At 36.1% G+C, this 72089-nt stretch overlaps 3 protein-coding genes across 4 annotated transcripts in view; 2 read left to right on the top strand and 1 right to left on the bottom strand.

Annotated features, from left to right (window-relative positions):
• LOC121410432 (synapsin-like) overlaps positions 1-17080 on the top strand; it is a 21941-nt gene extending 4861 nt beyond the window's left edge. For both annotated transcript variants that reach the window (XM_041602521.1, XM_041602522.1), the window contains exons 3-7: positions 1708-1850; positions 9995-10069; positions 14620-14722; positions 14958-15070; positions 16373-17080. In XM_041602521.1, coding sequence (XP_041458455.1) covers positions 1708-1850; positions 9995-10069; positions 14620-14722; positions 14958-15070; positions 16373-16664 — 726 coding nt within the window. In that variant the 3' untranslated portion in view covers positions 16665-17080. The remainder of the gene's footprint in view (positions 1-1707; positions 1851-9994; positions 10070-14619; positions 14723-14957; positions 15071-16372) is intronic.
• A 10538-nt stretch (positions 17081-27618) lies between these two features.
• On the top strand, positions 27619-30024 carry LOC121411982 (ATP-dependent helicase SGS1-like). Its single transcript, XM_041604893.1, has 2 exons — positions 27619-27944; positions 29691-30024. The coding sequence occupies exons 1-2, from the start codon at positions 27619-27621 to the stop codon at positions 30022-30024; spliced, it is 660 nt and encodes a 219-aa protein (XP_041460827.1).
• A 6151-nt stretch (positions 30025-36175) lies between these two features.
• Positions 36176-50320, bottom strand: LOC121410431 (F-box only protein 7-like). Its single transcript, XM_041602520.1, has 11 exons — positions 50155-50320; positions 46122-46508; positions 44510-44639; positions 42958-43174; positions 42399-42467; positions 41400-41486; positions 41000-41052; positions 39240-39398; positions 38007-38155; positions 37233-37297; positions 36176-36818 (listed from the first exon to the last, which is right to left on the bottom strand). Exons 1-11 carry the CDS (start codon positions 50265-50267, stop codon positions 36595-36597), a joined length of 1653 nt encoding a protein of 550 aa, XP_041458454.1. The 5' UTR covers positions 50268-50320; the 3' UTR covers positions 36176-36594.
• Positions 50321-72089: the final 21769 nt, after the last annotated feature.

Raw genomic sequence — 72089 nt, 5'->3', positions numbered from 1 at the left:
TCTAATTATTCATTAAAACACATATTTTGGTCTGCATCAATAGCCTATGCAGTATCAGAGCGTATCCCTAAAAAGGACCGAAATCTGACGAATACCCCATAGGCTCCTGTACAAATTTGCTATTGAATATGAGAGCATAATCAACAGTTTAATGCTCGTGCACGTATGCGTGAAATATACAATGCGTACAACAATGAAAGCAATGAGATGCACAGCGTAGAGCACAATTACGCTTGATGACGTCATAATGAGCAACATGCAAGTCGCATATGTCGACGACCAAAATTGATCCTATGAAGTAATGATGGCATAATGTGATAAGTGATCTATGACTTCTTCAATCAAAATGCTCCCTCTTTTTTGGGGGGAGGTGGAATAGATTATAATAATTATATTGGATGGCTTTATTTCATGAAATACCAGAAATATTCCACTCGTTAGGGCCAATATTCCACTCATCTGCGATTTATGGAATATTTTCTTGAACTCTTGGAACATTTCAGGTATTCCATTCTGAGCCATCCAATATAATATAAATATCAACTAATTTATCTTATAATGAAATGGGGAGAAGAGGGGATGGGGCTAAATTGAAAGAAGTTAAAGCAAGAAGTGGGGATGAGAAAGTGAGGTGGATTTCTTCCAGAGTGCTTTTGAGATCAGTTGAGGGTTTCCTTTGGATGACTCTGAGGGATTAATATTGTCACCTCCAATCCCCATGATGGATTAAATAGGGGGTTGACAGTAAGACACTTAAACAAATTTATCTCTTGGATCTGGGTTTTTTGTGACTAGTAATTACAATAGCATTGAATCAGTGTTATTCATACTATTAATGTTTTTAAAGACACATCAGAGAAAATGACCCTTTTATTCGTTTTACAGTTGCACTCCTTTCCTTGTAAATTCTTAAACTATGTTCTAATTTCCAAATGACACCCAGCTCCTCTGTAAAACATCAAATGTTAGATCATACCTTTTGCTTCACCTCACTGACTAAGAATAACTTCATGATACTGAGTTGTGAAACTTGAATGTCAAACTGTTACCATGGCAACTCTCCCGCAGTACCAAATCCATGATAAATTCTGATCAGAACCAATTTCCTGGGTGGGTTTGAAGTAGTTATTGAATGTGACATAACAGCAGCAGCATCTTCAATATTGTAGATGATAAGTTTAAACAATATAACTTTAGGTGATCATTAGTCCATGATTATGGCCCATTTTATTCCAGGGTAAAGGCATCATTAAGTTCTTTGGCAGGTCGAAGTAGTTGAACCAGGGGAACATTTCATAAAGCTGTCTGTCACTGATTTGGACTGACAACTGTTATAAGCTACTATAATCATCATATCTTATTGGTTGAGAACAAATTGTTGACTGGAAAGTGACTGAAATTGTGACAAGACAATCCTTGAAGTGCTCCAGGGCCATCCTCTTCCCTTCCTCCTTCAGATTTAAACTGGGTTTCTTTTTATTACATTGGATGGAAAGAGGGCTGTGTGATTTTTTTAGAGAGAGTTTAATGATCACCTTACCCTTCTATCCTCATCATAATCATGACATATTCTTATTACCATTTTGTGGATTTTTTTCAATGGTCGGCAAGTAGGCATAGTAATGTTGTTTTTGTTATTACCACTACAGCAGTGCTTCAAAATTAGATGTTGATGATGATGTATTTTTATTTCTTTATGTATCTCAGGTTAAGGTAGATAATCATCAAGACTTCCAAGACATTGGCAGCGTCATCGCCATCACCAACTGTTATGCTACAACAGAATCATTCCTCGATGCTCAGTATGACATCAGAGTGCAGAAAATTGGCAATACTTACAAAGCTTTCAAGTAAGTCTGGTTTGCAATTAAATTGATTATTGCCTAGCTATTGTTTTTTATGCATTCAGATGATACTCAACAACCCAATGATTGCCCCCCCCCCCATGCATGCACACAAAAAAAATAGATTATAGGGGAGCCGATTGATAACTGTTCATCCCTCCTTTTTGTGCTCTTTTGAATTTCCAATGGGTTGAAACAACCTACAGAAATATTCATCCTGCACTTGTTCATGTTAGTTGTTTCATATATTTTATTAATTGTTAAATATGTCAATCCTTTGACACTACAGAAATACTTGCATGAGGATGTATTTGTGATTGAGCATATAATATATTTATAACACCTTGCAACAAAGTTCTCAAATAGCATGTGACATACCAGTAGATGAAAACAAATTTTAAGCAATTAGACTTTCCTGTGCATCATTTAAAAAGCCTTCTAATGGACATGATTTTAGGAAAAGCAAGGGAAGGTTAGCCAGAATAAACAAGGTCATCCTTGGGTGAAGAATGTCCGATCTTGTAATTTGGGGATAAGCCATTTTCCGGTTCTTTATTCAGATTATTTTCAAGGTTTCTGCTTATTCAAATTAAAGATTGTTCGTCTTGTCAACAACACTTTCCTCTATACAAATGGATATTTCATTTACATATGAGACATCAGAATTATATTGATCGCAATCTGATATTGATATTGAAACATACATACATCAGGTTTACAGCATTGAACTAGTCCATCATTTGTAAATCTTCACCCATACATGAACATACAACATATCACAACAATTATGCAATTATCTCTCCAGAAAATCTCCACCCACTTGCTAAAGCTAGACCTTTCCCCCACCCCACGCAGGAAAGAAAGTGTAGATTGCGTGCTGGGAGCGATTCAATAATAAGCAAACAGGAAAGAGAGTTAAGAGATTGGCCAAATGAAGGATGACACTGTTTGTATCTACTCACTAAATTTCATTTGCTCCTTACCTATGTGTCATCTATTGATCTTTACATGTAATGGAAAAGGTGATGTTAAGTCCCCTTGGGAGATATCTCAATTGAAAAGAGAATTGTACAAGTCAACTCTCATCGCATTTGTGGTAATTAAATCTAATTATACTGTGTCGTATTAACTAAGTTTCCAAGATAAGTATTTTTTCCTACACATAGCACTTAAGACTTCCATGACCTCCGTTTCATCTTTTTTTCTTCCAAGTAAGATGCAAATATCAGTAAAAATCAGGATCATAAAACAAGGTATAGGTAAAGAGGACTGTGTTATCAGCAACGTTCTTAAAGTGGAACGCTAGAAAGTTGTAAAAACTGGACAGCATAAAATAACAATGTAAAAGATATTACAAACATATGTTGAGATTTTGAATGTTTTAAAAACTTTGGAATCATATTGATATCAAATAAAAGAATTTAAAAAATAAGAAACAAAAAATAACTTGTCATATTTATCAAGGTATTTCTATAAAGATACTTGAAATGGTATGATTGTATGCATTGTAGTTTTAAAAGACCAATGTAATAAAAACCTTGGGGAGAATGTTTGTATAATTAAATTCTGACTCAACGATATCTGCAAATAGGTTCTTGTGACAGATTTATTGAACATCTCAACTCAAAAATATATAGCTTAGTTGCCTAAAATAGTTTTAGATATTATTTTCATGATGAATTTTCACCAAGTATTTATTCTTGAGAAACATTGTTAAGAACTGTCCTAGTCATTGATTATTTCTACAAGATCCCCACACCTACATGACTTAAATTCAACTACAATCTGAATTAGTGAAAAAAATTAATGTATATTACAAGGTTCGTGTCGTTATATATAATTGTCTATTTGTGTAGGCCAACAGGGTCTGATTTAATAGACTAAATGCTTCTTTGCATTTTCTCCCCATAAGAACAGGAATGAGGGGGACTTGAAGGGAAAAGTTTGGCAACCCAAGGCAGTCATTGATGCGGTTTAGTAGTAAATTGCAGGAACTTATTCAAGTTTGTGGTCATGGTCGAGAAACAAAAATAAAAACAGTTTGTTTTCTGAGGAGAAGTCAGATGGTTACACCACTTGACTGTAGTAGGTTGTTCAGGATAAACATTTAATAATGAGCAACTAATTATTTTTTGCTTATTCTTGAGTGTGAGTGCATGTTTTCTTTAGAAGCATTATCTGTAATAATGGTAATAATCAATTTCTAAAAAATATAACAATTTTTTATGATTGTTAAAAAAAATTATCCAGAAATAAACATCGTTTTTGTTGAGGGGGTTATAAAAGTACCGGTAGTATCTATCTTTTGTAAGAATTTCATAATGACCACCATTTGCTGTCTTAAAGGAGTAGTTCACCCTGATGAAAGTTTATTGTAAAAATAGCCAAAAAATGTAAAAGAATATTGGTGAAGGTTCAAAGAAAATCCATCAAGGATTTTTGTCTCGCCCACCAGAGGTGAAGGCGAGACTTAAGGATCCAAATGTCGTCCGTCGTCCGTCCGTCACAAACCTGTAATGACACATAACTCCACAACTGTAAGTCGCTTTTCAACCAAACTTGGATGGTAGATGGACTTGGGGGATCTGCATGTTATGCTGCAGTCGGAGGTCACATGGTAAGGTGAAAGGTCATTTTCAGGTCAACGTTAAAGTTTACATGCAAGACTCTCTTATGACACCTAACTCCGCAACCGTGTGTCGCTTTTCAATAAAACTTGGATGGTAGATGGACTTGGGGGACCTGCATGTTGTGCTGCAGTCTGAGGTCACATGGTAAGGTCAAAGGTCATTTTCAGGTCAACGTTTAAGTTTACATGCAGGACACCTAACTCTGCAACCGTAAGTCGCTTTTCAACCATACTTGGACGGAAGATGGACTTGGGGGACCTGCATCTTATGCTGCAGTCGGAGGTCACATGGTAAGGTCAAAGGTCATTTTCAGGTCAACGTTAAATTTTACATGCAGGACACCTAACTCCGCAACCGTAAGTCGCTTTTCAACCAAACTTGGATGGTAGATGTACTTGGGGGATCTGCATGTTATGCTGCAGTCGGAGGTCACATGGTAAGGTCAAAGGTCATTTTCAGGTCAACGTTAAAGTTTACATGCAAGACTCTCTTATGACACCGAACTCCACAACCATAAGTCGCATTTCAACCAAACTTGGATGGTAGATGGATTTAGGGGACCCGCATGTTATGCTACAGTGGGAGGTCACATGATAAGGTCAAAGGTCATTTTCAGGTCAACGTTAAAGTTTACATGCAAGACTCTTTTATGACACCTAACTCCGCAACCATAAGTCACTTTTCAACCAAACTTGGATGGTAGATGGACTTCGGGGACGTGCATGTTATGCTGCAGTCGGAGGTTACATGGTTGGGTCAAAGGTAATTTTCAGTCAACGATAAAGTTTACATGCAAGACTATTTTATGACACCTAACTCCGCAACCGCAAGTTACTTTTCAACAAAACTTGGATGGTAGATGTACTTTGGCGACCTGCATGTTATGCTGCAGTCGGAGATCACATGGAAAGGTCAAAGGTCATTTTCAGGTCAACATTAAAGTTTATGTGCAAGGCTCTTATGAAAAGTGTTATTCCATCCCTGTCATTTCACAATGAAGTTTCAATGTAATTTTCTTTCGTGCCCTCGCAAATCACGATATTTCTGGTAATTTTTCATAAGTGGGCGAGACACAAAATTGCTTTTGCCATGTTAATTATTATTATTTTTTTTTATTTGTGACATCATATGTGAGCAGCTTCCCCATGTATTGTATACTAAGAAATGAATGAAATGTTCTTTTCTCCAAAACTTGAAAAAGGTTTTATTGTACCTTCAGTATGTGAACAGATAAATTATTTCACAATCGCTCCTGAACGAAAAAAAAATAGAAATTCATGCATTTTATATTACATACTGATTATAACATAGGGGGCAGCTGCTCATATATGACATCACAGATTAGAAATTTAAAATTCTGATAATATTCCTAATTTTTGATGGATTTTTCTTCAAACTTACACAAATATGTGTAATTACCTTTTCTGGCATTTTTTACAACAAACTCATAGTTTGCTTGTTTGTTTAATTTTTCACCATACATAACAAAAATAATTGACAGAATATATTGTTACATTGATAATGATACATTGTAGGAACTAAGCATAAACAAAATATATTTGAAGTTCAGAGTTCTTTAAATAGCATCATAGGTAAATAATTTGTTTTAACTAAAACATAGCTTGAAATAAGCATTTGTGAAATATTAAAAACGAAGATTAAATTAAAAAAAAAATAAATAATGCCCCTATACCATGGTAAGACATAGACATCATTTGCATGTTGAATAATAAAAATCATTGTTGACCAAAATTATGAAAAGTACTTGAAAAGACATTTAAAGTATTTTGACAGAAATAATTCCTTCATATTCCTCTTAGATTATAAAATATTAGACAAATTTTCACATACGTGGTATAAAGGTAGCAAATTCCAAATGTTAGGTCCGACATGTCATATAAATTTATGGGCTAAGGCACTCCTCAGAGTGAACAATGAAAATCAAATTAATGTCTAGTCGGATAGCTATGATAGTCAGGGTGAGCTTTCCCTTTAATGTATGATATTGTAATTTTGCTTAGTATGTTATATTTTACATTTAGTTTATGTAAGATCTTGGTCATTTCAGCTGTAATGCTCTGATCAAAGGTTTTAATTATTCTTTAATCTTCGATAAGTCTCAAATCTTAGTCATTTTTTTTATACTGACTAGTAATGTTTATTAATAATTATACCATCAACAAACCTATACAAGATAATATCAATACATGTAATATAAATCATATAAATTTTCCATTACATTTGGACAATGTGGTAGTATGTTACTTTATATACTATTACTGATTTCACATACAGACTGCATGTTTTATATCATCCAGATTATCATGCCTTTTTTCCAAGAAAACCCAAACATCCCATGATAGAACAAATGGTATGATATGTGACATGTTCGGTTGAGGTTTTGTGAGTCAAGCTCTTCTCTGAGAAAAGCAACTGTGATTAATTATGAACTAACACTACCCCCACCCCATCCCCACTATTCTGTATTTCGTCAGGGGTATGTCCCAGGCATGTTCCCCAAAGGCACAAAGATGAGCTAATGACACAGTGTCATTTTGCTCCAGTCTACACTCAAGAATTTGCTCAATTTAATAAATTCATGACCTGTAAAGAATGGCTGCAATGTAATTGATACTTAAGAAAATAAAAGTAAGATCAATCTTGGAAAAGACACTATATATTCAATATCTTTTGCACAGCAAAATTTTCAATAAAAGCAAGTGTTCACTTTCATTGCAGAAAAGAAATTTATAATGCTATCATAAAAGACTAGCAACCAAAGCTCTGACAGGTCTTCTTTTTCCCCAGGGGCAAGAATATTTGTAGCTGGCTATGCTGGAAACTCTTAATTTCATCCAAAGTTTTTATGACAATAGAGACTAAACATAAAAAAGAATATTCCATGAATTGTGTAAAGGGGTCTGTTTGAAACTGCCCTGGAAGTAAGGTTTGTCATCTGTTATTGTCTAAAAAAGTATTAACAATTGTTTTGAGTTTGTGTTCTGTCAGGTTTGAATTAGGTCTCATTGTCACATGATATGGTGGTGATGACTAGTCTCATTTATCATACCCTATTAAACAAAATATGCGCAATAAGATATCTTGTACTTGCAGATTTGAATAAGATCATGTAAACATTTTCTTAGGCAATTTTTGTTTCCTGATTATGCAAAAAAAACTTCAACAACAAAAACCTTTGGCAAAAAATGCATCTGTACCAGACCACAATATAATTTGAATTTGAAAATGTCAAAATTTCACCCCACATGTTACATGTTCAGTCTCATAAATATAATGAATATTCTGACTATAATGTCTACCATTACCAGCTGTGTGTGAAATATATTACAAGGTTCAACTTCCAATATGAAACCAGATTCTTTTTTTTAACAAAATGGTGTGAAATGTTATCGATAGTGTTTAGTTTTCAAATTGATAAGAGTCTGTCCCTCTAATAAAAACCTCCTTCCATCAGATTAGATGAACAAGTAGATAGTGCCTAAACATAAAGACTAGATCCTGTTTTCTGGTTAGTATCAGGGTTGTATGGGGGTCATTGTAGGTTCATTCTCCAGGTCCGCTGCTACCTTAACAGATCTTAAGAATATAAAGATTTAAAAGGGTTAAAACCAGGGTAGGTAGAAATCATGTTAAATATGGTAGAGTTTAAGATTAATGACTAGATTCACCATATATGTCATATCTTATAACTTATTGTTTTGGCAGAGCCCCCCCCCCCCTCCCCTCTCTCTCTCTCTCTCTCTCTCTCTACATATATCTCTTCTCATTCACACTCTCTTTTTCTCCTTCATTAATTTCCAATCAAACCTTTCACACATGCTTATTAGTTAATACCAAGATATAAATGTCTTTTCTAATCTCGACTCATCTAAATGATCTTTAAAACATTTCTTGATCCTATGAATTGATAAGTTGAGAGACCCATGTTGCCTGCAGCTTTAAAGCACAAACCTGCTTGATATACCAACTTGGAATGTTGTAATAATGTTAATGTACTTCAACATGTTAATATCTTCATCAGATTAGAGAACCTCTTTGAAGACACACAAAACCTACTGATCTTTCTTTTTTGTTATAGTCTGAAAAAAGTCAAAATTTTGTTTTTTACAAGAATATAGTTCAAGTCAATGAGGAATAGTTCCTCGGGAGTTTCCCTGTTACTTAAGGGACACATAGGACATTGTGGGTAGTAATGGGTGCTGACTGATACCAATCTACAGGTGTATAGAGCTACATAGGTTTACCCCTTCTAATTCAATTAGGAAAGTTCTCTCATCACCTTTTCCAGTCTTTCTCTCTCTATCTTGAAAAAAAGTTATAATCTCTCTGCACTTTACTGGGTTTTATGAAGTTTTTTTTTTCTTGTTAGAGTTGAATGATTACTGCAATGTAAACAAACTTATTATTAAGGGATATTTATTTTTAAGTATTTTTCAGGGCATTTCATTATTTTTTGCACATGATTATGTATTTGGAACTTATCTTGAATTTTGTAACACACTATAAATTATTTGAATCTACTTCACTAAGTTGCTGATTAGTTGTTGCTTTTATATGAGAAACCTTGATCTCCATATAGACGTAGATCAAGCCAAGGTATTCAAACATGCTCTTATAAGGACAAGTCCATCCCAACAAAAAATTGATTTGAATATAAATAGAAAATCGAACAAACATAAAAAAAATCTGTAAAAATTGAAAAATTGGATAATTCAAACGATAACAAAACAAAAGAAACTGTGAGTGAGGGACATTAATGACTCTCATTTACATGTCACTGAGTTGTGCATATAATTGTTTTGTAAAATGTCACAACTTTTTTATTTTTCATCCAATTGTGATGAAATTTTCAGCATTATGCTTATTGGATGTTCCTCTATTGATTCAGATCAACATTCTTCTGGGGTGATCTTTACCTTATGGCATATTACATGACACCAGACATGTTTCAGTTAATGTAAGTTTTTAGTTTTAGGAGACAAGTTCCATGCCTACCCCTGGATTTAGTTGTATGTTGGTTGTCTTTTACAAGATGACTGGCTTGTGAGATGTTCTGGAATTCCCAGGGCATTTGAAATGATAAAATTGGCACTGATCTGGGGAGAAAAATATCTCTATTCTACCTCAATCATGGCACACTTGAAATGTAGCTATATTGCTATGGTAACAATGAAAACATCAATTCAGAGAAGTGCTCTCAACTTTTTCTCCCTCTCTTATCTTTTTCAATCCATTTTTTTATTTAGTCCTAAATTTCTTGATTTTTCCTATGTCACAACAAGAATGGGTTAAGCCCTAAATTTCTATCTAGTGTTTTTTTTCTTCTTTTCGTGTATCTAGTTATCATATATGTCCTTATCTTCTATTAAATACTTCAAATGATTCACTTTATTTCACCAGGTTCTGCGACAATATACAATCATATTGCATACAAAGAAAAGCAGAGACTGAATAGTGTTTTGAAATTGAATGTTTTTATTTTCATTGTATTGTTTTCAGGAGGACTTCAATTTCTGGGAACTGGAAGGCAAACACAGGCTCTGCTGTAGTAGAGGAGATTCCAATGAATGATAGGTAAGATTCTAGTTCCATCAAAACATATTTTGAGGTTATGAATTTTAATTTTCATCAATTCAATGTTTAATGTACTGCTTGGTACAGGATCAAACATTTTTTTAAAAGTATGTAACAAAGAAATAGATTTTTAATGAACAACTTATCAGTTTATGCACAGCTTCTTTCCCTTCTATATGAGATGTCCCAATCATAATTGGGGACATCTCATGTAAAAGGGGCTAGATTGACTTGAATTTGCAAGGATTAAATGTTGCTTTGTCAGAGGATTTGTATCGCACAATTTGGGGTTGGTTGCTAAAAAAACTAAGTAGTGGTCTATTGATGGGATATCTATTCCCATATTCTTAATTGTAGATCTCTATTTTTTTATTGATGTGACTTGATATCTAGGGGTTAAAGAAGATTCTCTAAGTCCCAGGGGTAATGTTATGAGGCATAAACTAGGACAGGTGCTTTGTATGATAGAGGTCAAGTATGACTCACAGACAGACACTGGACAAGGGGCAGAGTAATGGAGGAGGGGTGGGTGAAATTGACCTTCACAGAGAGGCCCTACTTTGTATCTAATTTCTATTGAGATTTATTTTTACTCATAATAAGTGCAGTCTGGCTAGCTAAGTCAACATATGTCAATAATTATTCACCACTTTTCTTATTTCCATTAACTGTTCTTTTGGATGTAAGTAACAAAACAATAGTTGATTATGACTTATTGCCAAACAAAACAATGTAAATTGGATTTTTAGCTTCATCATATAGGATCTTAAAGGTCAAGTCCACCTCAGAAAAATGTTGATTTGAATCAATAGAGAAAAATCAGACAAGCACAATGCTGAAGATTTCATCAAAATCGGATGTAAAATAAGAAAGTTATGACATTTCAAAGTTTCGCTTATTTTCAACAAAATAGTTATATGAACAAGCCAGTTAAATCCAAATGAGAGAGTCGATGATGTCACTCACTCACTATTTCTTTTGTTTTTTATTGTTTGAATTATACAATATTTCAATTTTTACGAATTTGACGATTAGGACCTCCTTGCCTGAAGCACAAAATGTTAAAATAATAGAATTCCACATGTTCAGGGAGGAATGAAACTTCATTTCTTATGACAATGATGAGAAAATCAAAATATTTCATATTTCATATAATAAAATACAAAAGAAATAGTGAGTGAGTGATGTCATCAACTCTCTCATTTGGATGTAACTGGCTCGTTCATATAACTATTTTGTTGAAATTAAGCGAAACTTTAAAATAACGTAACTTTCTTATTTTACATCCGATTTTGATGAAATTTTCAGTGTTATGCTTGTTGAATTTTTCTCTTTTTATTCAAATCAAGTTTTTGTTGGGGTGGACTTGTCCTTTAACTGCAACTACCCTTTTACAGTACCATCATGATTAATAACAAAAGCTTGAGAATTTATCAGAATTCTCAAATAGGAACACTGTACATTCAGAATAGCATTGAATAAAGAAGTTAAAGTGATTCTCCTTGGTCCTTGATACACGTTGAGTTTCAGGCCACCTCCGATGGTGGCTTTGAAGCTGCTGTCATGCCTGCAATGTGGGTGGCGCTACTTCAAGATCCACCTGATGCACATAAGCCTCCTTCACGTTCCCTATTCATGTGATAGGAGTCGCTAGACTTTTCATTTCAACATTTTACATTTTTCATTACCTATATCTATTGTTCGCCATTTCTGGTTCAGTAGTCAAGCCGGCTTGAGTCTACTTTGGATGATACATCTACCAATATGCAGGACTGACAGCAACTTCAAACCACATCCTAAAGTGGACTTAGCCATAGCTGACAGCTTTCAAAAATAAGTCGTAGCTGCTTCTGACGCTGGCTTCAATCCACTGTCAGCATATGTGTATTCACCATCCTTAGATAGTTATCATGGAGGGCTTCATAAACACCTTGGACCTTACTAGCTCCATGGTAATACCATGGTTTTGTAGCTGAATTCCATGGTAACACAGAAGGCCTGACTGATATTGTTGGTATCTTATTTTGATGCTTTATTGCCAAGGCAGTAGCTAGGAGTCATGATGGGATGGATGCAAAGTAAAATTAGTTTTTGTTATTGAAGAAAATTCATGTGAGCTCTAATTTGAAAGTGGATTAACCAATTTAGCTTACTTTCACAAGAATATCTGTTTGCATTTAAAAATGAGACTGTCTTCCTTCATAGAGTGATCACAGTCATTCTTGAAGATTGTTGATGTCTGACACGAACAAATTCATTGTGTTCAATTGTGATCTTATGTCACATGATCTGTTAGTGATGATGTTATCACCAGCCAAAGCTAGTTTACTGTCCCAAATATAGCCCATGTCAGTAGACATCCTAATTTACACTTGGGTTAGTCATATAGACAAGCCAGTTTCTCTGCACTGATTCTTTTGTTTTTAGTTTTGTGCATCAATGGAATGAAATGCAAGACAAGTCTTAATTTATGCCCACGGGGCTTTAAGTATTTTAACAAATTGAGAGTTTAAAAATGCACTCTCTGGTGAAACTATTAGTGCAACCAGACAAGGAGGTGAAAGTAATGTCAAAAAGAAATACAGAAAAATCTTTAAGTTGAAAGAGAAAAGAACAGAAAAAGGTGGAAAGGGGGAGAGGTGAGACAGAATAAAGTGAAGAAGAAGCCTGCAAAAGAAAAAAAAAGTCAAGAGAAAAAGGGAAAAAACAACTTCTACAATGGGAATAAAAGAAAAAAGGGAGGATAAAAATAACAAATGACCAAAAAAGGTTAGAAAAAAAGAGATAACAATGAATGAAAAATAGAAGAAATGGAGAGAGAAAGAAGGGGAAAACTAAAGAAATATGTGTACATACTAATTGTATATAATTCTAGATGAATTCTAGATGTTTTGGAAATTTGGTTTGCTCTTGGTCCAGCAGACTAAAAAGGCCAAGTAAAGTGCAATAATTTCATTGTAAAATAGACCAGTTCGTAGTTACTTCATGGACAATTTTGGTCAAATGACCCTTCATTTCTTTCATTATGATAGGCAGATTTCAAAGCAAGATATTACGTAAGCATGCCTTACATAGCAGGATGAATAAATTGAATAGACCAGGTGACCAGAATCGCACACCAATGAACACTTTTATGAAAGTATGTTGCATTCCTACATTGCATGCACATCATAGCATGTTGCACAAAGTACTTGGCAAACTGTGCGTTCATGGACGCATTGTTGTTGTTTTTGGATGTAAATGAAACACACAATTCAAAAGAATAAATGAATAATCAAGACATCTAAGTTGGTGCTTATCTCATTAGATTTTAAACCACCATATCATTTTAGTACAAATGACCTTCCTCTGATCATGTGCAAAATCTTTAGATCATGCCCAGATAGGAACTACGAACTGGCTTATTCATGGAAACATATCAACTCACAAAACACCTTCATACTCTCAAATATATGATGTTATTTGAATGTTTCTCCATTAATTTTGTTAAAGCGATGTAAACTTTTTTACTTTTAAGCTATAAATTAATTCATAGATTTTATACAGCTTGTGAATGATTATCACTGCAGAAAAAGCACTTCAAAGAATCAAATTCTTAGTATAGTTTTGAGCATTTGCTGCCTTATTGAAATAGAGCTAATGAGCTCAAACATCTATCTCCCCTTCATTCTTTCATTCTCTCCTTCCTTCATTCCCAGGTACTTGTCAACACCTCATTGGCTTAGTGCCAAGGGGAATCATCCAGGTTCCTTACTGATTTCCTGTACAGTAGAGAATCATCTAGTTAAACTTACAATACATGAAAGAGGGCAGAAATTGGCAGGTGCCTGGGCATTTTTTTGTTGGCAATTCACCAATAGCCACCACTACAACTACTCTTCATTTGTTCAGTATTATATCAGCAATTATAAACTAGTGACATATCTTTGCTTCTTTCTCTTTTTTGCTTGCCTCGTCTTCTTTTGTTAAACTCCTTTGCAGATATGAAGAACATAACACCATTCTCACTCTCTCTCCAATTACCCATTTCTCCCTTTGTCTGTTTTGTCTTTTCAGAACTAACCAACCATGCAATTAACAATCTATACATTATCTAGTCTTTATGATGGGATATGATTGGCCAGTCATCTAAACTATATTTGAAATTTAGCAATTAATTGATAGACTTTTTACTTTGAAGAGAATCCAAGCCTAGCTGTCCACATCCTGCCACAGAGGGCAGTATTACAAATCAGACATGAATGCTGTGCGTGTTTGTCTGGAGTTCTCTGATATAAGGATGTTTGGAAGCATTATTATGGTATTACTTCAGTTTGCATGAAAATTCTGATGCTTGAATGTGATTCCTGTGCCAGGCAATTCTGAAATGTCATCTGATAATTTGGGGGTTCACATGAGTTGAGCAATCAAAGCATTGCTCACCAAGTCAATTTGATTGAGGCAAATGTATGTAAAGATCACTCAAGATTAACAACTTTTCCACAAATGTTTACATTGAGTGATTGCAACTCATTATTTTATTTACTTATATTATTTTTTGGTGTACTCAGATTCAAGTTATGGATAGATGAAGCTGCAAACCTGTTTGGAGGAATGGATATTGTCACAGTGGAAGCTATACATACTAAAGATGGCAAGGATTTCATCATTGAGGTGAGTACATGATGATGTGATGGTCATGATGGCAGTGATGGGCTGGAGAAGAATGCTATTGAAAAAACAAATGAAGAAGAGTAAGATGCATGAGGAGGGAAATGAGACAAGGAGGATGAGGAGACTGAGAAGAAGGGGAGGAGGAGAAAGAGAAGGAGGGAAGAAGAAACAGATGACAATGAAGAAAGTCTTTAAAAGAATTATACATTAATGTTCTCTTGTTCTACATCTGCAGGTGAATGATTCTTCCATGTCTCTAATGGGTGAAAAACAAGAAGAGGATAGAAAAGCAATAGCAGATCTAGTCATTCAAAAAATGCATGCTGTTATCATCAAAAACACCATCAGGTCAGTTTTTTACTTTCATATCGTATCTTCACATTACAAGATACATATACATGAGTCCCTGATCATATGAATATACGTCTTGCGTAAAGTCCCTGCCAGCCAGGATATTTTTCTTATTAGATAATACTGGATGGCCTGTGAGTGGGATATATTGGACGAGTCGCCAGACTAGCTTGATATTGTTCGGTTCCATAATTAAATGTACATCCAACACTATGGTCCATATTCAGAAGTCGGATTTAATTTAAACTCAGGTTTAGAGTTGTGGTTTAAGTATAAATAGCCAATAGTGTCATACATCTATTACAGTATGATTTTGTATCAGCTCATTTTTCTTTCAAATCATTCTTAAATGTTTCGGAAGGATGAATAAGTTGGCTTTCTTCACCATGATGAGTTAGAAAAGAGCACAATAATCATAAGAGATATACAATGTAAGTAAACAATTATGACATGTTTGCTTTCCATAATTTTAGCAGACCATCGTCTAAGGTAAACTTGACTTCAGAATACGCACCTACATGTATGTGTATGAGTGTAATTAGGTAAACCATAGGGACATGCAAATTATGATTTTTTTTTTTTCTCATGATAAAAACAATACCCAAAAATATACATTAAGCTAGAAAGGCATAATAATTAAATCAATAATGCAGTGAACAGGTATATGAATTTGAAATTATAAATTTATTGATCATGTTATGACACTAAAGGTAGTTTTGTTTTGTAGGATAAAAGAGCACAGTTGATTTCATGCCTTTCTCTACGGCAAAAGCAGCATAGCTGGGGATTGAACCACGGACATCCATGTGTCTAGTCAGGCACCATACACCACTTGGCCGCAGCCATTTGTAAAATCATGTAAAGTTTAACTTTTCTCTGAAGTTTTCAAACTGAAATGAATGGTAGAATTGTCTAGACATGATTTCACAGGACATCAGAGCTACCAAGTCTCACGCATTATGCGTGAGACTCAAGCATTTTGGACTCTTGTTCATCCCCTCAAATCTCTGTCTCACGCAATTATCACAGCCCATCTCCATATACTTTGTACATAATGTCTGTGATCTCACTCAGATTCACAGAAAATCTCACGCACAGCTGGTCTTTGAACTTGGCATCTCTGGGACATATTTTGTACAATATTAAAACAAAATACTATATTAACTACATAAATCATCTTGAAATTCTGCATGCTTAAATCACTCATGAAATACAAAATAATTTTCTATTCATCTCTCTGTCTTTGTCTGTCCATCTCTTATTCTCGCTTTCTCTTTATCCCCTTCCCTTCTGCCACAGTACAAAAGCAAGTTCTTCATCACTGCTAAGCACCAGTCCAGCCCCAAGTACTTCTCGCTCCGCACCTCACTCCCCCTCAGCTACCTCCCCACAGACCACACCCTTCAGGGCTTCTAACAACCATACCCCAAACAGCGTCAAGTCCTTGGGTGCCCCCAGTACGACATCAACCTCCAATGCCACAGCGGGAGGTTCTCAGGCATCTTTATCAGCCAAGATGACACCAACAGAAGACGAAGATACCTTCAAGAACCTTAAGAAAACTTTTGCAAGCATCTTTGGCGATTTGTGATAACTTATTTTATTTCACTGCAGAGCATATTGTTAGGCTGAGTTTGAATGTCTTTTTGATTGTCCAAATGGTTTTCTGTCAATTTCTTTTTATATGTTGCAAATCAATAGGGGAATACTCATCTAGCAGAGTAAATTTTCTTTTGACTTCAGCATGTGATGTTTAAATAAAGCTTATGTAACTAGCTAGTGTAAGCCTGAATAACATACACCAAGAAATGAAACAGTTCAGTCAGTCTACTTAAGTTTACCATCAAGTCAAATACCGGACAATGTCTAATTTGTTGGATGTCAAGATTTCTTTCGTCCCAAGTGATTCAAATTTGGCAGATTCACCAGTAGTTGAATCTTATATGGATACTTATCAATTCATAGAAAATATGCAGACTACTAATTAATGGCTCTAAGTCTGAATGTGAATAATAATAATAATAATCCCCTTTTATATAGCGCTTAATCCATCGGAACGACGTTTCTAAGCGCTTTACAGATATATTATTACCCCGGTCATCGGATTCAATCAGTCATTCCTGCACACAATGTGTGCACATCCTCCACTCCCAGGAGAGTATTCCAGTCAGTCGCCTGTGAGGCGCACACAATACTGGACAAGCTACAATGACTTTCACATCCTACCGGGTACCCATTAAGCACCTGGGTCGAGAGTGGCAAAGTGTGGATTAACGCCTTGCCAAAGGACGCCAGACCGCGGTGGGATTCGAACACACGACCCTCTGTTTACAAGGCGAGAGTCAGAACCACTACACCACGGCTCCTCCAATGAAGTTGACTTAACACAAATCTCTATTTGAATAGATTAATTGTAGATTTACTTGATAGATGACCGTTGGTGTGAACCTGTTGTCACTTCTAAGGACTAGAATTCAATGGCTGCCTTGTATAACCATTGCACTGAATCTACCATATTCAAACATTCAGTACAGCAGAAAAATATTTATTCTAATATTTGGATGAACCATGTAGAGATTTGTTCATGGAGAAAAAATTGTTGAAAATTAAAAAAAAAATAGTAAATTCATTCTTTTGCCCTCTAGCTTAACAAACAAAAAGATGTCACACCTCAAAGACGCTTGTAATTTTTTTCAGTACAATCCCTGGATATCCTGGATGCCCTGAATATCATTATTATTTTGGTAACTTTTCAATTCAAATAGAATAATCTTTTTATTAGTTTTGTCTGAAATATAACATATATTGTATATAAGAAATCTGTAACCATCATATGATATTAGTCAAATTAATGTATTGTGCAATAATGGTCCATTTTATTTGTTTTGTGTATGAAAATATGTTTATCATTTTTAAAATGTGTAGAACAACCTCTAGGTATGATTTTTTTCTTGTCAGATAAACTTGCCAAATGATACAAGTTGTGAAAGCATGTTGAATGTTTGGTCATATGTGAATTATCACACTCCATTTACTTATCAAATTGGATGATAATTATCTCTTTTTCTTGTCTTGATGGAAGGAAGCACTTTTTACATAATGAATTATTTCCTTTGTCAGGAATCAGTGGTCCAATAAAAAAATTCATGATTTGATTGTTCTCTAATAGTGATATACTCTGCATACTTATCTAAATGGTAGTGTAATTCTAAACCAGTGTCTATTTTATGACATTTTAAAATGTTACAAATACTTTTTTTATGAAAATAAGAGACATGGTAAAGTACTGTACATTTAGAACAGTTTTAACACACCCAGGATGAAAGCTGATGATGTTTGAAGACTAGATCCAAATGTCATATAAATCCTATGGTAGATGCAATATAAAAATGTAATAAATGACACATGATATGGTATCCCCTTATAAAAGTTACTAGAGGGCTGAACAAATCAATATTGTACATGGCATTGAAATTGAATGGATTGATAAAGAGTGCATAGAAATATGGGTTCTGCCATTTTCTTTTCATTTCTTCATTTCAGTAATTGTCATTGTATGTAATGCCTTCTGCATAAATAAAAAGAATGAAAAGTTTACCCTTTCAATAGAAATTATAGTGGATGAAATGAATTCCATTTATGAATGAAATATTTAAATGCTAATATACTTGTTGAATAATATAAGTTTGTTCCATGTGGTGTTCAATAGTGTATAAATAAGGGCATTCTCAGAAATAAGACATTCATGTAAGATATCTATGTCTTTGTAAACTTTGTACTGAGTAAACCTTTCTACAATAATACATTCCTGAGTCAAATCTTCCATCTTTCATTTTATCACAAGTCAATATTGTATATAGGCTTCTCTGGCACCTTTCTTCCTAATGAAATGAAATTGTAAAAAACATGTACTCGTATATCTTGGAAATGTATGTATTCAAAGTTACAGTGCATATTAGTGTAATCAAGTTACACTATCTTCTTTGTATACATACTTAATAGGGCTAAACAGATTGGACATTGAGTATGTAGCTTTATAAATATTGATGTTCAATATCACCAAAAGAGAATGTATCTATGTGCAAGGTTCTTTAATGCTGCCACCTTGTCATTAAAAATGGAAGTATTGATGACATGGTGAATTTCCTATTCACATTCAAATGCAATAATCCCATTGAATAACATGAATTTAATGTGAAATATGTGCTATGTAACATACGGTATTGCTCTCCTATACAGTGCTCCCATAAAGAAGGAAACCCATTTTCAGAGATAGATTTTGCAATTGTTATGTATGTTTTTACTTTGAATTTGATACTTATGGTAAGAGTGGAATCTAATCTCTAATTTTAGACCAGCAGCTTAGCCAATCATTCACACATTGCAGATTACAAACGAAAAATGTCAAGACCTATCAGAAATGCTTTGCGAAGAAACCCACATGTGAATCCATCCACTGTCATTTTAGAGATCAGTGAGAGAACTTAAATGCAAAAGAAATGCTAATGAGCCAATCGTCGAATAAGCACAGTTGTCGTATCACAAACCAATCTTGTTCAATTTTTCTGCGCAACATGATTTTTACATTAAAATTTCAAACTCATCCTGCTCATTAATGTGTGAAGTGTTAAGTTCATATTAAGAATCAAAATGTAGAGGAATATTTGAGTAGTGTGATGATGTAAATGAAACATCATAATAAATTTGCATTTGAAGAAAAAAAGATGAGAATCCCGGTTTCTTTTTTTCTGGGACGCACTGTATAGTTGATATGATAAAATCAATTTTTGGTAAAACAAGAAATATACATTACTACTTAAAAGCTCAATGAGAGTATCGCTTTGTAAATCTAGACCCATGTAAGGGTAGAAGGAAAGAAAGAAGCATAAATTTCTTCTTTTTAGAGCTAGTGCAATTACTTACATCTATGACCTGCTGTATATGATAAGGTTGCCATAAATGAAATCAATGTTCAACATCAAGTTTCCATGTTCCAACTCTCAATGGATGGTTATTAAAGTTACATAATAATAACTTTTATAATGCACTGGGGTCAGGAATACAAGTTCAATGGTGGCTTAACCCAGCTATAATGAACGGGGGATAATATACTTTTTGCTGCTACTATTGTTTTATTTTTTTTTCTATATACTGTTTCTCTCTTACTCTCTTCCTCTCCCTTTCAATTGGTAATGACATGTGATTGTATATTCTTATTGTAAATTTATTATCTATTATAATGTATTGATAAATGTATAAGTGATCAATAAAATGTTTAGAATTGGTATTGTATCAAGAGGCCTGTTTTCTATATATGTCTTTGTGTTCATATAATACAGCTAATCCATTGCTAAAAACAGATTTCAGAAAATAATAATTAAATCATTGCGGTTTCCAGCTGGAGTTGTTTATTTTATTCATCTCCAAAATATCACAAATATTTCCATATCATAGATAAGTACAATAAATTCAAATAGTATAACAAACATATTGTTATCTTAAATAAAACTTTCAACATTGAAAAGATACATTATTATAAACCAACACAATTAGATAACTTTAGATCTTCAATAGAAGATGACAAAGAAGCTAGCTATCTGTTACCACTGAAAAACAAAGATTATATATGCAAACTGAAATCTCTAAACTGTTTATTTCTTGACACTTCACTTAACTTTCTGCTCAATTACAAACCTGATCTGCAATATCATGCCATTGCAGTCTGAATAGTAATCATCAAGAAAGTTAGACAAAAGAAGTACAGTATTACCATGTCATCTTTTGTTGAGTGAGGGCAGTATTGATCTACAAGGGTTGAATAAGAAAAAATGCCCATTAAGTGTCATAGTGCATCTTTTGATTGATTTAAAGAGTACATCTATTCCAGAAAAAAATGATTGCACCTTGAATATTTTCCCCATAGAATATTGAAGAATTAAAACTAAAATTGATCAGAAACTTGGTTGTGGGCAATTCCAAGGTAATGGAGTGACATTCAGAAACAAATTTTAGCATACAAACAAATTTATCACCTATATTTGAATTGTTATTTGCAAAGAAATAGTACCTGACAGTAGTTCTTGAAACCCACTTTTACAAACAATAACATTTGTTTCAGTAATCCACTTAATCAATGAGATATGAATATACATAAACATGGTTACGGAGTGAAAGATGGTATGGACATGCACATTTTAGGATAAAACGTATCGCTCAAACTCTATGAACTTTAAATGGCTATAACTAGTTTGAATTATTGATTGGATTCTCTGTTGTTCTAGCTATAATATGCTGCACTACATTAATAAATTGGTGTATTATTTTGTTAATTACGACTTAAAATGTAAACCCATTACCAGTTACGGTTACAGTGACATCTGAAATATCCTCACACAAGCAATGTATAATGAACTTAATGGTATATTTGAAACAAGTGGAGCGCCTCTGGCAATCTCACCTGCATTGCGCGAGTCAATATAGCAGTTGTGCGGAGTTTGAAAGCTAATATGAAATAATTAAAAAACACTTCATACAATGATACAATACTATGTTCATTGACAATAAATGGCATTTGACCTTGATCATGCGACCTAAGACTTGTCATTGATACTTGATTACCCCTATATCCACATTTTATAAACTATATCTATGAACTTTGAAAGTTATGACAGCAATCTAATAATTACCTCCAAAATGGCCAGAGTTCAATAACCTTAAATGACATTTGACTTTTGGCCATGTGACCTGAAACTTGCACAAGATGTTGAATGATACTTACTCTTATGTCCAAGTTTCATGAACTAGATCCATATATTTTTAAAGTTATGATGACATTTCAAAAACTTAACCTTAGGTTAAGATTTTGATGTTGATTCCCCCAACATGGTCTAAGTTCATTGACCCTAAATGACCTTTGACCTTGGTCATGTGACCCGAAACTAGGCAGGATGTTCAGTAATACTTCATTAACCTTATGAACTAGGTCCATATAGTTATGCTGTCATTTCAAAAACTTAACCTTCGATTAAGATTTGGTGTTGACGCCGGCGCTGTCGTCTGAAAAGCGGCACCTATAGTCTCACTCTGCTTTGCAGGTGAGACAAAAATATCTTTTAATTTGATGTAAAATATTGACCTTCAGATTATCCAAAAGAAAATTTTACAAAATACCAAATAGTTTTCTCTTAAATTGAAATAAAATATAAAATACATATATATATTTATATGTAGTCCCATGAATAGAATCTTTGTTTGGATTCTTCTATAAGGAGATGTATAATAATTTTTTAAGGCTTATTATGATCCCCTTTTGTATTTTTGAAATTCCATATGAGTTTTGATAGAAAAATTTCATCCAGACTTGAAAAAAATCTTTGTATGGCATCGAGGTGAAAATCCTCTCATATCTCAGAAAATAATACAAATTGCTGCCTTAAAATTTAGTTATGAATCAAGTAGGACTTGTCCTTTCATTTGCTGCAGAAATCTCAAAATTAATTTTTTTTTGACCAAAATTTACTGATATGACGGTTCGGATGACCGCAGATGATATGTCTGCATTATTCCAATTAGATGATGTGATATAAATATGGGTTAATTTCCTATTACATCACCAAAAAAAATACTACCGTGGATAATTCTACTACTCTATTTGAGAACTCTCAATATATCTCAAACACAATGATGAAACACAAGTTTGTTTTATTCATAAACAAAATTAAGATATCAACACTCCATCGAGCCAGGTCAGGCCCAGTCTGAATGTTCCTCTTGCTCATGCCAGCATTCCCCTTCTTATACTCAGTCTCAAAGAAGAAAGGACACGGGAGAGCAACCGCATTCCCCATCTGGGGCAGCCCTGTCAATCGCGGGAGAGTCAATTTCTCAAAGAGATAAGGGATGAGGAGATTAACTCTGCATCGTCTGTCTCTGTTATTTCTTCCCACACCTCTCGCTGTGATTCGGACGCAGCTTCTAATTTTGAGCAAAAAGTTGATCGGGAAACCCCCTATTCTCATACGGCTCGCCAGTCAGTGGGAGAGGATAAACACAGCCACTGCCAGTGCCACGAGCCTAATTACATCAGGAGGGCTAAAGATATTTTTACCACCCAACCCATTCAAAATTTTTCAATTTGATATTGCTGATTGACAAAAATGTATGAATATGATTCCAAATCTAGCACTGATTCTAGAAATGGTAACTTCTGAACTTCCTTTGCCCAAATCGGGAAGATATATCAATGATTTGGAACTATTCTTAGACTGGCTGAAGAATTGGGGCTATTTTACTGTTTCAGTTGATGAATTTGATCCCATCATAATTATCTTCATAAATGGAAATTTATTTTTAAAATGAGCTGGCTACGATACCGTTCTCTGGTCAGATATAGAATGTCAGATATATATCCTATCCAAAGGTATTCAACATTTGACCCTCTAATTTCACATTTATTTTTAAAGAACTTTTCTTAAGTGCCATTTTTACACACAAGTCTATGGGGAAAATTTTACACGCGTGACACCTTAAGGTGCCACGAGCTTTATTACATCAGGGTCCCGTTGCATAAAACTTTTGCCAGACTTATTATTGCCATAGTTTTTCTATGGTGAAAACCTTAGTTTTTAGCCAGAGTTTCCAATTCGGTCAAAATTTCAAGGCAAAAAAATTCCGGCAAACTTCTTAATAGTTGCCAGAGTTTTTTAAGACTGTCCGTCCGTTAACTTTTCCTTGTAAACGCGACAACTACAGTTTCTTGCTTGACCAATAACTCCATGTTCCAAATTGCAGGCGGGTGCATTATGTGCTCGCCTTAGCGACACTCTTGTTTGTATTTATAGACAGGTTTCATTGCGGTTTTTTGGGGGGTAGTCCTGATGTAAATTTTATCAAAGTTTGATGAATATTTATGAAAAAGAGAAGAAGCTTTCCCTTAGCAGATATTCTTTTATTATATTTTAGACCTACCTAACATAATATATTTGGCATCCTTGAATGTAGTAGCAAATAAATGTTATGGTGACATCTTGGTCGAGTGGTGATAATGCTTGTCTTTCAATCTGAGAGATGTGGGTTCGATTCCCAGCCATGGCATGTTTTCCTTCTGCAAGAAATTTATCTACATTGTGCTTCACTCAACCTAGGTGAGGCTAGTCGAGAAAAATACCCCTCCCCCATTCCCTCATGGCAAAAGGTGGATCAGTCCCTTGAAGTCAGCACTGCTGATACAGTATATTGAATTACATACATGTATTGCAGGTGAGACTGCCAGTCCGACGTGTTCCACTTATCAAATACATATTTACTTACGAGTGTCAATTTAGTTTACTGCAGGAAAAACTATTTTTGGTGTGTTTGCATTTCAAATAAAGGTTGCAGAAACAAGAAGAAAGGCATGGGAGGAGCTGTCAGAGCAGCTAGCGGCTCTTGGCTGTCCTGGTCGCACTGCCTCCAACCTGAGGCATTCCTGGAGTGATTTGAAAAAAAGGCAAATGATTACGCCAGGCAAAGAAATAAGACTGGTACATATTTTTATTCATTTTAAATGTAAAGAATTTTGTTTAATACATCAATTTAAGCTTTAAGAGATCTGTGACCATTCATCAAGTAATTTTTTTTTGAATATATGTCATGCTAATCATTCAACAACCATTTCTATGCCTCTGCCCATTGTAGGTGGATGCAGGCAGGTGGGCAGATTTTGGGGTTGTCTCATTTGTCTGGCCTTGTTGATTTCTTTATTGTGATAACAACCTTTTAACTTAAATTTCTTTTCTTCTAATTATGCATACGTAGGAGTGACAGCCGACTTGTATTTTATGATGCTTTGATATGGATTTCATGAAAAGTGCTACTGTATATAAAATAAGACAAAGTTAGTATTATATCAATTATTTAACTTCAAACTTGCCCAATGTATACATATAGGAGTTATAATTTTTGCTGTTGCAATGGCGGAGGCATACATGTCAAATTTTAAAAATATTACAGTAAACCCTCAGTCCTTCGCAGGTTTGGGATGGAATGGTAACTAAGGCTTCAATTCTAAATATTCCAGTCTTAGAGTAATTGAATTGTTGCATTTATGTACACTTCATAACTGATCAGTGTTTGGGGATGACTTCAGTTTATTATCTGTTCTTTTGCGTAGGTATATTTTGTTTGTGTCAGGGGGAGGGGGGAGGGTTGAGTCATCATCAACCCCATGGTATTGGTCATGTCTAATCCCTTTTAATAGATCATTCTGCCATCCCTGTTTGTTTGCAATTAGAAAGTTTATAATCATGTTACATGATTTTTGTTAAATCTTTAAGAGGAGGACAATGCAAAATAAAGCCGAAGATGGAAATGATCCTGTCAGCCATGCGAGACAAAGCAGTACATGGGATCTGTGGCATGGAGACCAAGAATGGGGCATCGGAGAAACCGGTTGGTACGACCGTGTGGAGAAATACAACACAATTCCTGTAAAGCAAATTAAGATGGATCAGAGAGATGAGTCGATTTTCATCTCTCTCAGGACTCTGAAATTGCCTCAGCTTCCTAGTTTCTGAAAATGTTCCAGGCCGCTCAGAAATGTGTGAATCAACAACTGATTGCAGGCTACCCCAGCGCCCCTGCCATCTCAGCGGCGCATACGAAAGCCCGGCCCAGCGCCCGTGCACCCTGACGAATGACGGACCATAGCAGCAGAGCAGACACGACCGAGAAAACGTGACATGGACAGCCGTACTCAGGCGAGAAGCCCGAGCTCTCAGCAGCCGGAGCAGACCTTGTATGCTCCCTCTATTCAGATTGAGGACGAATCAGACTCGGAATATAACTACCATCACCCTGTGGCTTCACGTAAAAGAAAGTGGGCTGATTCAATGCTGTCATAAGACCATTAGACACAGAGTTCTTTATATCCGTCAAGCCACACTCACTGTCACCAAAGCTAATATTATCATCGGTAGCAGAACAGACTTGTGACAGCAAATTTCAAAATTCTGTGTAGAAGTTTGGTGAACCTCATGAAGCTCTATCAGATGGAAGCAAAAAAAATTAAAATCGGTCAACAAATAAATAAGTTTGAAAAATGCACATTAATTAGCATATTTAATGAGTTTCAAAAATCTGTGTAGAATCCCCCACCTAGTGCTATCCTATAAAGCATACAGAATTTAAATCGGACTTGCAATGACGAAAAAGAACTTTGAAATTGTGGACAGACGCCATGCCAAAAGCTCATCTGCCCCTTCTGGCCGGATGAGCTAACAAATCTCTTCCTCAAGAAAACATCACTAAAGTTGCACATGCTATTGGTAGAAGTCAAGGGAAACCTATCCTAACAGACATAACACTGTCACAGTTAACATTTCTGCTGACTTCAGAAAGTTTGCTTGCACATGATTCAGAGGAATAGTTAGGGTCTCGCAATGCAGTACTCTCCAGTGTTTTGTGTGGAGTGATTGTGACTTGAAATTATTGGTTAAGAGGGAGAAGGGAGCAGAAAAGACAGTCTATGGTGTATGCAAGGCTGTAGAACAGTCCTATTTTAACATTAACCCAAAGTGGGTGCTACGCCACTCTTTCAAGGAGAACATCTCGATTTACTCTGGAAGTAAGAGCAAGCTCTTGCTTGATGCTCTAGGTTTCACCAGCAGGTACCTATTACAGGTTGAGAAAGTGGCTGGATCATCAGGCGTACAAAGAACTTCCACCTTTGAATATGAATGTTGTTAGAGCATTTGACACTGATCAAGTTGAGGGAAAGACGTATCATGTGAAGGCTGACAAAGGTACGAGAATCAGTAATAACAAGCATCTGTGCATTTGAAGAGGATGAAAAATTGCAAGAACAAGGGGAAATGAAACCCAACAACTGGCAGGACAAACATCAGGATCAGTTGGAGGATTAGTACATGCAAAGTCAGACATCAATTTCAAAGCTAGTTAGCTAATTACAAGGATCTATACAGATCACTCTCTAAAGCAATTTCAGGGATAGTCCTAGTCCACCCCCTGGACTGTATTTAGCAATCCGCCGACAACGAACGTTGGTGGCGCATCACATACAAAAAAATTTCACCCTGAAACACAGTCCAGTCAAACCTGCCAGTTCCCGCGAAGTTCGGGGGAACTGCGACCACAGGCTCCGCCTATTCGTTTAAGTAAGCTTCGCTGATTAGCGCTTGCAAATTTCAATCAGACCGTATGCAAATCATAGCCGATTTAGTTATAGTGTAAACTCAAGGCTTGACAATTTATTATGAGATTAATTATAATACATATTTATCTTTGTTCCATAATATGAAATTATTCTATGTATTAAACCTGAATATAATTATAAAAACATTAATTAAATTAATCGTAAGTTGAGTTTTTCTCGCTCTTTTGAGGATGTTTTGAAAAAGAAATAATAAAATAATGCATGTACAGACTGAATGTTGAATAACCTGCTGCTGCATGTGTACCACCAGGAACGGATTCGTGCTATCATTTTGCGTGGTTTGCGTCAGGAATTTGCTTTGCTTTTATACATTTTCTTGCGAATTGTAACCATTATGTCTGACGATGATATCGAAGAAAGTATGAGATATGCTGCTAGAAAACTTGGCTTTGTGGACGGCTTTCGAGACCAGCAACGAACGTGTCTCAAGTCTTTTCTCCGTGGCCACGATGTCTTCATTGCGCTCCCTACAGGTTTCAGCAAGAGCGCAGTCTTCCAAGCCGCACCGCTTTGCGTGGACTTTCTCCGACAACTCGGTGATCATGGCGATACTACTGAACGCTCTTTAGCCATCGTCGTCATGCCGCTGAAGTCCCTTGTTGCAGACCAGATGAGCAGGGCCAAAGAACTTGGCATCAACGCTTGTAGATCTGTCTGCAGGTTTGACAGATGTCATCCGTGAAGGCATTGCAGCCGGCAAATATTCTATCTTGCTTGCCAGTCCTGAGAGTTTGCTGGAAGATGACGGACCAGAAGTTTTTCAGCTGCTGAAAGAAAACGTCTGTGGATTCTTTATCGATGAAAGCCACTGTGTGACAAAATGGTAAGCCCACGTACTACATACATGTATAATATACATCTTCTAAGTTGCATTTGTCATGTTTGTTGCATTTTTAAAGCCGGGATCCGGTCCTCCAGGCTGAAAATTGATTAGGCCCCAGGCCTTATATTAAGGGTCTTATTCTATACTAAAATTCACCAAGTAAATTGCCGAAATGTTCATTTATGTCTCAAAGACTAAATCTGATTACAAATAGGGAGGACTGCACACCATGGCAAAAATATGCAATACACATCGGCTGATTATGTGATGTCATATTTCCACTTTCCCTTTTCGTATGTTACATTAGATCTATGTGAAATCATAAATATTTCATATTTTCATACATTTGCGTGTATACGGCCTACATACATGTATACTACAGCTTAATAAAGGAATTGGCATAGGGAAAGGGAAGAAAGGGAAGGAGCTGCAGTTTTAAATGGCGGCGGTATATTTTGTCCAGTTCAGCATGTTTTAGCCTAAAAAGCATCATGTTTCATGCTGAACTGGACAAAATAGACTGCGGTTTAAAACTGCAGCTCCTTCCCTTTCCCTATGCCAATTCCTTTGAGCTGGAGTGTACCTGTAACAAAATAAGTTGCAGCAGTGATACACATTAAATCATGAGTCAATCTATTTTTTCCATCCTCGGCTTGGATGACAAAATTTGAATACATATACTTTCATATAGACTCAAATTAGATACAAATGAGTTAATGGGGATATGACATTGGATTGCTGATGAAGATGCTATTCTGCATTGAACGGTTCAACCAAAATAATGCAAAAGTTTAAAGGGTCATAACTTTCTTATTCCTTGTGTGGTTTTGAGGCCAGGCCACTCCACTAATTTGTCTCTTTTTTCAGATTATTTCTCCACAGACCTATGGTACATACCTAGTACATACACTGCAGCTCAAAGGAATTGGCATAGGGAAAGGGAAAAGGAAGAAAGAGGAGCCTCAGTTTTAAACGACGGTATATTTTGTCCAGTTCAGCTTGAAACATGATGCTTTAGCCAAAAAAGCATCATGTTTCATGCTGAGCTGGACAAAATATAACGCGGTTTAAAACTGCGGGTCCTTCCCTTTCCTTATGCCAATTCCTTTGAGCTGTAGTGTATGTCAGGGAATAATTCTGGTATCCCATCCTAATTTGTTCCATCATCCATGTTTTTTTTAAAGACTCCTACAAAAAAGTCTTCTGTGTAGCTTATTTTTTTTTTACATATGACTCTACAGAATGTAACCCTTAGTTGACTTGGGGGGGGTCAATTTGACTCCCCCCCCCCATTCCCTGTAAAATTCTAGTCTGAAATAGATTGCCCCAGTTGAAATAGGGTTAAAACACAAAGTACATGTACAAAGTTGCATTGCCATGAAACAGCATGTACCAAACTATCATAAGTATTATACCTGTACTTGTAATTAGAGGCTTGGAGACTCGTACTGAATTGAATGTCACAAATCGTGATAAATCCCAAGCTTTAGTCTCATGTCACTTTGCTATGTTTTCTTTCTGAGGACTTTATCAAAATGTACTTAATCTTGTTATTCCAATCTTTACTTTTCTTCTGTCTACAGGGGAAATTCCTCCACTGACTCTAAGGCATTTCGGGGTGCTTATGGCAGGTTAGGTGAGCTTCGTGTGAGAATGAAAGCGTCTATGCCCACCGTCGCTATGACTGCTACCGCCAGCAATGATACAATAAGACGTGTTGTAGACAGCCTTGGACTGAGGAACTTCGTTCTCGTCAAAGAATCTCCAGAGAAGCCCAACATCAAGCACAGTGTGTTCACCACTAAATCTTGGGACTTCGACACCATGTTCAAGTGGGTTCTTGAGGAACTTAAGGAGGATGGCAGTGACACAAAAGAGAACAATTATTTACTGTCAGTCAAGAAAAGTTGTCACTGAACTATATGAAACTTTTGTTACACAGCTGCCATGAAGCCATCAGAAACTTGTGAACATGTTTCATTCCACCACGCCCCATGATGTTCAAAAGTACATCATTGACAGCTTCGCCAGGACAGATGGTGAAGTCCGTGTCCTCATCGCCACCATCGCGTATGGAATGGGCGTCAATGTACGTGGGGTAAACAGAACAGTCATATGTGGTCATCCAAGTGACTTAGAGGATTACGTACAAATGAGTGGTAGAATTGACCGTGATGGATCTTCAAGTGTGGCAGCAACAATCAAGTATCCAGGAGACAGTGTTGGTCGTAGGACAACGTCAGGAATGAAGGACTTTCTTAAAGGGGATCGCTGTCGTCGGAGAGTGATTCTCGAACACTTTGGTGAACAATGTATGGATGTTAAAGTTGTTAAGCACAGTTGCTGTGATGTTTGTGCTATGTTATGTGTTTGCCATGCAAGTAGCTGCTTTGAGAGGTCACCTTTAGAAACCAAGTTGAAAGAAGCTCTGGCATCAGGTCATGTGAACAGTGTGGAGGAATTGCCGCTAAACATCCCAACTCCACAGAGCGCTGACAAACTCTGCATGAAACTGGAAGAGTACAGGCTTAGTCTACTGACAGACGACCCAGAGCACCTGTACTGTGGAGCCGATTTGTCATGTGGCTTTTCCAAGGAGGTAGCGGACAGATTCGTGGAGTCGCGCGATCAGTGGAATGGCGCGGTGTGCGTACTATGTGATGTGTGTGGGAGAAGAGGCGGACAATAAAATACGGCCAGTATCTGGACTAGGATAGTCCATGAGCAGAGGCACAGTGGTGATGAAAAGATGACCGCCAATATAGATATGCATGTATCTCAGTATATATGTATGCATTTGATCGCAAATAGTCTCTGCTCTTCATGCTCTGAGAGCAACTGACGGAATAAGATATTGCTGAGAACACTTACACAGCAGAGCAGATGCAGAAGGTGATGAAGAGATTTCTGCAAGTTCTATGAAAACATCAGGCTCAGAACATTGCACTCCAACCACCGTGAAAAGGGCAACTTTTGCAGCAGATTCCCAAATAGAAGAAAAAGCAGATCACATTTCCTTTTCTCAGGAATCTCAATTCGGTGGGGACAATTGCCTCCATATTCAGGCACATTTGGAAAGATACGAAGGAGAAGAAAGTTGCTGAAAATGGTTACCGGAGTGGATCTGCGTGGTTTGTGATGGGCTGCCATCACCATGAACATTTTTACATCATTTTATGAGTGTCACTTATGCAGAGAAAAAAAAAAACAAGGGCAGGATAAATTCACACAGCACATGGCAACATCTATCCTGGAGTCAAGTACAAAATGAAGGACAATCTTGAATTTTGTTAGCTCCTGCTTCATGCAGAGCACTGCCATTTTGAAATGAATGCTGTCTGCAGCTTTGTCTCATTAAACTGGGACGTTTTCATTGGAGATACTGCCAAAGTGATGGGCTTTAGATCTGAGAGGGCTCAGAAATATGCCAAGAGTGCCTCCAATCACCATAAGGCGTGGGAGCTTCTGCAGATTGTATACCACGGTGGACCGCATGAACCGCTCCTGCCGTATGCGAGACAGTGTCATGCAGAAAGGAGCAGTCCTACTCCAGAGGGTTATCTTCAATGGAGTGAACCAGTCCAGGACAAGAGCTACATCTACTTCCAGGAGCAAATAATGACATACACTCAAGCAAACATCAACTTGCGGAAGGGGCTATGCACAAACAATGCAGACTTTGTCATGGCCGGTAAGTTGATGTGGTAAATATGTACATGTATGCAAGGATTAGCATTCAGTGGTGCATGAATATGATTATATGAATGCCTTTTTATGTGTGGGTTTTTGTTTGTTTTGTTTTTCAATGCATTACATTAGGAAATTCATGTTCATGTACCACTAAAACAGCCAATGTGAAGGAAAGACAAATAACTAAATGAATATTTGTTAGACAAAACATTTTGCAGGTTTCATATTTTGTTTGCAGGAAAAATACTGAAATAATATTGTGTGTGTGTGTGTTAATCCAAAGACAAAAAGAAGGCTTCAAAATATTACAACGTCTGGACACCCAACTCCCCATCATACATGCAAGTCATTAATCAAATACATTTATGAGTGAAGGTGTTCCCCATACCTTCGTGTTTCTCCCTCATTCACAGATGGTTCAAAGAATTGGAAGAATTCTTAGAAGAACACAACGCAAGAAGCATTCTCGATGAGCCAAATTGACTTTAATTTCATTCCGACAAATCATGATTCCCGCTTGGTGGGAGAGCATCAGATCGGGTCTTGTCATTAAAAGGAGAGTTGTCCAACAAGAATGCCGAAAAGGGACAGGTAACTCTGCTTGTCACTGCATGCGTGGGTGGTAGCTTTTGCCACCAATGATTGTTTAACCAGGGTGACACAGTGACGGTTCTGCATACCAAGGAGCACCAAGGGGTGTTTTCTTTGCTAGGACCAAAAACGACTGGATGGATAGCAAAGCCTTTTATGGTTTCATTGCTAATCTTTTCCAGCCGTAATTGGTCCAGATGAAAGTACCCTTTCCAGTGCTCCTGCTCGTCGATGGCCTTGCGGCACATCAAACGCTGGAGGTAGCGAAGCATTATGAGGCGAATCAGACTCTTTTGTACCGATTCTCTCCCAATGCTACACTCATCCTCCAGCCGTGTGATGTGTTGGTGTTCAGATCATTAAAGGCATCGTGGAATGGAGCGGAGGAGCTGTTCCGTTACCGAAACCCCGGTGACTATGTCACAAGAGCGATGTTTTCGCGCTGTTCACTGGCACGTGGAAGGAGCTTCTGGGGAAGCCAGAAATTGCCTCTTCTGGCTTTTGGGCATTGTTTCATGAAGAGCTAATACGTCCAACAGACTTGTACAGTTTTATTGATAAGAATCCTCAAGAAGGAGAGACACCATCATCCAGGAATAATGCATTTATTCTGTTGGACGATGACATGAGGTCATCTCAACCCGATGAACCTGACAATGATGCACCATCTTCGTCATCAGCTCATCGGGAAAATGGAGTCAGGGAGGGAGGGAGAAGATGAAACATAGTACCAACAAATGTGTGTGCGTCAGAAGTTTAGCTGGAAGAATGAGTAATACTTTAAGAAAGTTGGAATTGGGAAACATATGATTTCCTGTTATACTTCCTGTAGAAGATTTGATTAAGTATTGATTATGTATTGATGTTATTGAATATATTGAATATGTGAGATATCATCACATAACAATATATTCATCTGTCATGAACTTGTTTCTGCTATATCGTGTAGATTCCTGCTGCTCGGTTGGCATAGCGCAGTAACCTGCCCCTTTTCCCTTTTGTTTTTTTTCCAGAAATGTATTAAAGGGGAGTATCTGCTTTAACATGTTGGTCTTTCTAGCAAGAATGAATTATTAAAAGGCTTCTACATCAATATCAATATTCATTAACATTTTATGTAACTATTAAATGTGATTATTTTTAAAAAGAAAAAAAGGCTTCTACATGTATATTTGTTTGTCATTTGAATTCTTTGAAGTTTATGACGTTTGTTGATAGAGTGACATGAAAGTAAACTATTTTTGGAGCATGAGGAGGAAAACACGTAAATAGGCCTATATTATGAAGATTTTATGACACTTATAGCCTTTAATCTAGTAATGATAACAATAAATAATAAAAACTATATCAAATAAAGAGCAAAAGAGGTGAAATATTTAATGAAGGGGGATGTACGACGTGGAGGAGAAAAAATAGAGAAAAACATGAAGAAAAACGTGGTATATCAATGGCAAGAGAATTGGCATTAATAGGAAGAATGATAATTAATGAGACAAAACTGATACGTGAAAAGAGAATAACAATTAAAACTAAGGTTTTCACAAAATTAAACAGCATTTATAGTAGATATAAGAAAAATTCGAAGGGCTTTTATATCACACATATATATATGTATATATATATATCATATAGCATCTTCCCAAGATAAAGCATTTCGTTTAGGATTATCACCAACACTTTTTTTGGGGGGAGGCAGGGGTATACATGTAGATGTTTATTTCTTTCCTTTGAAAGTTGGTTATATTTCCCAGAAATAATCACAATGACAATATTATGTCTGTTTATTATCATGGAGCTTCTAACTGTGTGTAAGGAAAGTTAATTATCCCACTATAGGATTTGCGAATAGCACCATCTATCAGTGGGTGTATACTAGTGACGTCTGGGTGGAAACTAGTAGTAAAAATGACCTGCACATAATTCGATCTCTGGCACGTATCGGCGAAAAAAATTTCAAGCGAGCTCTGGTATCAAGAAGCCCAGTATTTCCTCTTCAAAGTATGATAGGATAGTGAGAGAGGTATACTAGCGCCCTTACGGTACCAGTCCAATATTATGTTTACCATAAAATAACAATTTTCATGTCTTTACTCATAGGTTTCTTTTTTTTAATATACATTTTCTTGTTCTCTTATCCATAATTTCAAAAAATGTTATCTATAGCCAAATAATCATTGTTTAATGTAAATTTTATGTATGTGTTTTTATTCTTGGATGTCACCTTACAAGTCCAGGTCAAGGTAAAAAAAAGTGTAGGCTACAGTAAGTTGTTTTACTTTTTCCTTTCCCAGGCAACCTGGACTAGTACTGTAGACATCCTTGTTTCTTCCCTGTAACAACTGATCTATTTACCTTGTAACTTTATCTTGTTGAAATGCAGAATGAAATAATAATAATGAATGTTTATTGATCAGCTGGTATATGTTCTCTTGTATGTACGGTATTCTAGGATTACATATTAGCATTGCACTGTACAATTACAAAGTTTGATACAGTTCATTTGAAGCTCTTTCTTTTTTTTTACCCAGGTCTTAACAGTCATTTAGATTAATTATAAAATTACAAATATCCAAAATATTTAATAAGTGTGTTTCAAAGTGTTTGTCATTGCGGCACCATTTCACTACAATAGGGTTTGCAGAATACAGAGTACAGTAATTATATTCTTGTAAAATTCAACGAAACATTATTATTTCTTATGTATTATGTGCAAGTTGAGGCTCTACAACATAAAATATCGCCAAAGCTTAAGCTAAATCTTTGGGAAAAGTATCCCTGAAATAGGCTCAGATTGAATCAGAGACTATTTAGAACCCTAGAGCTTCCAGGGCCCTTAAACTTAAGCCAAGCAAAAAGGGACTCCATGCTTTGAAAAATTTTCAGACCTTGGGACCATTTGCCACTGGCATCTCTGTTTACATCAAAAGTTTACAGAAAACTATATTACACATACAATTTGCTTTGTTATTCAAAACGTACTAGATTATTCTATTAATAAGTGATAGCCTATATCATATACAGCTATTCTACCCTGGTTCAGGATGTACACATTACAACCAACAAGATGCTCAATTTCAAATGAATTAAATCAACCTTTAGATATGCCATTATGAAAAACATGAATTGCTATTTTTCAAGTCAAGTACTATGTCTTAAGATATAAGAAAGAAAAATAATGTTGCTTCTTTCATTCCCAAAGAATGGCAGCTTTCAAAAGGGATTGCTTTGGAGCATGACAATTTTTGCACTCTCTTGAACAATGCATCATATTCACACCACCGTGAGCTTATTACTAAATGACATGGGATTGATCCCTCTTTCATATGATGTATAACAATTGCTTGTTCATATTAAGACAAAAGACAAGATATGTTTTTTCAGGTAACAGATAAACAAGGCAAAAGCGATTTTGTGTCTCCCCCACTTATGAAAATAACCAGAAATATCGTGATTTGTGAGGGCACTCAACAGAATTGAATCGAAACTTCATTGTGAAATGACTGGGATGGACTCACGTAAACTTTAATGTTGACCTGAAAATGACCTTTGACATTACCATATGACTTCCAACTGCAACATAACATGCAGGTCGCCTAAGTACATCTACCATCCAAGTTTGGTTGAAAAGCAACTTACGGTTGTGGAGTTATACGTCATTAGGTTTGTGACGGACGGACAGATGACGGACGGACAACGGACAACATTTGGATCCTTTACCTTCACTTGTGGTAGGCGAGACAAAAAGTAATCCCTTATGTTTCAAAATTCTTGATACTTTCTGCACAGACTCGCAAGTAAAAGGAACATAATATGGAACAACTTCCTACTCGACAAAGAGATATGAAATTAACATACAGATAACTCTATTCACTTAAATGCTATCTCAATATCTCACTCTGAGGAATATCAGCTTTTGGAGGCATGAAGTTGCTTCTTTACTTCTGATTAATACAGGTCATGGGGCATGTTCTTCTGAACTCTAAAGATATTGAAACCAACGCTTCCTTTTTACTCCGGAACATTTATGATGATTAATGTTAAATAATAACCTCCTTACACTACATTAACATCATGTGACAAGGCAGAGAGCACATTCCCCTAATACTGATTAGTTTACCCATGGTCTTGAAAGGGTGTAATGGGAACTCTTGCCCTTGCGATGCTGCTTCCATCTCATTATTGGTATGGAGATGACTGCTCTCTCCATCACCTGAAGAATGTTCTCATCCCACTTGCTCCACCAAGGGGCCGACCACCTGTCCGCCTCCCAGGGAATCCCTGAGGCGGTTGAGGAGCATAAGGATGTGGTCTCACAGTCTCCAGGTCCATAAGTCCTCCACCGTGACCAGGTCTATGGTTTGCATCAGGGTTAGGGAAAATAAGATCATGACGAGGATTGGGTACCAGAGGGCCAGGAATCGGCAGGAAGGCTGAAGTGGAAAGTAATGTAATACAAGATAGTGCCAGTCAATTACAAAGAGATCAAATGCTATCACATGACATTATTCCTTTTTTTTCAAAGGTTGACAATATTTCATATCAATGAAGTTTGCTCATTAGGAAATTCAAGCCACGTACAATTAACTTTTTGAATACCATCACAAAATTTAATTTATGTACTTTTACAGTCTCCACACTGGATTTTTTTTCAGTCTAAAGAACAGAATGATTAAGAATGCATATAGTAGAAGGTGAAAAACATATGTTTTGCAGTTCATATTTGTGTGTATAAGTATTTTCTTTCAAAAACCCCACTAATGAATCATGAATAGCACAAAGATCTTAACAAAACATAAGACCAATCATTCTTAAATCTATATAAACTGAAAGCAACTAAACCATACCTGAGTTTGGGTAACCAGGAAGGGCGCCACCAGCATTAAATGGGTCGATGTCATAGTCTCCCCCTCTGTAAAAAAATTCAAGTACTTAATGAAGATACATGTATAACATACTCCAATAAATCAATGTAATAAAAATGTTGTAGTGAGGCTATATGTTAGAGGCAGTTTACATATTTGTCAACTTCTTTTACACATCATAAGATCTAAATGTTTTTAATTAATGGCTTCTCAAAAAGATTTATTAATTGGCGATAAGTGGCAATGAAAGTTATTTCTAGGCAATACAGGTTTTTCACTTTTGCCTTCGGGGATATTTGCCAGGAAAAAGTAAAAATACAAATGAAGATAACATACAGCCATATAACACAAATTGATATAACGCACAAAGGTGGAAGGGGGCCTGAACAGAATGAATTACAGCATTAAGATAAATGTCAAGGACAGGTAGGCATACCTGTACCCAGGGGATGGACCCCAGGTATGGGGTGTGGTACTTATAGTCAGCTTACCTGTACCCACGGATAGGCCATAGGGAAGGGATGTGATACTTACGGTCAGCTTACCGGTAGTCAGGGGATGTACCCCAGGTCGGTTGTGAGGTACTCTACTTACTGAAACCAGGGGAATAGACCCCAGGTAGGGGTGTGGTAATAATGGTATGCTTACCTGGAGCCAGAATAGACCGCAGGTAGGGATGTGGCATTGATGGTATGCTTACCTATAGCCAGGGGGATATACACCAGGTAGCGGGTGTGGTACTGATGGTATGCTTACCTATAGCCAGGGGGATAAATACCAGGTAGCGGATGTGGTACTGATGGTACAAAGGCAAAGGGGCGCCGACCAGGAGGGTAGAAAGAATTCTGGATTCGATTTCTGAGCTGTTCCCTCATTATTTTCAAGCGATATCTCTCTTTGTAAACCTGTAGAACAACCCAAAGTGACTTCATGAAAATGACATTTTCACAAAAGTTATGCTTCCATGTTTTGCTGGAGGGACAGTCTGAAATAGATATTAATAACTAGATGAATTCTCAACTGCTCACAGTCAAAATGTATCATTCTGCCATTACCAGATCTATAACTGTATCTATTGCATGTTTTATTCTGATATTTTGAAAACCATTTAAATTAATCTAATTTGAATGAAATATTATTCCGTTCTTACATACATGACCCAAATATGAAGTTGAGCCATCAAAGGTTTCTTGAATTATCACAAGAACAACAGGTTTTAAGGTGTATGACCTCTGTGACCTAAAACCTTGGACCTCCATACCCCAAACCTCATTTTTCATTGCCACTCCCATACACACATATATGACCCAAGTATGTGACCAGGCATGGCAAAATCCACTCAGAGAAAAATGTTCAATTCCTTACAAAAAGAAGAGATCCTTAGCTTTGAAGTGATATGTAACTCACTACTACTCCATGATCCTAACCTTTTCAAAAGAGTATAAGAGAATGGTACTTTCACTCTATTGTGCAAATATCACAAAAGGAGGATTAGATATCATTGAAATTTTCCTAAAAGGGGTCATTTAATAAGCTCCACAGTTGTGACAATAATTTGGCACATCCTGTTTGTGATCATAGAGAAGAATTAGTCAAGAGCTTAACCAGTTTTTAAGTTATTGGTGTTCAAAATAAGGGGAATACTTTGGTTCTCAGGAAGTAGAACAAATTGCAACATAACGTCGGAAAAATCAAAATATGAGTCTTAATTAAACTGTAAAAAAGCATTTTGGGTATGTTTGGTACATCCTTTCTTAGAAATATATAATGCATAGAGACAAGTATAATATTTCAAGATATATTAAATCTTGATATGCTCCTACTGAAAATCACTCAGCACAAACTTTGTGTTGGTTCTGACATGCTTGGTCACATACGAATTCATAAATTGGATGAACAGACAGACAGCTATAAAACATAATGATAATTCTAAGACCCAAATATTTTTGTATGCATTATCTAAAAAAATACAATAAAACCTTCACTTACATTCTTCCAATTGCAATCCCTGTCTGTGACTTTACCTCCAAAGTCTCTTAGTACAAGCTGTCTCCATAATAAAGGATCATTAATGAGGCTATGGAAATGATGACAGACGGTTGACATCGTTATTACATCAGCAATATTTAGAAAACTCAAGATCTTCAGCTGTAAACAAACAAAAAGTATTCAATTCATATGTATTTATTAATACAAGTGAACAGCCAAGGCAGCCTTGCCTGCATTATAAAATTCAAACCTAGCATTATATTCATACAATGTGGAGCGCCTCTAGCAGTATCGCCTGCACTATGATATTCAATATAGCAGCAGTGCTTATTTTTAAAATAACTATAGAATTATCATTCACAAAAAATACATTCATAATTATAATAAATACTATGTTCATTGAACCTAAATCACATTTGACCTTGAATGTGTGACCAAAGACTTGTGCAAGACGATCAGCAATACGTAATTACCCCTATGTCCACCTTTCATTAACTAGATCAATAAACTTTCAAAGTTATGATGGCAATTCAACAAATACCCCCAACACAGCCAAAATTCATTCACCTAGGGTACTGTATGTGACCTGAAACTCATGCAGGATGTTCATTGATGCTTGATTACTCTTACATGGTATGTCCCAGTTTCATGAAGTAGTTCCATATACTTGCAGAGTTACAGTGTATGACATTTAAAAATGTAACCTTGGTTAAGATTTCATTTTGATTCCCCAAACATAATCTAAGTTCATTGATCCCAAAGGACATTTGACCTTGGTCATGTGACCAACTCAGGCATGATGTTCAGTAATACTTGATTACCCTTATGTCCAAGTTTTATGAATTATCTAAAAAATTAAACCTTTGTTTAACCCTTTGAACCCGATAGGCCGGAATACCGGCCTGCCAGAAAACGCGCAAATACCTGATCAGCCATGTGACTTCAAAAGCATGGATACTAAATGTCAGGTGATCTTCTAAAATGACGTCATCTTTCTAGTACGTGTAGGAATATTTGGTCGATAATTTCAGTCAATGTCCGCAATGATTTCGGAAGGATTTAGCTTCTAAAATGGCCAAAATATGCCACTTTTTTGTGGGTGCTCGTGTCGTATGTGCGGTAACACACGGTGTAATACGCGGCGAGTCACGTGCTTACTATGGGGAAGCAATTGGTATATCTAACTTTGGTGAAAACAGTGATTTTGAGCCCAAAACAGACACTAAATTTGATATTTCTGATTGTAGACTAGGTCTACGAGAAGCCAAACTTCAGCCGGCTCGGTCCGGGTACTAGCGGGGGCAAGGTGCCGTTGGGTCTCGAATCATGGGGAATTGTGTGAATGTGGTCGAGAAGTCATTTATGTGCACATAATTCAGGGTGTATGTCACGACCGCCCCTAATAATTCTGGGTTTAAAGGGTTAAGATTTGATGTTGATGACGCTGCCGCCATCAGAAAGCAGCACCTACAATCTCGCTCTGCAATGCAGGCGAGACAAACATCAAATCCCCAATCTTTAGAAATTTTTCTTGAAGTTGACACTCATTTATTGACCCTTACTGACCACTGACCTTAAAAATAATGAAAGTGAACTGTACTAGAATTATACTACACATGTCAGGATCAGAACAAATATATATATTATTTGCCTAAAATATGGGCAGCTATCATTTAAGATATGGTAATAGTGATAATTTATGTAATAATAAAGATATGTTCCACACATTTCATTTAAAGAATTGTGGAGCTACAACAAACCTGAATTTCAGGAAAGAGAGCAGGAAGACCATGCAGTGGAGGAAGGCCAAGCTCTGAAGAAGAAAAAATAATAACAGGATTAGAGAAATATGGCTATTTTAAAATCAATTTGATAAAATACTTCTTCAAATGTATCTGAAAATGTGAAAAAAAGGCATTTAGAAGTATCATTCTTTGCTTGAGGAACTTCACAGGAGATGATGTATTTGCCAAGTAAATGCCTAGAAATCTTTGCAATGATCATGATTACTTTTCATATAATCAAATTATAAAATGAAATCATAAAACAGGAAACAAAATCACGTTAGTTAGTATATATTATGTAGTAATAAAGCATAAAAATCCTCCAGTACCACATTTGAAAGAAACTACTTTGAAACACAGAAGAGTAATATCTCACCTGATCTCATTGTTGCTAACAAAGGGTAAACTATGGTGTCCTTAAAACTCCTAGACAAGTAGGCAAGATTTGTGAACAGAACACTCCCTATTAAAGAAAAAAAAGGCTATCACATCCTATATATGATACATAGCATCTAGGAATAATTACCCAGGTATTACTACTAATGTCCAAATGCACAGAAAACATGAATGAATTTATATCTTCAGCTTGACAAATATAGGTATGACCTAAAATGAATTTTAAACTCCTAATTATATATACTCTAACATACATCACTATAAAGGGAAGATCAAGCTCTGTTAATATACAGTAGCATACTGGATAGTAAGGCACAGACAAATTAGTTATAGTCAAAGTGAAACTTTGTGATACATAGTCTAGGAATAAAAGAGACAGACTGATATGTTGTCACATTACAAGACATAGTTGCTTGTGAAGGATATGAAAATACATTAAATCATTACTGATCAGTATCACAAACAACTAAGATTTAAGTTATGAAAGATAAATTCCAGTTTTGGTAACGATCTCAAAATGACTTTTTACAGAATCTAATATAATGACCACCCAAGTGTCTGTTTGTATGAATAAAAAATATGTGCCAAAGGATTCTGGGAGAAACTGTGTAATTGCTGAGAAATAAGCAAAATAAGCGCGGATTCGGTCACTTCCGTCGGGTCTTTATTCCAGCAATAATAATACACTGTCCCACGTGTGCCTATCTGTGTTGGTGATCTTCAGTGTGAACATTTTTCAGCGTAGATTTCAAGATTTCACAAAGTTCAGTTTATGTAACTGTACCACATCTCCATCCTCGATTATATACTGACAATTAAGCCTGGTTTTACAGACTTTCTCATGAAATCAGTGTTTACTGCAACTACTGGAATTTCTCTTTAAGTACCCATTGTATGGCTGATAATTTTCACATGCTTGGATCATCATTTCTTTACTTATCAGATAGAACTGAAAGACAGAACTAATATAAAGACACACCTTCCACTAGAGAGGCATACATGGATGGCTTTAACTGCAATGTTGCATGGATTTTCTTCCCAATTAGACCTGTAGTACAAGAAAATAAACATGGACAAGAGCTTTGATAATATATTTTCAACCACTTTTTAAAAAGTTTGATGTTATATTCAAGTTCAAGGTTGAATAAAATTGATTTACCATCGTCATCTTCCAAAAATTTCCGGTATTTGCATTTTAGTACAAAATCAATAGCCTGAATCATTTTTTTTTCCACCTTTAGCACATCAACAAGGATTTGTAAGTAAGTTTTCTTTCTGTCACACTCCTAATTTTCTGTGCTATCACAATTAATGTCACCAATTTACTCTCTCATACAACATTCTAACTATTGACATTGCTTTTTTTCATGATCAATGCTGCTCCTTTGACCATAGACCAAATACTTGACCAAAATTTATCATCTTTGACCCTATGTAAATTCTGATAGTATCAAAAACTTATTCTAACCCTATCACTCCTTTACCCCTCCCCCACCCCGCTACTTCATCCATTTTACACCCTTCTGTCATTCTCTTACCATGAATAAGAAGTATTGTTCCCATTGTAACACCAGTAAGCATACACTCAGCTCCTTTACATTCTGCATGTTGATATGGTAGTTTATATGATGTTCCTGTCTTCCATCCATTAGGTAAGGCAGCTAGAGGATCTGGGTCTCTCTCTTCACTACATTGCTCTCTGTTTACCATCTGTGAAGATGTGGGTTGGTCTGTGCTGCATGAACTTGCACATTGCTGATAAACACATAAAAGAAACACACAAAAATCTTAGCAGCAAAGATTTTGTTGCATCAAATCGGAAGATTAAAACTTTCCAATGGAACATATATCTTTAAACTCTAATGATCCAAGCATCAATGATTTCAGAAAGTAATTCAGCAAAATTCATATAGGCCTATGTAAACTCTTTGTCTTGTTGGAACTTTTATAGCTCAGCCTCTACTGTATTCACTGGATAAATCTAACAGTGAAACTGGAAACATTAAAAGTAACCAACAAAGTGGATACTCAATAGCCTACTGGAACCAAGTGGTCAATATACAAAGACTATTTAGAAATAAAGAATATTGTACAATGACTACTTAGCTTGTTGTACGCGAGCAAAAGGGAGCCTGAATGTCAAACATTTGTACCGTTGCACACAAGACGTACCATCCAAAATGTACCGGTGCTTTAGGAGATGATGTCACAGTACGATTCAATTCATTGCGCTCAGTAAAAATGCAGGTGCAATACACGTATAGCCTGCTGGCTAAATGTGCAATGCTGCCCGAGGTGCTTGCTTGTGGGATTTTGCTTTTCTTTGCTTTTTCGTTTTTTTTCTCCCTTTTCATAGATTACTGCAGGAAAAAAATCTTTGCTTTTTTTCATAAATTCACTTAACTCCGAGGCGTTGTACAACACAAATAGCGAATATTCTTATTCATGCAATGGTGCAAGATTTCGCATTCGGTGAAAGAAAGAAACACTCTATTCAACTCGGCTAACGCCTCGTTGAATAGAGCATCTTTCTTTCACCTCATGCGAAATCTCGCATCATCACACTCATGCCTATTCGCTATATTTATACAGTAGTCGACAGGATAAAAATTCACTCTACTAGTTTGCAATATACTAAAAAGTGGAAAGCCTAAAACTTATCCTGAAAATTCAAAATCTTGACCTTGATTAACTTTTTGACATGGATACCACAACATGGTAAAAGTTCATTGACCATTTGACCCGAAACTCAGCCAGATGAATGTTCACACTTGCTTACCACTACATTGTATGTAAAATTTCTTGAAATAGGCCCATACACTTTTATAATGATATTAAAAAAATAACCTCAGTTAAGATTTCAATGTTTCACAACGCTGTCATTGAAAAAAGCAGGGTCTATTTCTCACTGCTGCAATGCAGGCAAAAAAAAGTGAGGCAATGTTAAGTAAAACATTGTGTCATGAGAATTGACATAAATTGAATTTCCTTTCACAAAACCACAGATGTGTTCACTGAAGACATTCACTGGTTATCTGCTCCAAATATGCTAGGACTGAAGTCCTTCAGTTACTTTTCAAAATGAATTACCTGAGCAGCAAATCCAGTCTCCACCATAAGGACATGAAGCACTAGACACAAGGCATCACCAGAGCTCTTTGGTTGAATCTCCTCACATAGCTGTTTCAAACGCAAGGGAATCTTATCACCTTCTGCATCTCTGTATAGTAAAGACATTGACAAAATCATAGAAAATTTTAGAGAAAATCCTGAATTGTCATGTACTTTCCTAACAAATCACATGAGCATAGAGCACATCGTCTAAAATATTGTACCACTCACTGACTTTTTTATCTCTGTCTCTCTCTACAGTGTAATATCCATTTTCATCAAATACAAATATGAAGGTTGTTTACAACAAAATGATCAACCAACATGTAAATAAGACAGAACTACACCCTTAATGTCTTCAATGAGCAGCTAAATCACAAAAGACTCCACAGCAGAACTAACTCACATGGAGAAATAGAACAAATGTTTGCAAAATTTGTCTATTTAAAAGATACAGATAGTGAATCCTATGTACCTAAAGCCCGTCTCCCACTGTGCGATCCAATGCAACACAAGTTTTTAATAAACAGCATTTTGCATTAAATGTGACATTTCGAAAAAGCAAATTATTTTATTTGAAGTTCGGCATAATGTTAGGTATAATAAAATCATAATTTTGCTTTGTGGCAAGCCTTGTATTTGGGAAAAAAAGTCCAAATCAGCTTCAAGTCGCAGAGGATGATGTCACTGCGACTTGGAATTGATTTTGCTTTTATACCTACAGGGAGGCTCAAACTTGACTGAATTCTGATTTCAGTAGTCTTATCACAGTTCTAAATTCTGATTGCTAAGAATTTATTGGTTGGAATCTTCTTATCGAGTGTTATTGTAATTTCTTTGAAATTCAGATCACAACAAATCGCATAATGTGCAGGCTAAAAAACTGACTCTTTAAACTGCTACATAACTCTTATAAAATCTAGACAAACTACCGGTATTCCTTTAGCCTTGTTTTTGCCAATTAGATGATTAGTTGCACATTATTAACTCCAAGTAGCATGTAGTGATTGTCTACAGAAGTGTGAACAAGTTAAGAACATCATTTCATGGAGCCAAAATATCAGTCGCTTATAATCAAACAAATCTGAAGCAAGTAAAAGACTCTTCCAAAATCTAACAACAAAGTTACAAAAACAATCAAACCTTGTTCTCACTATATCAATTACATGTAATTGCATCTTCCAAAAGAAGCACAAACAAGGGTGTGTATTTGGGGATTTTTTATCTCAAGAAAAAAATAATAAACTGTTACATACTCAGTCCAATTACACACAAAAAATAATTGGAGATTACGTTCAAAGTGCACAATGAAAGTAAGGTAGCTGAAATGAGAAAATTGTACACAAAATTCACTTAATTCATAGGTATGAAGTCAGTAACAGAAACAAAAGGTTTCACTTTTCCAATGAGGTTTAGCCGTACGCAATATCTTGAGTGATCTTGTGATTTAGAGGAATGTCCATTAAGAATTAGGTACGTGGGTTTCCTGTATGGCTTGGTGATATCAATACTGAAATATGATATCATCTAGCCCTTAGAGTTTCTTCATGAACAATCATTTCCTTTTTTTATAGCTTATTCTGTTTCTTACCTACACAACATTGGTTCTGATATCTTCTCTCCCATTTCTGCTTCTCTTTCAAGTCTTGCCAGTTGCTCCCTTGCTTCCTTTTCCTCTGTACTCATCTCATTCTCTTGATTGGCAAAGTTATCTTGAGATTCCTCACACTCAGGCTCTGGCCTCCCATCTGATGTGGTGCATTCCCTAGCAGTAGAAAGGCTCCCATTGATACGGGTATCCCTTGGCTTCCCTCTTGTATTCTCCCCATTCTGCCTCAAAGATGGGTCCAGTTCGTTTGGCCGAAGGACTTTGATCAGGTCACCTGAAACAATGCCAAAGGTCTCCAGAAGATCATCTGGGGATCCATTGATTGGATCGCTCCCATTCAGGCTCAGCTCAAAGCTTCCTGGCTCTAATCTGAAAGGAGAAAGCAGATACTTCATATGTAATTTTCCATAATTACATTAAACAAAAAAAATAAAACAATAACCTGCCATAAATAGTTACCATGATCATATTTTCTTCCTTTATTAATCATTTTTGGTGATCCCAGCAAAGGATGCAGAGGGAAGGATCCCATTTCAAATCTCCTCCTATTAAAGTAAAACTTTGGTTTATGTCTTCAAGATTGAGATTCGAATCTGAATATTGGCTCTCACCATTGCATTTTGCAACTAAACACAACAAAACAAGCCAATACGAGGTCAATACTCAGACTGTAATATAAAGTCTAGTCCTTGCACTTTAATCCAGTAGATTAAAAAATTCCTTAACATCCACAACTGAATGCAACCAAAATCCACAGTACCAGCAAAGAGAAGAGACAGTGAGCAACTGCAAGCAAGGACAAGCAACAACAAACAACAGTGAGCACCTTATGTAGACTACCACTGGCAAGGGTTCGTATAGGCTCCACTGCACTACCACTACCCTCAGCTCCACCTATCCAAACCCTCGGGGACAAATACTCGCTCTCAAAAACCAGAGACATACTGTGGCACTTTATGGTAATTCAAGGTCAAGTCCACCCTAGAAAATTGTTGATTTGAATAAATAGAGAAAAATCAAACTAACATAATGCTGAAAATTTTATCAAAAATCGGATGTAAAATAAGGAAGATATGACATTTTAAAGTTTCGCTTATTTTTCACAAAACAGTTATATGCACAACACAATGACATGCAAATGACAGAGTCGATGATGTCCCTCACTCACTATTTCTTTTGGTTTTTATTGTTTGAAATATAGAATATTTCAATTTTTACAGATTTGATAATAAGGACCAACTTAACTGAACTATCAAGTGTTAAGGCGATGGTAATTCCACGTATTCAGGGAGGAATGAAACTTTGTTTCAAGGACAATGAGGAAAAAAATGGGAATAAATCATATTTCATATAATGAAATACAAAAGAAATAGTGAGTGAGTGATGTCATCAGTCACCTCATTTGCATACTGACCAGGATGTGTATAGAACTGTTTTGTGAAATTAAGCGAAACTTTAAAATGTCATAACTTTCTTATTTTACATCCGATTTTGATGAAATTTTCAGTGTCATCCTTGTTGGATTTTTCTCTTTTTATTAAAATCAACTTTTTGTTGGGGTGGACTTGTCCTTTAAGGCAACATATCATGACCAAAACATACTTTCAGCTTACTCTACAGTGACTAAACTTACTATCGGACATAGACTCACTGCTGCCTTTTCTTGTAAACATCTCAAAATCAGTGATTTTAAGCCGGTTTGCAGTACCCTACACGTATTGATTTTGCCGCCCTCTATATGCGTCACATAACTAGGTTGCATTAACAAAGGATCAAAGATGGCGATGACAACAAATGTAAGTAAACTCTCTTCTACTTTTATTATTTTATCACATTTTGTTGTGTTTTTGTAACCATTACTATCCATTTTTTGCCAAACGTTGCCAACCGATATTTTTACCCATGTACAGAAGTGTTAACCTCAGATTCTAAACATAACTAGCAGTTTGGCGCATTTTTATAGTTGCCTTTTCCCTTGGTGTGTGGAAGCCTATATATATACAAGCGCCAGGCTTCATGGGGAGTAAGCCTACGGTACGTATAGTAGATGATTTTTACTCCCCAGAAGCCTCCAGGCTACATACACTGACACATACAAGAAGAGAGGTGACTTATTTCAGGCTAAGGCCATGTTAGATAACATTAAAAAGTTATAGCTGAAAGAGTGCCTTGCTTCTATTTGGAATAAGTATTCCAAGATTGGGGCCCAATATTCCCGTGCTAAATAGACCTTATCGCAAATAGCGTTTGTCGCGTGAGGGCGTCTGTCATCGCAGAGGATCACGGGATGTGAAAGGGGGCAAACACGGAATCGGCTTTCAGGAAGCCATACAACGCCATATGTTTTGTGTAGTGTCACTCAAAATCCAGGCTTTTTTTAAAGTCTGATTTCTTTGTATTCAAATTATTTTGGATACTTGAATGTGGATTTATAGAACAATCTTTGTATCATGATTGCCCAGTGAAAGTATGAACTCAATACTCACCGTATTTTCAAAGTTTTCTGGGGCTAAACTTGGGAAGATTTTGTAGGAAAAGTGAGACGGTGATTGCTTGTCAATGCCGATCGACTTTAGAAAAGAGCACGTCGGCAATACAAATTAGATAGCATATTTTTCCATTAAAGAATATTCATGAGAATCATAATGTAGACTATACATATATATTGCATCTCCACATAAATTTAGCTAGTTTTTGTTATTTTGGGAGAAATATAGTCCTTTTTTGCAACCGGGCTTTGAGTTTGATCATACAAGCTCTGTTATTGTTAAGGGGGGGGGTGAGACAAATATAAAATATATTTTAAAAACAAGCTAGTGTGTATATATATATATATTTCAACATACTTTCATTAATTCTCATTTTTGTTCTATTTAATATTTTGTCTAAGCATGCCACTAATAAAACTTCAGAATGTCCGACCATGATCTTGAGTTATATGCAATAATTATGTAGCCTATCTGTGGAGAGAAAAAGAAAACACAGCTCAGTTGGTTATAGGCCTACTCTGAATAAAATCATGATTGAGATAATTATTTATGAAACATCTATTCTTGATTGATATTACAAAAATATATAACTACAATAAAGTAATCAAATCTACTGCAGAGTTTGTTTTATTGATCATCATTTTATTATCATGATTATTGCTTGGAATTCCGGGACCAGTTTCCTCCACTGCCTCGCTGACGTACACTGTCCCTGGGTCGAGAGTGCCCACTGTCCGTGCATATGCATACACTGTACAAGCACACTTTGCACAGTCACAGCCACTCACACAACAACACCAGAGCTACCAAGTCTCACGCATTATGCGTGAGACTCAAGCATTTTGGACTCTCGTTCATCCCCTCAAATCTCTGTCTCACGCAACTATCACAGCCTATCCCCATATTCATTGTACACAATGTCTGTGATCTCACTCAGATTCACAGAAAATCTCACGCATAGCCGGTCTTTGAACTTGGCATCTCTGCTGCACAGCTCAAAATACGCAGACAGTGCGCGAAAATGAAACAAAATTGCACTTGTTTTCATAGAGTCTGTGGTAATTCTTGCAGTTATAGACAGCACATCTATCTCTGTCACCCATGATTGAGAAGAAAAGTGATGTTAGACTCAATAACAAATATGATGAGGCGTTTACTGGAACTGAAGTTAACAAAATGTTGCATGTTGGCTGCGGGCGTCGATCGTATTTTGATACACTATGGAAATCGTACACTTTAGTCATGTTAGTCTTTATTGTCAGCTGCTTGCGGTTGCATCCGGACAACAGTGGCCCTATTGCCCCCTTTTCGATCCCATGATCCTTTGCGTGAATCTATTTGCGATAAGGTCTATGTCGCGTGATGTCCGATGCCGATGGCAAACTCGGGAGTTGGTCATGTCGCTCGCGATGACGGCAGGGTCTAGGCCGCTGGATACGGCGACTCCCACAATTGATTCCTGTAGAACAGGCTGCCGAATGGCAGAAGGTTCCATTTTGAAACATGGTAAAGTTCAACATACATACCTCAGAGCATTACCAACGGCAGATGAAAGTTGTTCAAGTGTTTCTTCCTTTGTTTCTCCATCTCCAACGGAAATTTTATCGGTTCTTTCACCCAGTCTTATCCTTAACTTCATTATTTAATCCTTACTTCAGACAAAGTCACCCCGAAGTCACAACGTAACGCAGCTGAAAATGAGAAACAATACGGTATCTCTCATTCGCAAACTCAATTTTAAAACATGAGAGGGCAAACAGGAGACAAGTTTGTGGAAACTTAAAAGTGCCACCCAGACCGGGCACCGCACCCAGATGTTTCTATTATCTTCTTTTCATGTGTACATCTCCTAGGGAAACGATGAGATCTTGGATCTAGTCATGTCTACATCCCGTGGGAGAGATCCGGGGAGAGATGTTCAGATGAAAAGATCTGGGATCTCGTCATATACTTGATTGATACTTGATGGAGTAATCCCTTTGGCAGCTCCTACAGGAATGTCTACACCTTGTGGGGGAGATGATCAGATGGCAAGATCTCGGATCCAAGATCTTGCCATCTGATCATCTCTTCTAGAAGATGTAGACATGGCGAGATCAAAGATCTTACCATATCTGATCATCTCTTTCAAAAGATATAGACATGACGAGATCCAATAATTTCTCATCTGAACATCTCTCCCACTGGATGTAGACATGACGAGAATTTTTAATAGTTTTTAGTCAATTGAAATATATAAAAAAAAAAGATACATCTTAATTTTTCTACAACAAGATATGCTTTCCAACTGAACATTTTAACCCTCGGTAAACATAACCTTTATTTTTGGTGACACTGACGAGATGGCTATGAGGACATAACCACCATAACCACGGGCACTCATCAGATGAATAAAAAATACAAATAGAATTAAAACTCCTTTTCTTTAAAGGCCGAGGGAGGTTGGTACCATTTCTTCCATTAAAGACGAGGGAAGTTGGTACTATTTCTTCCATTAAAGACGAGGGAAGTTGGTACTATTTCTTCCACTATTATATAGGCTATATATAGGATATATTTCGGCCTACTCACATTCTCTCCTGTTGTTTTCAGCGTAACATCGGATTATTCTTATGAATGCAACTGTGGGTTACACTTCGTAATTCCGAAGGTTCTTTATTCCGAAGGTTCGTAATTCCGAAACACGTAAATTGCCTATACCTCGATGTTCGTTAATCCGAAAACGAAAAAGGGTTCGTTAATCCGAACATTTGTGGCGTAATTCCGACGATTCGTTATTCCGAAGGTTCGATAATCCGAAAACGAAATAAGGTTCGTTGTTCCGAAGGTTCGTTAATCCGAAAACGAAATAAGGTTCGTTGTTCCGAAGGTTCGTTAATCCGAAAACGAAAAAAGGTTCGTTGTTCCGAAGGTTCGTTGATCCGAAAACGAAATAAGGTTCGTTTTTCCGAAGGTTCGTTCATCCGAAAACGAAATAAGGTTCGTTTTTCCGAAGGTTCGTTAATCCGAAAACTAAATAAGGTTCGTTAATCCGAAAACAAAATAAGGTTCGTTAATCCGAAAACAAAATAAGGTTCGTTAATCCGAAAACAAAATAAGGTTCGTTAATCCGAAAAATGAAAATAGGGAAAGCAGAGGCAGAGGCAAGGGGAGGGGGCGGGGGACACTTTTCCCGTTCAATAATTATGAGGATATAGGAAGGCAAGGGCGGCCGAACGAATTTTCGTTGGGGGTAAAGCCAAAAAATGAAACTCATACATCAAAATGGGCACTTTGGTGATATTTTCACCTTAAGATTATCATCTGCTTGAAGTCATTGTGTGTTTGATAGTGATTAAGTAGAGAAAAACTTTTTTGAAGTGACTTCTTATTATGGCAAAATGTATATTTAGGCTTTATTTTTCGGGAGAGAGTATAATGAGCGAGCGGCTTGGTAAAACAAATTCAAAGGTGAAGTTGTATAACGTTTTTTGTGGTCAATTATTCTTAAAATGGCATTATTGCGAGGTGTTGCGAGCGTGAATCACAAGCTAAAACTTTAGGTTATTTCAATAAAAAATGAAAATTAGTTTTTTAAAATCCGAGCAGATTTCTGCTGTCATTAAAAAGATGTGCATCTAACTAAAGAATTAACACGAGCGCAAAACGCGAGCTTAAACATACTGACCAGAAAAGGAACATGTTAAAGTGACCTTTTTAGGATGCATATTTCACCAATCGAATGAGAGTGCGAAGCGCAAGCTGAAAATTTTCAATATTCCAGCCTGAAAACTTAATTTAACTTGTATACTTTAAAAAGAGTATTTTATTTCGAAAAAAACATGAAAAACGGCATATTTATTTTTGAAAAAGGAACTTTCCCATTTTGGAAAATATTAATTCCCCTGTTTTTTATTTCATTTTTGATGCCTCCTGCCTCCCTCCCGGCGGATCCAACTTTCGTCAAATAGAGGGGGGGGGGGCAATTTTTTTTAGCCATATTTTCCTTGATCGGCAGTTTAAAGTTGATTTTTGTTTGTTTATTTGAAAGGGTAGTCCTAACAGTCAATAATTACACTCTAAAAAATGAAGTGCTAATTCAGCTCTTAAAGAGCGTGTATAGTGACTGCACTTCGGAATGCTGATTTTACTCGTTCAAATTTGAACCCAGGGAAGCCACTTCAGTTCTGAAAACTATTCTCCCAGCTATTATTTTTTTTTACAAGAATGCTTAGAATTTCCAGTTTTCAGGTTGGAAAATCGGAAAAATTTGGCTCACGTTTCTCGCTCGCATCAAGTATTGTTTATTGAGGAACTCATTCTATTCCTGGTTACAAAAAAGAAGTATGAAATGTCCAGTTTTCAGGTTGGAATATCACAAATTTTAAGCTTGCGGTTCGCGCTCTCATTATTTAGTTCATGAGATATATATTCTATTCATGAGTCACTAAATGCAGTCCTTAAAAGATTACTTTCTGAAGCCTGTTGCATAAAACTTTTTACCTGAGAAAACTCTGGTAAAAAATGAAAACTAAGGTTAGTCTGATTTCCGCCATTGACTTTAGCACAAGGCAAAAACTCTTGTAAAAACAACCTGAGTTTTCTCAGGTAAAAAGTTTCATGCAACGGGCCCCAGGTCAGTATATAAACAAATTACAGCTCGCCCTCGCATTAATTCTTTAGAAAGATACACATCTTTCTCACGATTACAAAAAATGCTCCGAATGCTCACTTCACGTCTTGTTACATGAAATGTCTACTAGTTTGAGCTTGCGATTCGCTTTCAACATCTCACAAGGATCATTATTAGTATTATTTTTATTACCAGCAGAAGCTGTTATTAAAAATGACATCCCCTCCAATACAAATCCTATTATCTAGAGGTTGCTCGCACGCTTCCAACACACTTGATCCCCTGCATCTTTAATTAAACCATTTGCTTATAGGCAGCAATTGCTCAGATAAAATCGAAATTAGCCTATGCTTGATCAGGGCGCCTATATTCTTAATGAAATACATGCTTTGGCCCCAACACACGCATGTATCATCGATCGTTATTACTATCATTGCATAATATCGTGTAATCTTGTAATGACAACATCGTTTTTGTTACCAAAATGAATTATTTTCATTTTCGGAAATACGAACCTTATTTAGTTTTCGGATTAACGAACCTTATTTCGTTTTCGGATTAACGAACCTTATTTCGTTTTCGGATTAACGAACCTTATTTCGTTTTCGGATTAACGAACCTTCGGAATTACGAACCTTATTTTGTTTTCGGATTAACGAACCTTCGGAATTACGAACCTTATTTCGTTTTCGGATTAACGAACCTTCGGAATTACGAACCTTATTTCGTTTTCGGATTGACGAACCTTCGGAATTACGAACCTTCGGAATTACGAACCTTCGGAAATACGAACCTTCGGAATAACCGAACCTTCGGAATTACGAAGCTTCGGAATTACGAATGTATGCGCAACTGTGAATCCAAGATATTCATTTCATTCGTTTATTTCCATTTTCAACAATTACAGTTTCTTCTGTACATGCTGACATATATAAATAACAAAACATATTTCAAATATTCCTGTACAGAAAATTATATTCAAGATTATTACAAATCAGGTTGGAAATGGAGGAGGCTGCTAAAAAGCGGAGCTTGTAGAGTGCAGCCTCCTAATAAATATTCTTGCAGTTGTTTAGCATATAAAAAATAAAATAACAACTTGAGCATAACCAGTTGAATTAAAAGGAAAAATGGGAAATAAGAATAGAAAAGGAAATAAGAAAAAGAGAGATTAAAGGTCTCCAGAATCCAGCCCCAGCACTCACAGACGGACCTCGCCGATCAACAGGGAAACGAAAGAGATGTAAAAGTGTACGTGACATGATAAACATGTTTGATTAAAAAATACAAAAGTTTGAGTGATGAAGAGTTAAATTCAATGGTTATCTTGAAGAAATTTTTTGAACTTATATTTGAAAGAATTAAGGCTTGGAGATTCTTTTATGTTACTATTAATAGTTCCCCAGAGTCTAGGGCCTTCAAAAGTACAAATTTATTTTGCAAGGATGGTCCGGGGTAGTGGTAAATGAAATTCATCGGATTGACGTGTGGGATATTTGTGAAGGGTTTTGTTTTTGTTAAATGGGTGGTAACATATTATTGTTTAACTGATACATGAATTGACCTAAATTATATTGGTACAGTGTTTGTATTTTACTATTTTTAGAATGTTATTGTTTAAAAACAACTCATCTGTGTGAGATCTCCAGGACAAGTTAAAAATAACACGCAATGCCTTCTTTTGTAAAAGCAATATTCTATCTAGGTAGGTTGAGTGTGTGTTTCCCCAAACAATTGCTCCATAATTTAGATATGGTAAAATTAATGTTGAATAAAGCATCTTTAGGGAGGAAGTTGGAAGAAAAAACTTAACTTTGTTGATAACACCAATATTGCGTGAAATTGTACGACATATAGAGTCAATATGCGATTTCCAAGATAATTTGTTGTCTATTATGAGGCCTAAAAATTTTGTTGTAGTAACAACTTCAATTTCTGCATTGTCTAATTTGATATTAAATGGTAATTGTTCTAAAGAATTGCTAAAAAGCATGCATTTCGTTTTTTGAACATTAATTGATAATTTATTAGCCCTAATCCATTGTACCAATTTATCCAGTTCAGTGTTCAGTACATTAATTAAAATATCGGGGTTAGGATGAGAGTAGAGTACATTTGAATCATCTGCAAAAAGGACATAAGATAATATTTCAGAGGAGTTCTGAATGTCATTTATATAGATTATAAATAAAAGAGGGCCCAGGAGGCTGCCTTGGGGAACACCCCAGTTAACATTTTGTAGAGAAGAATTTTGTTCATTTATGCTTACGAATTGTTTACGATTTACGAGGTAGTTTCTGAACCACTCCAAGGCCTTCCCACGAACTACATAATTTTCAAGTTTGTAGAGCAGTATCTGATGATTTATAGTGTCAAAGGCCTTGGAGAGGTCCAGAAAAACACCTATTGTATGTTCAAAGTTGTCAATAGCTTTTGTGATTTTGTCAGTAAATGAGAGAGTGGCATGAGATGTACTATGTTTTTGGCGAAATCCAAATTGAAAATCGGAAATTATATTATATTTATTCAAAAAATTTAATAATCTTGTGTAGATCACCCTTTCCATAACTTCAGACAAAGTAGGTAATAAGGCTATAGGTCTATAGTTACATACATTAATCTTTTCTCCTTTTTTGTGCACTGGTATTATCTTTGATATTTTCAAAGGCCTATAGTCAAAACTTCATGCATGTCGGCTTTCTGAAAACACTCTATGAAAATGACAAATTCAAGAGACTCGATCCCCCATCAAACAAAATTGTGAAAGAAGAGCAAGCCGCCCCCCCAAAAAAAAAACCACACACACCCACGTACCTCTCACACACAAACACCACCTGCAAGAAATTAATAGAAATATGGCATGCACAATGAAATAAATAAGACGAAACGAGCAAAAATCTAGGTGGGGGTAGGGCTGTGTTCACAGCCTGAGTTTTTTTTTTTTTTTTTTGGGGGGGGGGGGTGTTTGTCAAATATTTTCCAGCCAAGTAAGATAAAAGGAATCAAACTCCCTAGTTGAAACCCTAGCTTGATACTTGATGTAGTAATCCCTATGGCAGCTCATACAGAAGCTATAGGCAGTGGCGTACCGTGGGTCACGGCATTGGGGGGCACCAGCAAAAATTTCGGGTCACTTAGGGAGCGCGCGAAGCGCGCTCAGTTGTCAGGTATACTGACCTAATAGAGATATTTTAAGGACATGCAGTGCCATCAAACGAATATGTATCTCAATGATTAAATAATGCGAGCGCGAAGCGCGAGCTGAAAATTTTTGATATTGAGGGCTAAAAATTGACATTATAAGCAAATTGTTTTGTGATCATGATACTTAACTGTCTCGTTAAACAAACAATGCGAGCGCGAAGCGCGAGCTAAAACTTTTGTATATACTGACCCTAAACAAGGAAATTTTAAGGATTATATTTTAGAATCCATTAAGAGTATAAATATCTCACCATAGTCATCTAATGCTAGTGCCATCCTTTGCTGATTTTGTTAGAATTACATCTAAACACAGTCATGAAGCACCTTTTGTAGTCATGTAATCATGATTATCATACGTATCTTACTAATCAAATACTGCAAGCGCGAAAGCGCGAGCTGAAAATTTAGGAAATATAGACCTGAAGAGGGGCATTGTAAGAGTTGTTTGTAGGAATTCTCTAAGACCCTACGTATTTGACTAACCAAATGATGCGAGCGCGAAGCGCGAGCTGAAATTTTTGTATATATTGACCCCAAACATGGATATTTTAAGGACTATAGTTACAAATCCATTAAGTCAGAGTATACATATCTCATCATAGTAATCTAATAAGTCAGAGTATACATATCTCATCATAGTAATCTAATGCGAGTGCCAAGCGCTTGCTGATTTTGTTAGAATTACATCTAAACACATGGAGCACTTTTTGAAGTCATTGTAATCATGATTATCATACGCATCTCACTAATGAAACACTGCGAGCGCGAAGCGCGAGCTAAAATTTTTTGATATTCAGATCAGAAAAATTGACATTTTAAGGACTGATTTCAGGAGTTCATGAAGAGCAGAAATCTCACCAATCCACTAGTAATGCGAACGTTAGCACGGACAGGAAATGTTTTATATCAAGACCTTAAAATAGGGCAATAACTTTCAGTAGTCATGAAAAAGAAGAATATATCACTACTTAAAACAATAATGACTCTAATTGCGAGGAAATATATTATTTTGTTGTATATTGATTTGAAAACCGGAGGCTTTAGTACAGCAGTTTTATATATCTCGTTAAAAAGTCTATGTGAGCACCAGGAACAATGAAGACACAAGCAAATAAAGTTGTGAAAAAATGCTTCTTATGTTATATAACATAATATAACACTATGATAAACAACAATTTCTTCTTTCCCCCACTATACGTTTCTCTTCCTTTTTCCCTCTTTTTCTCCTTTTCCCCGTTTTTTTTTTTTTTTTGGCCAGCCGATTGGGGGGGCACGTGCCCCCCCATGCCACGCAGCTGGCCCCCGTAGTTACGCCACTGGCTATAGGGGAAGGCGGAATTTGAGCATAGGGGCAAGTTGAGCCACCACCCCCATGCTAATAATGAATGAGTCAGACATTGTTGTGGTGTCATTTATTGATGACCCATTGCATAACCCTTAACCCAACCACTTTATTTCCAACTTTGAACAAAAAGTACTTTTTTAGAGGGAAAAATACAAATTTTAGCCAAAAAAGTAAAAAAAAAAGGGTGTGAAATAGATAAGTGCTTTTTACCCAAACACGTCTTTAAATATATCATAGAAATAAGAACAATATTGTAAGTACAGGCATGGATTCTCATTCTTGTCATAGTTTTTTGCATGATGAATGCATAAGAAATGTGTGGATGTGAAAATATCGTAATAAGTTCGGACTGGGGTAATTTAAGCCAAAGCAACATGGGGCAAGTTGAACCATGTTAATTCTTATGGTGATGTATAATAAAAAAAATTAAAAAACGTAAAAAGCCATTGATATGCAGGCAGAAAGGAGTAAATTCACATGACAGTTCTTTTACTTTTAGAAGATGTTAGTATTTATAGAGAATTAGCAAGTAAAAAGACTTTAAATGAAAAATTGACATCCTGGTTCTTCCCGCATACATTTTGTACATAGTTTTTTGTGGCTCAACTTACCCCAGATGGTGGCACAACTTACCCAATATATGGGGCAAGTTGAGCCATTTGACATCGTTTTTTGCAAAGGTCACGATGACTTTCAGTGTGGGGGTAGAAAGTTATATATAGGCTCGGGGGGCCACTTCCATTCACGAGTGGATACCATGCGCGACCATGGGGTCTCGAAAAGCACCCTAAACACGTAATTTCCATATTCTGAAAATGCACCCCTTAACAAGTATTGGGTTGTCAAACCCTACCCTTAACAAGTATTGGAAACAAAACGATAATCTTGGAAAATATTCCCTGAAATGAACCCCTAAACAAGCACAGGAATGTTTTATTGTTACGGGTCCTTCGGTCGTCGGCTTTACCTTGTTTGGTTTAGTACGACCCCACCTTCTACACCTCTCGCAAATCGGACTCTAAACACGAAGTGTTGGGTATGGAAGCTTAAAAGTGCCACCGAGATGTTGAGATAATTATCTCGGGAAGTCGACATCTTGATAGCAAAAGATAAGATGACGAGATCCTGGATCTCATCATGTCGACATCTTTTAGAAGAGATGATGAGATGACAAGATCCAGGATCTCATCATGTCAACATCTTTTAGAAGAGATGTTGAGATGACGAGATCCTGGATCTCATCATGTCGACATCTTTTAGAAGAGATGATGAGATGACAAGATCCTGGATCTCATCATGTCAACATCTTTTAGAAGAGATGATGAGATGACAAGATCCCGGATCTCATCATGTCAACATCTTTTAGAAGAGATGTTGAGATGACAAGATCCCGGATCTCATCATGTTGACATCTTTTAGAAGAGATGATGAGATGACAAGATCCTGGATCTCATCATGTTGACATCTTGTAGAAGAGATGATGAGATGACAAGATCCTGGATCTCATCATGTTGACATCTTGTAGAAGAGATGATGAGATGACAAGATCCTGGATCTCATCATGTTGACATCTTTTAGAAGAGATGATGAGATGACAACATCCCGTATCTCATCATGTCAACATCTTAAGAAGAGATGTTGAGATGACAAGATCATCTCATCATCTCTTCTACAAGATGTCAACATGATGAGATCCAGGATCTTGTCATCTCATCATCTCTTCTACAAGATGTCAACATGATGAGATCCGGGATCTTGTCATCTCATCATCTCTTCCAAAAGATGTCAACATGATGAGATCCAGGATCTTGTCATCTCATCATCTCTTCTAAAAGATGTCAACATGATGAGATCCGGGATCTTGTCATCTCAACATCTCTTCTAAAAGATGTTGACATGATGAGATCCGGGATCTTGTCATCTCATCATCTCTTCTAAAAGATGTTGACATGATGAGATCCAGGATCTTGTCATCTCATCATCTCTTCTAAAAGATGTCGACATGATGAGATCCAGGATCTCGTCATCTCAACATCTCTTCTAAAAGATGTTGACATGATGAGATCCAGGATCTCGTCATCTCAACATCTCTTCTAAAAGATGTTGACATGATGAGATCCAGGATCTTGTCATCTCATCATCTCTTCTAAAAGATGTCGACATGATGAGATCCAGGATCTCGTCATCTTATCTTTTGCTATCAAGATGTCGACTTCCCGAGATAATTATCTCAACATCTCGGTGGCACTTTTAAGCTTCCATAGTTGGGGAAAAATGGACATCCTTTATAAAACATTTTAATTTTGTTTTATCATCCCCGCAAATTCGACCCTAAACACGTAATTGTCCTAGCGAAATAGATACCCTTTTTTCATTATTTTTGTGTTTTTGACACCCTTATCACGTTACGTACGTAACGTGCCCTGTCGTGAAAAAGACATCCTTTTTACGTGTTTTTTTGGTCGCGCATGGTATCCACTCGTCAATGTAAGTGGCCCCCCGGGTATATAGGTGAAAAACATTTCCCAAGAATCAAATTTAAAGGCAAGGTACTTATTTCTACAATATTACTAGTCATATCAATTCTAACATGCAAAATGCAAAAAGTGTCACAACCCGCCTTCCCCTACTGTTGGTTAACAAGCCGGAGGATTCTGTAAGTCTATGAATTATTGTTATTTGTTGGGGTAAAATGGAAATCCTGCAGGAACCATATGAGAGACCTAAAGCAGATTTCCGTTAGTCTCATGTTGGACCGTCCCTAATGGAATTTCGACCTGGGTATGGAATATGGATTTTTCCCCCTTGTTTTGAAATTTAAAACAAAACCTGATAAGCTGATATGTTGATTGATGAAAGTGTGGGGTTACCTAAAATCTGATGTCGCTCACTCTGATTTCCCTTTTATTTAGCCACACCCCTGCATTCCGGAACTGTGACCCATTCGCTCACTATTATGTTTTTTTTTATTCTTAATTTCTTTTTAGATGACATTGGACCATGGACCCCCTTTGCTCGCTCACATCCCAAACCCCTTCGTTGAGAAAAAAAGGGAATCCCATACTCCCATATCTCCATGGTTGAAACATGGAGCTTGATAGCTCTATGGTTGAAACATTCAGTTCCCGCCTTCATTGGATGAGTGGAATACCTTGCGAACAGGTGCAATGATATTTCCTCATCGTCTGATTGGTTGGAAAGTTCCGTGTGACGGCGGATTGGTGATCAGTGGTCTGAGACTACGGACTCTGGAGTGAGTGTTCAAATTTAAGTTTCAGGTTCAAGCCTAAATGCCCCTAAATGTGAGTATTTTCAAAAGTGAAATCCGTGCTTTCCTTATTTTCTAATTTTTTCCATATTTTTTTTCAATTTTAGTGGAGGGGACATATGGAAGTCTTGCCCTACTTAATATTCAATTTCAACCACGTAGACTGTACAGTGAGTATGAACTAGTACTTGCTATAATACTATTTCACAATCTCTTTCGCTTGCCATGGATGCATGCACACGAAGTGTACCATCTGTCTGTGGACCAGCGGTGGTTGGTCCGTCCAACCGCGCCTCCATTTCAAGTCCATTAATGTGTTGAATCTAACTACCCCCACATGACTCACACTTCAAGTACGAACTGTGTATCTAATATAATTTTCGATACCATATGAATTATAATTAAAAGTCACAATACACTGCTTTAACTTTGTCAATAGTAAAAATATTGTTCAGGCCTTTATAATGTTAAAAACTCTAAGTGGATGTCATTTTTATTTGACAGTAATCAGGAAGAGTTCCTTTTGCGACAGCCATCCATAGTGAAAAAAATATATGTTAAGGTTACGGTTTGGGTTATCATTCGGCTGTCCGACGTAAAAGGAATTCTTCCCCAGTATTGTCAAATTTTCTCAATTTTTTGTACACACCTGGTGAAAGAAATATTTTTATTAACTTTTGCAAATGGATTAATGTTTGGACCAGGGAACTCTTTTTCAAGTAAAACTTTCAGTTCATGATAGATTCTGACTTTTCCATTGAATTCAGAAAATGCTTATTTTTGCTTTGCTTTTGTTTCCTTTACTTGGTTGTGGAACTGTTATTGTAATATATGTTTGGACAGGGGCCACAAAACTTTTGAAATTGCATATGGGGGCCGGGGGCTGACCATGCAAAAAATCACAATCAGATGGTCATTTTTACGTTTTTGTACACAGTTTTGGAAAAAAGTAGAGAGGGCTGAAGATCACCCCTCCCCCATTTCTGCGGCCCCTTTTGCAGGAGAGGGAGTGCCCTGAGTGGGTATACATTATATGCATAATATGAGTCTCTGTGTACACCTTTGTACCTAATTTTTATTTTAAAAATATTTAGAATGAGCAAAGGGAAGAAAAAGACTTACTGACTTACTTCATTGTATGATGTTGTGTAATGAATAATTATAAAAAAAATAGTAGTAGTATATGACAAGATAACTGATAACTAAAATTACTGTAAATTTATTCCTAATAATTATTCCTTTTCAAAACATTTTTTACACCTACAATGTGGGAGCCGGGTGATTGCATAAAACTTCTCCCCACATGGAAACTTGGGGATGCATCTAACCTCCCTCTGACTAATAAGCCTATGCCCCTTGAAGTGATAGTTGCGATATGTGTGCCTCAATTATTGCAAGCAAGCAATCATTGCAAAAATGCACTATGAATAAAACAAAATAAAATTTCATAGGCCAGACTATAATGAAAGATAAAGTTAACACTAGAATTTAATTTGTCATGCAGACGAATTAGGTGGTCTGTCATGATTTTTCATTCAGAGTTGGCTAATGTATAAAATGAATCATTTAGATATGATTGATAATCTTGATTCTAGACATCCTAAGAATAAATTTTGACCATTGCTCAATGTGATTATTAATGTTTCCCATAGACTTTACACGTAAGCAATTTTGAGAATTACAATTCCAATATTGCAAGTGAAAAACGGGCATGATCCCGGCATCTGATCAAAAAGTGGAGGGCACATTACCGAAAGCCCAGAATCTCAGCTATAACATATTAAAAGCTCCGGCAAAACTGACTAGAAGAAATGGAGATATGGCTCGCGAAATAGAGGAATGTCGAATCTAGTTTTGAGAAAAAGTCATGTCCCATAGAGATTACACACAAAATACATGTGATATGAAAAAAAACAATTATAATCTGTTTTATCTTGCTAAATTTTAACTTTCATACCTTTTGATTATCATAAAGGATCATGTAAGAGGTGGCAAAAAAAAAAAAAAATGAAAAAAATCATCTTTTCTACTCCAGGACTCGAACCCCCGCCCTCTGGAAAGCAAGTCAAATGCGTTATCCATTGAGCCACGATATTCCCCATAGAGATTACACGTAAGCAATTTTGAGAATTACAATTCCAATTTTGCAAGTGAAATACGGGCATGATCCCGGCATCTGATAAAAAAATGAAGGGCACACTTCCGATAGCCCAGAATCTCAGCTACAACATGTTAAAAGCTCAGGGAAAGCTGACAAGAAAAAATGGAGATATGGCTCACGAAATAGAGGAATGTCGAATCTAGTTTTGGGAAAAAGTCATGTCCCATAGAGATTACACGCAAAATGAGGAAAAATGACATGCCTCTTTTCATCGCTGTTTTACGCAATGATGCGTTTCTCAAAACGAATATTCATGTTTACTAAGGAGAAAGAGTACATTCTAAACTACAACATATCGAAATCTGGGCGAAAAACGATCTATATTCGAGAAGTTACAACCAAATTTGCATAAATTTGATGACGTCATTTTTGAAAAAATGAAATTTTTAGTTTAGGCGCCATTTTGATGACGTCATGATATAATTTAGGGATATTGATGACATGAAATCAAATCTACAACTCATACTCTATCGATATATGAAAAAAAAAATGGGGGTCAACGGACTATTTACAGAGCTACAGTGAATTTTCAATAGGCATGTTTTTGCCCATATATGGCCTATAGTGAGAGCTCGCGCGCACACGTGCTGCAAAGTTTAACGGGTGTTAATTTCGTTATTAATGGTTGTAGAAGGTTGATCAAGGTATCAAATTGTTCAAAATTTTATTATCAATGCAATGATGTAAAAAAACGGGGTTTCTGTGTTGCGTTCAGGCGATACGCGCGGAAACGCGCGTACGCGCGCGCATGCAAATTTTTGAAATGCTTAAAATGACCTGAAACGTACCCAAAAATTTTTATAGGTCATTTGGATAATTTTTTTACCTTTGACGCACGACGCGCGCGTCATGACCTCTACATGACCTTTGATGACATTGACAATTGACCCTTGACCTGAAGTTAATGTCATGTAAATATTGTTAATTTTTGATAATTGATAATGAAGATATGATCAAATGAAGAATTTTACAAAATGGCGCATAGATGACGTCATCATGACCATATGACCTTCAAAAGCTTAGTATGCCGTCTCTATGATAGATTCTGTATATGATAAAAAAATCAGCAAAATTGATTCAGCCAATTCCGAGAAAAGTTGGCGACAAACATAGGTGCTAAGAATAAATAAATAATAAAGAAAATTCTGACGAAATCAATAGGTGATCTGTCATAGACAGACCACCTAATTAAAATTTTGTTATGTTCTTCAGTCATGATTTCTAGTAGAATAAATCTTGTTTGCAAACTGCATGTATCTGCAGTAGCTCTGACAGTGATGCCGTGGCAAGGGCTCCTCAAGTAAGTTTGAAGGTATGCATTGCAGCTTGCATGCAATTAGTTATGTCTGTGAGAAGTGGGAGACAACTCTTTTGATTAAGAGACTCCATACTAACAAACAGCATGTTTGGTCTAGAGCTAGAGGTCAGCTCTAGACCAACAGATCCAGCCTCTGTTTTGTAGGTTGTGTCAGCTCTGCTTGACTTGATCATCTTGCCTGAATTGTACATAATACAGGTGAAATAGTAGGAAAAAATTTTTGAAATCAGATGGATTCAAGCAGGGGTGCTGGAAGCAGGGGGAAATAGGAAAGGGTACAGTTGGACATGGACCTAAATGAATTTTCATCCCCCTCCCCCCCCCAAAAAAAAAGAAAAGAAAAGAAAATAGAAATATAAAGTAGAATAAATTAAATAAATGATATTTGTTTTTAAAAAATTCTGAAAATGACAATGAAAATAAAGGAGAAGAAATAGACTTTGGAAAAATCATGGTTATATCTTAGTATCTATGTCTCAAAGGCATTCCAAAAGCTATGTGAAAAGGCCAGGGCCAAATAGTTCGGCAAGTAAGTCAGATCAGCAGCATATAGCTTAGCTATGGAAAGTAGGAGGCATAGAATTGCTCCACAAACTTTTTTTTTTCGGGGGGGGGGGGGGCTTGAGGGAAGAATGATTTTACAATACTTTTTAGAAAATGGCTATGCATAGAACTTATTATGCATATGTTCTGTAAATTAGGTTTTATCCCTACTGCTAAACCCAGCGCTTATTAGTCTGTTCATGAGGAGATGAAGGTCATCAGTCATAACCTAGAATAGATGGTACTGTTTTAATCACAGAGCTTAATTAGCAAGGTTATTGATATGTTATTTTTAAACATGCTTGTCTGATTTAAAAACAATAACAAAAGTCATTTGGTACGTGGAAATGGGTCAAATGATAGCAAACTAGTTGAAAGCAGACAATGGTATAGAGAAGCTTTACCAGTTGTAGGATGTGAATTACTGGTCGTTCCCATCAAGGGAATGCAACAAAAATGGACATTGTTGAAATAACTGAATTTGTGCTTCATCCATTTTTTTTGCATGTGAATTTTGTAGTTCCTACTATTTAGTTGTCAATGTTAAAATTATTTTACATGGTGAAATGTATAAAACAAATTCTTCTAAATGAATGTTTTTTCAGAGTCAAATATTTGTATAAGGCAAGGTATTCTTATAATAACAATCGATAAACTGTCCCATAAAACTCACTATATATAACAGAAAAATGTCTAAAGTTTAAATTCTTTTACAGAGCACATCATATTCAGCGCTTAGATTTTAGCTCAGCCTCTCCATGCAAAATTTGAATTATCATAATATATCAATCAGTGACTTATTCAATGAAATTTGTATTGTTTATAATTATATTTAATGTACCGTTTTAAGGAATATGGAAATCATCCTGTATTGTGCTAAGCCATAGCGCCTTGTTATGGAAGACAGAACAACAGGTGTTTTTTTATCCATTACTCACAGTCAATATAAGATAGTTAGATTATGAAGAGAATGTGTAGGTGCCATGTGTCAGGTCTATTTGGGCCCTTGATTTTAAAGGGGATCATGTCACCCTACATTACATTGATGTATGCTCCCGTTGTCTTGTCACTATAATACCAATATCACATAGGCCTACAAATTATATTTAATTTGAATCACTTTAAAAGTATTCTCATTATCATTTTTTAATTTGAATTTCCCTTTGATGATTTATGTTTTGATAAAAGTTTAAATGTATGCATGTCTTAAGCTGGTGAGAAAAGCATTGGAAAAGAAAATCTTGATATATGGTCCTGAATGGAAAAATAGTATTTATTCAAAGGTCAAGTCCACCTCAGAAAAATAATGATTTGAATCAATAGAGAAAAATCAGACAAGCACAATGCTGAAAATTTCATCAAAATCGGATGTAAAATAAGAAAGTTATGACATTTCAAACTTTCGCTTATTTTCAACAAAATAGTTATATGAACGAGCCAGTTACATCCAAATGAGAGAGTCGATGATGTCACTCACTCACTATTTCTTTTGTTTTTTATTGTTTGAATTATACAATATTTCAATTTTTACGAATTTGACGATTAGGACCTCCTTGCCTGAAGCACAAAATGTTAGAATAATGGAATTCCATGTGTTCAGGGAGGAATAAAACTTCATTTCACATGACAATGATGAGAAAATAAAAATATTTCATATTTCATATAATTTACAAAAGAAATAGTGTGTGAGTGATGTCATCAACTCTCTCATTTGGATGTTACTGGCTCGTTCATATACCTATTTTGTTGAAAATAAGTGAAACTTTAAAATGCCATAACTTTCTTATTTTACATCCGATTTTGATGAAATTTTCAGTGTTATGTTTGTTTAATTTTTCTCTTTTTATTCAAGTCAAGTTTTTGTTGGGGTGGACTTGTCCTACATAATTTATGACACAATTATCATTTAAAGGAAGTTAAGATAAGGATGATATCCTAATACAATTGATGTGTTTTTATTACCAAACTTTGTAAGTTATTAAAATCTGAAAGCCTTTTATAATATTATCTTAATTTTTTTAGGACATTTAGTTGGTATTCTATCAAGAAATATGCTAGTATTGCTTTGCTATTTATCACAGAACCAGCATTTGAAAGTTTTCAGTGCCAAATTAATACATTTAGTAGTGACCAAGATGTGATAGTCCGCTATGGGCCATTGTTTGGAGAGCTGACATATTGGTGAGGTGGAAAGATTGGGGTTTGGTTGGAACACAGGGTAAGGTCAGGCGCGTAGCCAGGGGGGGGGGCGGTGGCCCCCCCCCAAAACGTCCCCAAAAAGACAAAAAAGAAGGGAAAAAAGAGGAGAAAAGGAAAAGGGAAGGGAGGAAAGGGAAGAAAGGTAGCTTTGTGTTTTTTTTCTTTTTATTCTTATTTTTTTTCTCAAAAGAGAAACTCCTTCACTCTTCGTCTCTTGCTCTAAATTTATCTATGAATTTTGCTTCTGCGCTGTGCGCGGTAAGATGACAATATTGAAGATCTCCATTGTTTCCCCCACCCTTTCTCTAGCCCTGTTTTTCCTCCTCAGCTATATGTATTTCTTACCAGTTAAAGTTCAAATGTATACATTAGTATAAGAATTTATCTTTTTTTTTTACTTGAGCGCGCAACTTTTGGTTGGGTTGGCTGCGGGCGGGTAAGATCCTTATATTCACTTCTGCCGTCACCTCCATAAAGTAAAGTTTCCCGCTTTTCAGCTCATTACTAAACACCCATAATTTTTTTTTTTTTTTGGGGGGGAAACAGGTTCCTAATTCAAAAAGAGGAAGGTGTAAAATTTGTGTCGTATTAAAAAAGAAATGTACAATATTTTTATCAAATTCTATTAAACTTCATTTTATTTCCCTGCACATTCATCTCCTGTCCTGTTTTGCGCCCTCAGTTTGAAATTTTGAATGACACTTTATAATTCAAATTCTTTATAATTCAAAATGAAGCGCTTCAGGATAAGTCAAAGAAATTAGGCATCCTTTTTATATGATTTCAATAAATCACAGAAGTTTCAACTTTTGATGAAACGTCTGCCCATTGAAATTTCTGAGTTTCATTGCTCTGCGCTGCTCAGTATAATGTTTAATATATGTATCGTGTAATCTTCTGTGTGTATCATGTAATATTCTAAATTATTTTGTGCGAACAAATTAAATTTCCATTTGTACTTGATTGCAATTGGACAATAAAAATATCTGAATCTGAATATCTTCCTCCCAGCATCTACACTTCTTCTCCTCTGTTGCGAGTTAAAGATATGCACTGTCGCTTAAATGTTTGTAATCAAATCTGATCTTTCCGAGGGAAGTTTCTCGGACCCTTTTCATGGCAAAAAATTGATAAAATGCTTCAGCTTCTGCGCTTTGCGCGGGGTTATTATCATGTTAATTCCTTCCATTGTATTCCTTTTTTCTGCGTTCACAATCACTTTTGAAAACAAGTTTCATAAAAACAAGGTTCAAAATCATAATATAGTGAATTGGAGCTGATATAGGTACTAGAGACAAGAGAGACGGCTCCTTTTCATTTCATTTTAGGAAACACCAAAAGCTTCGCGCTCTAAGTGTTGGCACGCTTTGCGTGCATTTACTGCCCCCTCCAAAATGAAATCCTGGCTACGCGGATGGGTAAGGTGAAACATTTTAATGTTCTTTAACACTTACAAATAAATTTATGCAATACTGCCTTCAATTTATTGCCATTAGCGACAGCCTGCCACCATATTACAGACAACTCATGTGCAACAGGCCTGGTGAAGTTAGGAAGAATGTTTGGTTTTTCACCTTCTGAGTATTTTTTTTTCTTTCAGAAATGTTTTATTATCACAGAGAAGTTAATAGATCAATTTGGCCAGTTGTGGGGTATAAAAGACATTTGTACCAAACTACCAAATAAGGTTATTAATATGCCATGGTCAAGTCACTTTTTGTGTTGTAAGCTTGTAAATATCACATGGGTCCCTGGGGTTATTTGGAACAAAATTGAAGGGGCTATTTGGAACAGCAAATGTTTTTTTAAATCTTAACTGCAATATATTTAGTAATTAGTTGCCAAATTAATTACCCAATGTATTTTTGTTTTACATGTAAGGTGCATTTCACTGGGTAGGGTACAGCGCTTTGTTTGTATCTCATGTTTGAGAACAATGTTCAATATTCTTTATCATAATTTACCTTTCCATTCATTCATTCAGTTCTGACCTTCAATTGTTATGGTATAGATACTGTAAATAGTTCAAAGTACAATTAAAGGTGTGTGTTCCTATAATAATCCCCAACTTTGCCCCTACCTAATGACTAATAAGATTTTGGCGTCATACATTTGTCATGAAAGGCACTATTTATATTTCATATATTCAGTGTCAGCCTCCATATCTATTTTATTACCGAGTTACAGTTCAAAACACTACATTGTATTAATAATGATCTGATTAATGTGATGTAAATTTGGTGCAGAAATATATAAAATTGCTGATACACTTAATCGCTTGTAAAATCAAATGCACACAAAATAATATGCAGAATTCTACTACACAGTCGGCTTGCATGAGTGGCTGTTTATCATGTTTAATAGAATGTATAAAGTTCAAAAAATCAGAATACACACCTTTAATATTTTGAACTTACAATAACATTATGAAAAATACAAGACATTTGACTTCCTCCTGCTCGTACGCACGGGCGTCCGTCGATATAACACATGATATTTTTATGAAAATATGCACCCTTTTTCTTAAAAGTTGATGGAGAGGGGGGAAAATTAATCGTATCAAGTCGGGTTATTCAGTAATTAGTACAGGAGAAACTATATTTCACTTATTTTTATGATTCATCCCATTTGATTAACTCATCTATTCGTGTTTTGGGGCTAATCTTTCCCTTACGCATTGCTTTTTGGCAGAAGTTCTATGGAAAATGCACTTTTTTCACACAAACTTTGAGACACTCTGTATTCATTCTCCCATTGCTCGAGAATGAATGGGCAGTTAACGACGGGGTTAAAGATTTATTGAAGAATGGAATGTATATTTCATGAAAATGAAAGCCATTTCCCCATTGGATGTTATCTTCAATACGTGTTTTTTAGATGAAGTTAGTTGTCGAATAGGCTCTCCTGGCATTTGAGGTCTCTATCGGTGGCGTCACTCAGGATCGCCATGCCTGAACCATCGGCCAGGCAGGGGTCGCAATGGTAGTATGATTTATGCATAATGCACTCGATATATACAATAATCTTGTCCTCCCGTTCAAATGAATGTGAAACTCATATAATTTTCATCAGAGCATTCAACAGGAGTACTGTAGTACACATTTCTTTGTTATAAGTGAATTAAAGTCCCTCCAGTGAGTTTGATCACCCCTATTGTGAAAATGTATCACCCCTAAAGTTGTAACACAGTCAGCTGTTTCCAGTCAGGGTCACTCCGTGACCTGTGTGTGCGTTCAATAGTTGTACACGATTTTCTGTCTCATTTAGGCATAAATCTTTCATAATGAATCAAATAAGCTAAAACCATGTAGTAGTTTAGTATAATTCTTAATTGACTATGCGGTGTTCCAACTTACCCCATACCATGTTCCAACTTGTATTGGGTAAGTTAGAACACTTGAGATGGTCTTGTTCAAGGTGGATTTTGGAGTAACCATCACAGAGTTAAATAATTTTATGGGTACATGATTTGTAACCCTTAGTTTTAAGCTGATATGTTGATTATTTCTTGAATAAAATCTATTGGGACTTTACAGCATTTTTTGTTTAAAATGTTCCAACTAACCCCAATCTCCCTTACATCTCACTGTAGGCCTGTGTAAAGTAATAGCAAAAAAAAATGAATTATATCAATCCATAAATATAAAATAAAATAGAAAATAAAGTATTCACTTGTCAACTTACTGTACTTTATTCTTCTACAAACTATTACATGCACTTATGAAGAAAGAAATTGATGAGAATTCATTTTACAGGGATTTTTTTTTAAGTTATGGTAAGTAATTGTTTAATTTTAATATTTCATGTGCTGGTATACCTGTCAAATATTTTTTTCCACTGTTGCCTTAACTTGCCACCACAAAACTATAACCAACCAATAAACTGATGTTGAAAATTTTTGAGTTAAGTTGATTTTACTTGACATGTGTAACATTCAGTACTATGTTTAACATTTTATATTAAATTTTATATAAAGTTTGAAATATAATAAAATCCTGCAAAAAGTAATAATTGGAAGCCTTATTTAGGGACCTCTTCAAACTTAGTAACTTAGCCCTTAACTTTATCAAATGGCCTTGTAGAATTATTTGCCCATTTCTTTATTTTGTTGTTAGCTTGATCTGAAAACTTAATCTGTAAGAGTCACTTAATTATTTAGTTGGGAGTGATTATCTTCTCCCTTTTATTCATACAAAGTAACATCAAAAGAACTGAGAATCAGAATGTAGGCACAGAAGAAGCTTGTTTAAGAACTCAGATACGGTTCTTTCTAGCAATCAAAAGTACTGCTTCCTTGTGTTTCCACCATAGATTTTGGTTTTGTCTCTGGTTGCACTCATCAAGGAAGTGCAAATGCGTTGACAGCGTTGAGGTGTACAGATGACTCACCATGTTCCATGGATCAGGAAGTACGTCCCAATGCAGGGCTTCAACTCACAGCAGTAAGTTACCCCCTTCTCACTCACATACACCCACACACACTCAAGCAGCAGTGTATTTGCTGTGATACCTTTTTTGTATCCTCAGCGAGGAAGGGGCAACCTTGTATTGTTTGTTTCCTCTCGTGCACTGCCGAACCACTCTCAAAGCTGACAAAAAGTTTTCTTTGCTCGCTTTCCGTTCACCACATAGATAACACTTGACTTGATTGTTGGAATTGCTTGTTATTTTCTAAACTGACTGAAAACTTCATAACTTAAGTACATTGAGTCAAGAGCTGATTTTATTTAGAGACCTGAAGTGAATAGGAAAACTGGAATATGTAAGATGTAGTTACTTGACTGGACTGGATTACATCTTCTCCAGAGATT

This window comes from Lytechinus variegatus, chromosome 3, assembly GCF_018143015.1.
Source record: "Lytechinus variegatus isolate NC3 chromosome 3, Lvar_3.0, whole genome shotgun sequence".
In the NCBI taxonomy this organism is placed as follows: domain Eukaryota; kingdom Metazoa; phylum Echinodermata; class Echinoidea; order Temnopleuroida; family Toxopneustidae; genus Lytechinus; species Lytechinus variegatus.
Note: the sequence above shows the minus strand (reverse complement) of the source record. Positions and strands in the feature narration are given on the sequence as shown.

Coding starts and splice junctions, on each gene's coding strand:
- LOC121411982 (XM_041604893.1), top strand. CDS start 27,619: ATGTCTGACGATGATATCGAAGAAAGTATGAGATATGCTGCTAGAAAA. Junction 27,945..29,690: donor GCTTGTAGATCTGTCTGCAG/GTTTGACAGATG, acceptor TTCTGTCTACAG/GGGAAATTCCTCCACTGACT.
- LOC121410431 (XM_041602520.1), bottom strand. CDS start 50,267: ATGAAGTTAAGGATAAGACTGGGTGAAAGAACCGATAAAATTTCCGTT. Junction 43,175..44,509: donor AGACTGGATTTGCTGCTCAG/GTAATTCATTTT, acceptor TGTGTTTATCAG/CAATGTGCAAGTTCATGCAG. Junction 38,156..39,239: donor GGGATTGCAATTGGAAGAAT/GTAAGTGAAGGT, acceptor GTTGTTCTACAG/GTTTACAAAGAGAGATATCG.